Source organism: Cucurbita pepo, chromosome 19 (assembly GCF_057944985.1).
Source record: "Cucurbita pepo subsp. pepo isolate OVF chromosome 19, ASM5794498v1, whole genome shotgun sequence".
NCBI classification, from domain to species: Eukaryota; Viridiplantae; Streptophyta; class Magnoliopsida; order Cucurbitales; family Cucurbitaceae; genus Cucurbita; species Cucurbita pepo.
Genome location: NC_141816.1, coordinates 6,569,627 through 6,641,715, shown reverse-complemented (window position 1 = coordinate 6,641,715; position 72,089 = coordinate 6,569,627).

Genomic DNA, 72,089 nt, shown 5'->3' with positions numbered 1-72,089 from the left:
GAAGTACATGCTAAAAAATCCGAGTCACGGTCAACATTTTTTTAAATTTCCGTGTGTAATGATCAGGCACAATGAATTAGAAGAAAATTAATTTCTAAGAAACGGTGTGCAAGAAACAATATAAGAGTGCTTAAAATGGAACCCTAATTCATAAATTCGAATCTGTAACGTTTGAAGTACATGCTAAAAAATCCGAGTCACGGTCAACATTTTTTGAAATTTCCATGTGTAATGATTAGGCACAATGAATTAGAATATAATTAATTTCTAAGAAACGGTGTGCAGGAACCAATAGAAGAGTGCTGAAAATCGAACCCTAATTCATAAATCCGAATCTGTGACTTTTGAAGTACATGCAAAAAAATCCGAGTCACGGTCCACATTTTTTGAAATTTGCATGTGTAATGATCAGGCACAATGAATTAGAATAAAATAAATTTCTAAGAAACGGTGTTCATGAAACAATAGAAGAGTGCTGAAAATCGAACCCTAATTAATAAATCCCAATCTGTGACGTTTAAGTACATGGTAAAAAATCCGAGTCACGGTCAACATTTTTTTAAATTTCCGTGTGTAATGATCAGGCACAATGAATTAGAAGAAAATTAATTTCTAAGAAACGGTGTGCAAGAAACAATATAAGAGTGCTTAAAATTGAACCCTAATTCATAAATTCGAATCTGTAACGTTTGAAGTACATGCTAAAAAATCCGAGTCACGGTCAACATTTTTTGAAATTTCCGTGTGTAATGATCAGGCACAAAGAATTAGAATAGAATTAATTTCTAAGAAACGGTGTGCAGGAAACAATAGAAGAGTGCTTAAAATCAAACCTTAATTCATAAATCCTAATCTGTGACGTTTGGAGAACGTGCTAAAAAATCCGAGTCACGGTCAACATTTTTTAAATTTCCGTGTGTAATGATCAGGCACAATGAATTAGAATAAAATCAATTTCTAAGAAACGGTGTGCATGAAACAATAGAAGAGTGCTGAAAATCGAACCCTAATTAATAAATCCCAATCTGTGACGTTTGAAGTACAAGTTAAAAAATCCGAGTCACGGTCAACATTTTTTTAAATTTCCGAGTGTAATGATCAGGCACAATGAATTAGAAGAAAATTAATTTCTAAGAAACGGTGTGCAAGAAACAATAGAAGAGTGCTTTAAATGGAACCCTAATTCATAATAACGAATATGTAACGTTTGAAGTACATGCTAAAAAATCCGAGTCACGGTCAAAATTTTTTGAAATTGCCGTGTGTAATGATAAGGCACAAAGAATTAGATGAGAATTAATTTCTAAGAAACTGTGTGCATGAACAAATAGAAGAGTGCTGAAAATCGAACCCTAATTCATAAATCCTAATCTGTGACGTTTGAAGTACATGCTAAAAAATCCGAGTCACGGTCAACATTTTTTTAAATTTCCGTGTGTAATGATTAGGCACAATGAATTAGAAGAAAATTAATTTCTAAGAAACGGTGTGCAAGAAACAATACAAGAGTGCTTAAAATGGAACCCTAATTCATAAATTCGAATCTGTAATGTTTGAAGTACATGCTAAAAAATCCGAGTCACGGTCAACATTTTTTGAAATTTCCGTGTGTAATGATCAGGCAAAATGAATTAGAATAGAATTAATTTCTAAGAAACGGTGTGCATGAAACAATAGAAGAGTGCTGAAAATCGAACCCTAATTCATAAATCCGAATCTGTAACGTTTGAAGTACATGCTAAAAAATCCGAGTCACGGTCAACATTTTTTTAAATTTCCGTGTGTAATGATTAGGCACAATGAATTAGAAGAAAATTAATTTCTAAGAAACGGTGTGCAAGAAACAATACAAGAGTGCTTAAAATGGAACCCTAATTCATAAATTCGAATCTGTAATGTTTGAAGTACATGCTAAAAAATCCGAGTCACGGTCAACATTTTTTGAAATTTCCGTGTGTAATGATCAGGCAAAATGAATTAGAATAGAATTAATTTCTAAGAAACGGTGTGCATGAAACAATAGAAGAGTGCTGAAAATCGAACCCTAATTCATAAATCCGAATCTGTAACGTTTGAAGTACATGCTAAAAAATCCGAGTCACGGTCAACAATTTTTGAAATTTCCGTGTGTAATGATCAGGCACAATAAATTAGAATAAAATCAATTTCTAAGAAACGGTGTGCATGAAACAATAGAAGAGTGCTGAAAATCGAATCCTAATTAATAAATCCCAATCTGTCACGTTTGAAGTACATGCTAAAAAATCCGAGTCACGGTCAACATTTTTTTAAATTTCCGTGTGTAATGATCAGGCACAATGAATTAGAAGAAAATTAATTTCTAAGAAACGGTGTGCAAGAAACAATATAAGAGTGCTTAAAATGGAACCCTAATTCATAAATTCGAATCTGTAACGTTTGAAGTACATGCTAAAAAATCCGAGTCACGGTCAACATTTTTTGAAATTTCCATGTGTAATGATTAGGCACAATGAATTAGAATATAATTAATTTCTAAGAAACGGTGTGCAGGAACCAATAGAAGAGTGCTGAAAATCGAACCCTAATTCATAAATCCGAATCTGTGACTTTTGAAGTACATGCAAAAAAATCCGAGTCACGGTCCACATTTTTTGAAATTTGCATGTGTAATGATCAGGCACAATGAATTAGAATAAAATAAATTTCTAAGAAACGGTGTTCATGAAACAATAGAAGAGTGCTGAAAATCGAACCCTAATTAATAAATCCCAATCTGTGACGTTTAAGTACATGGTAAAAAATCCGAGTCACGGTCAACATTTTTTTAAATTTCCGTGTGTAATGATCAGGCACAATGAATTAGAAGAAAATTAATTTCTAAGAAACGGTGTGCAAGAAACAATATAAGAGTGCTTAAAATGGAACCCTAATTCATAAATTCGAATCTGTAACGTTTGAAGTACATGCTAAAAAATCCGAGTCACGGTCAACATTTTTTGAAATTTCCGTGTGTAATGATCAGGCACAAAGAATTAGAATAGAATTAATTTCTAAGAAACGGTGTGCAGGAAACAATAGAAGAGTGCTTAAAATCAAACCTTAATTCATAAATCCTAATCTGTGACGTTTGGAGAACGTGCTAAAAAATCCGAGTCACGGTCAACATTTTTTAAATTTCCGTGTGTAATGATCAGGCACAATGAATTATAATAAAATCAATTTCTAAGAAACGGTGTGCATGAAACAATAGAAGAGTGCTGAAAATCGAACCCTAATTCATAAATCCCAATCTGTGACGTTTGAAGTACAAGTTAAAAAATCCGAGTCACGGTCAACATTTTTTTATATTTCCGAGTGTAATGATCAGGCACAATGAATTAGAAGAAAATTAATTTCTAAGAAACGGTGTGCAAGAAACAATAGAAGAGTGCTTTAAATGGAACCCTAATTCATAATAACGAATATGTAACGTTTGAAGTACATGCTAAAAAATCCGAGTCACGGTCAAAATTTTTTGAAATTGCCGTGTGTAATGATAAGGCACAAAGAATTAGATGAGAATTAATTTCTAAGAAACTGTGTGCATGAACAAATAGAAGAGTGCTGAAAATCGAACCCTAATTCATAAATCCTAATCTGTGACGTTTGAAGTACATGCTAAAAAATCCGAGTCACGGTCAATATTTTTTTAAATTTTCGTGTGTAATGATCAGGCACAATGAATTAGAAGAAAATTAATTTCTAAGAAACGGTGTGCAAGAAACAATAGAAGAGTGCTTAAAATGGAACCCTAATTCATAATTCCGAATCTATAACGTTTGAAGTACATGCTAATAAATCCGAGTCACGGTCAACATTTTTTGAAATTGCCGTGTGTAATGATCAGGCACAATGAATTAGAATATAATTAATTTCTAAGAAACGGTGTGTATGAAACAATAGAAGAGTGCTGAAAATCGAACCCTAATTCATAATTCCTAATCTGTGACTTTTGAAGTACATGCTAAAAAATCCGAGTCACGGTCCACATTTTTTGAAATTTCCGTGTGTAATGATCAGGCACAATGAATTAGAATAAAATCAATTTCTAAGAAACGGTGTGCATGAAACAATAGAAGAGTGTTGAAAATCGAACCCTAATTCATAAATCCCAATATGTGACGTTTGAAGTACATGCTAAAAAATCCGAGTCACGGTCAACATTTTTTGAAATTTCCGTGTGTAATGATCAGGCACAATGAATTAGAATATAATTAATTTCTAAGAAACTGTGTGCATGAACCAATAGAAGAGTGCTGAAAATCGAACCCTAATTCATAAATCCTAATCTGTCACGTTTGAAGAACGTGCTAAAAAATCCGAGTCACGGTCAACATTTTTTGAAATTTTCGTGCGTAATGATCAGGCACAATGAATTAGAATAGAATTAATTTCTAAGAAACGCTGTGCATGAAACAATTCAAGAATGCTGAAAATCGAACCCCAATTCATAAATCCTAATATGTGACGTTTGAAGTACTTGTTAAAAAATCCGAGTCACGGTCAACATTTTTTGAAATTTTCGTGTGTAATGATCAGGCACAATCAATTAGAATAGAATTAATTTCTAAGAAACTGTGTGCATGAACCAATAGAAGAGTGCTGAAAATCGAACCCTAATTCATAAATCCTAATCTGTGACGTTTGAAGTACATGCAAAAAAATCTGAGTCACGGCCAACATTTTTTTAAATTTCCGTGTGTAATGATCAGGCACAATGAATTAGAAGAAAATTAATTTCTAAGAAACTGTGTGCAAGAAACAATAGAAGAGTGCTTAAAATTGAACCCTAATTCATAATTTCGAATCTGTAACGTTTGAAGTACATGCTAAAAAATCCGAGTCACGGTCAACATTTTTTGAAATTGCCATGTGTAATGATAAGGCACAAAGAATTAGAATAGAATTAATTTCTAAGAAACTGTGTGCATGAACCAATAGAAGAGTGCTGAAAATCGAACCCTAATTCATAAATCCTAATCTGTGACGTTTGAAGTACATGCTAAAAAATCCGAGTCACGGTCCACATTTTTTGAAATTTGCGTGTGTAATGATCAAGCACAATGAATTAAAATAAAATCAATTTCTAAGAAACGGTGTGCATGAAACAATAGAAGAGTGCTGAAAATCGAACCCTGATTTATAAATCCCAATCTGTGATGTTTGAAGTACATGCTAAAAAATCCGAGTCACGGTCAACATTTTTTTAAATTTCCGTGTGTAAGGATCAGGCACAATGAGTTAGAAGAAAATTAATTTCTAAGAAACGGTGTGCAAGAAACTATATAAGAGTGCTTAAAATGGAACCCTAATTCATAAATCCGAATCTGTAATGTTTGAAGTACATGCTAAAAAATCCGAGTCACGGTCAACATTTTTTGAAATTTCCGTGCGTAATGATCAGGCACAATGAATTAGAATAGAATTAATTTCTAAGAAACGGTGTGCATGAACCAATAGAAGAGTGCTGAAAATCGAACCCTTATTCATAAATCCCAATCTGTGACGTTTGAAGTACATGCTAAAAAATCCGAGTCACGGTCCACATTTTTTGAAACTTCCTTGTGTAATGATCAGGCACAATGAATTAGAATAGAATTAATTTCTAAGAAACGATGTGCATGAACCAATAGAAGAGTGCTGAAAATCGAACCCTAATTCATAAATCGTAATCTGTGACTTATGAAGTACATGCTAAAAAATCCGAGTCACGGTCCACATTTTTTGAAATTTCCGTGTGTAAGGATCAGGCACAATGAATTAGAATAAAATCAATTTCTAAGAAACGTTGTGCATGAAACAATAGAAGAGTGCTGAAAATCGAACCCTAATTAATAAATCCCAATCTGTGACGTTTGAAGTACATGCTAAAAAATCCGAGTCACGGTCAACATTTTTTTAAATTTCCGTGTGTAATGATTAGACACAATGAATTAGAAGACAATTAATTTCTAAGAAACGGAGTGCATGAAACAATAGAAGAGTGCTTAAAATGTAACCCTAATTCATAAATCCCAATCTGTGACGTTGGAAGTACTTGCTAAAAAATCCGAGTCACGGTCAACATTTTTTGAAATTTCCGTGTGTAATGATCAGGAACAATGAATTAGAATATAATTAATTTCTAAGAAACGGTGTGCATGAAACAATAGAAGAGTGCTGAAAATCGAACCCTAATTCATAAATCGTAATCTGTGACTTATGAAGTACATGCTAAAAAATCCGAGTCACGGTCCACATTGTTTGAAATTTCCGTGTGTAAGGATCAGGCACAATGAATTAGAATAAAATCAATTTCTAAGAAACGTTGTGCATGAAACAATAGAAGAGTGCTGAAAATCGAACCCTAATTAATAAATCCCAATCTGTGACGTTTGAAGTACATGCTAAAAAATCCGAGTCACGGTCAACATTTTTTTAAATTTCCGTGTGTAATGATTAGACACAATGAATTAGAAGACAATTAATTTCTAAGAAACGGAGTGCATGAAACAATAGAAGAGTGCTGAAAATGGAACCATAATTCATAAATCCCAATCTGTGACGTTTGAAGTACATGCTAAAAAATCCGAGTCACGGTCAACATTTTTTGAAATTTCCGTGTGTAATGATCAGGCACAATGAATTAGAATAGAATTAATTTCTAAGAAACGGTGTGCATGAACCAATAGAAGAGTGCTGAAAATCGAACCCTAATTCATAAATCCGAATCTGTGACTTTTGAAGTACATGCTAAAAAATCCGAGTCACGGTCCACATTTTTTGAAATTTCCATGTGTAATTTTCAAGCACAATGAATTAAAATAAAATCAATTTCTAAGAAACGGTGTGCATGAAACAATAGAAGAGTGCTGAAAATCGAACCCTGATTTATAAATCCCAATCTGTGATGTTTGAAGTACATGCTAAAAAATCCGAGTCACGGTCAACATTTTTTTAAATTTCCGTGTGTAATGATCAGACACAACGAATTTGAAGAAAATTAATTTCTAAGAAACGGTGTGCAAGAAACAATAGAAGAGTGCTTAAAATGGAACCCTAATTCATAAATCCCAATTTGTGACGTTGGAAGTACATGCTAAAAAATCCGAGTCACGGTCAACATTTTTTGAAATTTCCGTGTGTAATGATAAGGCACAATGAATTAGAATATAATTAATTTCTAAGAAACGGTGTGCAAGAAACAATAGAAGAGTGCTTAAAATTGAACCCTAATTCATAATTCCGAATCTATAACGTTTGAAGTACATGCTAAAAAATCCGAGTCACGGTCAACATTTTTTGAAATTGCCGTGTGTAATGATCAGGCACAATGAATTAGAATATAATTAATTGCTAAGAAACGGTGTGCATGAAACAATAGAAGAGTGCTGAAAATCGAACCCTAATTCATAAATCCCAATCTGTGACGTTTGAAGTACATGCTAAAAAATCCGAGTCACGGTCAACATTTTTTTAAATTTCCGTGTGTGATGATCAGACACAATGAATTAGAAGAAAATTAATTTGTAAGAAACGGTGTGCAAGAAACAATAGAAGAGTGCTTAAAATGGAACCCTAATTCATAAATCCGAATCTGTAACGTTTGAAGTACATGCTAAAAAATCCGAGTCGTGGTCAACATTTTTTGAAATTTCCGTGTGTAATGATCAGGCACAATGAATTAGAATATAATTAATTTCTAAGAAACGATGTCTATGAAACAATAGAAGAGTGCTGAAAATCGAACCCTAATTCATAAATCCTAATCTGTGACTTTTGAAGTACATGCTAAAAAATCCGAGTCACGGTCCACATTTTTTGAAATTTCCGTGTGTAAGGATCAGGCACAATGAATTAGAATAAAATCAATTTCTAAGAAACGGTGTGCATGAAACAATAGAAGAGTGCTGAAAATCGAACCTTAATTCATAAATCCTAATCTGTGACGTTTGAAGTACATGCTAAAAAATCCGAGTCACGGTCAACATTTTTCTAATTTTTCGTGTGTAATGATCAGGCACAATGAATTAGAATAGAATTAATTTCTAAGAAACGGTGTGCATGAAACAATTCAATCATGCTGAAAATCGAACACTAATTCATAAATCCTAATATGTGACTTTTGAAGTACATGTTAAAAAATCCGAGTCACGGTCAACATTTTTTGAAATTTTCGTGTGTAATGATCAGGCACAATGAATTAGAATAGAATTAATTTCTAAGAAACGGTGTGCATGAAACAATAGAAGAGTGCTGAAAATCGAACCCTAATTCATAAATCCTAATCTTTGACTTTTGAAGTACATGTTTAAAAATCCGAGTCACGGTCAACATTTTTTGAAATTTCCGTGTGTAATGATCAGGCACAATGAATTAGAATAGAATTAATTTCTAAGAAACGGTGTGCATGAAAAAATAGAAGAGTGCTCAAAATCGAACCATAATTCATAAATCCTAATCTGTGATGTTTGAAATACATGCTAAAAAATCCGAGTCACGGTCAACATTTTTGAAATTTCCGTGTGCAATGATCAGGCCTAATGAGTTAGAATAGAATTAATTTCTAACAAACGGCGTGCATGAAACAATAGAAGAGTGCTGAAAATGGAACCATAATTCATAAATCCTTATCTGTGACGTCTGAAGTACATGCTAAAAGATCAGAGTCACGGTCAACATTTTTTGAATTTTCCGTGTGTATTGATCAGGCACAATGAATTAGAATAGAATTAATTTCTAAGAAACGGCGTGCAGGAAACAATACAAGAGTGCTGAAAATCGAACCCTAATTCATAAATCCAAATCTTTGACGTTTGAAGTACATGCTAAAACATCCGAGACACGGTCAACATTTTTTGAAATTTTCGTGTGTAATGATCAGGCACAATGAATTAGAATTAAATTAATTTCTAAGAAACGGTGTGCACGAAACAATAGAAGAGTGCTGAAAATCGAACCCTAATTCATAAATCCTAATCTGTGACGTTTGAAGTACATGCTAAAAAATCCGAGTGACGGTCAACATTTTTTGAAATTTCCGTGTGTAATGATCAGGCACAATGAATTAGAATAGAATTAATTTCTAAGAAACGGTGTGCATGAAACAATACAAGAGTGCTGAAAATCGAACCCTAATTCATAAATCCTAATCTTTGACGTTTGAAGTACATGCTAAAACATCCTAGTCACGGACAACATTTTTCGAAATTTCCGTGTGTAATGATCAGGCATAATAAATTAGAATAGAATTAATTTCTAAGAAACGGTGTGCTGGAAACAATACAAGAATGCTGAAAATCGAACCCTAATTCATAAATCCTAATCTTTGACGTTTGAAGTACATGCTAAAACATCCTAGTCACGGACAACATTTTTTGAAATTTCCGTGTGTAATGGTCAGGCATAATAAATTAGAATAGAATTAATTTCTAAGAAACGGTGTGCAGGAAACAATACAAGAGTGCTGAAAATCGAACCCTAATTCATAAATCCTAATCTTTGACGTTTGAAGTACATGCTAAAACATCCGAGTCACGGTCAACATTTTTTGAAATTTCCTTGTGTAATGATCAGGAAAAATGAATTAGAATATAATTAATTTCTGAGAAACGGTGTGCATGAAACAATAGAAGAGCGCTGAAAATCGAACCCTAATTCATAAATCCCAATCTGTGACGTTTGAAGTACATGCTAAAAAATCCTAGTCACACTCAACATTTTTTGAATTTCCGTGTGTCATGATCAAGCACAATGAATTAGAATAAAATTAATTTCTAAGAAACTGTGTGCATGAAACAATAGAAGAGTGCTTAATATGGAACCCTAATTCATAAAACCTAATCTGTGTCATTTAAAGTACATGTTAAAAAATCCGAGTCACGGTCAACATTTTTTGAAATTTCCGTGTGTAATGATCACGCACAATGAATTAGAATAGAATTAATTTCTAAGAAACGGTGTGCATGAACCAATAGAAGAGTGCTGAAAATCGAACACTAATTCATAAATCCTAATCTGTGACTTTTGAAGTACATGTTAAAAAATCCGAGTCACGGTCAACATTTTTTGAAATTTTCGTGTGTAATGATAAGGCACAATGAATTAGAATAGAATTAATTTCTAAGAAACGGTGTGCATGAAACAATTCAAGAATGCTGAAAATCGAACCCTAATTCATAAATCCGAATATGTGACGTTTGAAGTACATGTTAAAAAATCCGAGTCACGGTCAACATTTTTTGAAATTTCCGTGTGTAATGATGAGGTAAAATGAATTAGAATAGAATTAATTTCTAAGAAACGGTGTGCATGAAACAATTCACGAATGCTGAAAATCGAACCCTAATTCATAAATCCTAATCTGTAACGTTTGAAGTACATGCTAAAAAATTCGAGTCACGGTCAACATTTTTTGAAATTTCCGTTGTAAAGATCAGGCACAAAGAATTAAAATAGAATTAATTTCTAAAAACCGTGTGCATGAAACAATTCAAGAATGCTGAAAATCGAACCCTAATTCATAAATCCTAATATGTGACGTCTGAAGTACATGTTAAAAAATCCGAGTCACGGTCAACATTTTTTGAAATTTCCGTCTGTAATGATCAGGCACAATGAATTAGAATAGAATTAATTTCTAAGAATCAGTATTTATGGAACAATAGAAGAGGGCTGAAAATCGAACCCTAATTCATAAATCCTAATCTATGACGTTTGAAGTACATGTCAACATTTTTTTAAATTTTCGTGTGTAATGATCAGGCACAATCAATTAGAATAGAATTATTTTCTAAGAAACGGTGTGCATGAAACAATAGCAGAGTGCTGAAAATCGAACCCTAATTCATAAATCCTAATCTGTGACTTTTGAAGTACATGTTAAAAAATCCGAGTCACGGTCAACATTTTTTGAAATTTCCGTGTGTAATGATCAGGCACAATGAATTAGAATAGAATTAATTTCTAAGATACGGTGTGCATGAAACAATAGAAGAGTGCTGAAAATCGAACCCTAATTCATAAATCCCAATATGTGACGTTTGAAGTACATGCTAAAAAATCCTAGTCACAGTCAACATTTTTTGAATTTCCGTGTGTCATGATGAGGCACAATGAATTAGAATAAAATTAATTTCTAAGAAACGGTGTGCATGAAACAATAGAAGAGTGCTTAATATGGAACGCTAATTCATAAAACCTAATCTGTGTCATTTAAAGTACATGTTAAAATATCCGAGTGACGGTCAACATTTTTTGAAATTTCCGTGTGTAATAATCACGCACAATGAATTAGAATAGAATTAATTTCTAAGAAACGGTGTGCATGAACCAATAGAAGAGTGCTGAAAATCGAACCCTAATTCATAAATCCTAATCTGTGACTTTTGAAGTACATGTTTAAAAATCCGAGTCACGGTCAACATTTTTTGAAATTTCCTTGTGTAATGATCAGGCACAATGAATTAGAATAGAATTAATTTCTAAGAAACGGTGTGCATGAAACAATTCAAGCATGCTGAAAATCGAACCCTAATTCATAAATCCTAATATGTGACGTTTGAAGTACATGTTAAAAATCCGAGTCACGGTCAACATTTTTTGAAATTTCCGTGTGTAATGATCAAGCGCAATGAATTAGAATAGAATTAATTTCTAAGAAACGGTGTGCATGAAACAATAGAAGAGTGCTGAAAATCGAACCCTAATTCATAAATCCTAATCTGTCACTTTTGAAGTACATGTTAAAAAATTCGAGTCACGGTCAACATTCTTTGAAATTTATGTGTGTAATGATCAGGCACAATGAATTAGAATAGAATTAATTTCTAAGAAACGGTGTGCATGAACCAATAGAAGAGTGCTGAAAATCGAACCCTAATTCATAAATCTGAATCTGTGACTTTTGAAGTACATGTTAAAAAATCCGAGTCACGGTCAACATTTTTTGAAATTTCCGTGTGTAATGATCAGGCACAATGAATTAGAATAGAATTAATTTCTAAGAAACGGTGTGCATGAAACAATTCAAGCATGCTGAAAATCGAACCCTAATTCATAAATCCTAATATGTGACGTTTGAAGTACATGTTAAAAATTCGAGTCACGGTCAACATTTTCTGAAATTTCCGTGTGTAATGATCAAGCGCAATGAATTAGAATAGAATTAATTTCTAAGAAACGGTGTGCATGAAACAATAGAAGAGTGCTGAAAATCGAACCCTAATTCATAAATCCCAATCTGTGACGTTTGATGTACATGCTAAAAAATCCGAGTCACGGTCAACATTTTTTTAAATTTTCGTGTGTCATGATCATGCACAATGAATTAGAATAAAATTATTTTCTTAGAAACGGTGTGCATGAAACAATAGAAGAGTGCTTAAAATGGAACCCTAATTCATAAAAACTAATCTGTGTCATTTAAAGTACATGTTAAAAAATCCGAATCACGGTCAACATTTTTTGAAATTTTCGTGTGTAATGATCAGGCACAATAAATTAGAATAAAATTAATTTCTAAGAAACGGTGTGCATGAACCAATAGAAGAGTGCTGAAAATCGAACCCTAATTCATAAATCCCAATCTGTGACGTTTGAAGTACATGCTAAAAGATCCGAGTCACGGTCAACATTTTTTGAATTTTCCGTGTGTATTGATCAGGCACAATGAATTAGAATAGAATTAATTTCTAAGAAACGGTGTGCATGAAACAATTCAAGAATGCTGAAAATCGAACCCTAATTCATAAATCCTAATCTTTGACGTTTGATGTACATGCTAAAACATCCGAGACACGGACAACATTTTTTGAAATTTCCGTGTGTAATGATCAGGCATAATGAATTAGAATAGAATTAATTTCTAAGAAACGGTGTGCAGGAAACAATACAAGAGTGCTGAAAATCGAACCCTAATTCATAAATCCTAATCTTTGACGTTTGAAGTACATGCAAAAACATCCGAGTCACGGACAACATTTTTTGAAATTTCCGTGTGTAATGATCAGGAATAATGAATTAGAATAGAATTAATTTCTAAGAAACGGTGTGCAGGAAACAATACAAGAGTGCTGAAAATCGAACCCTAATTCATCAATCCTAATCTTTGACGTTTGAAGTACATGCTAAAAAATCCGAGTCACGGTCCACATTTTTTGAAATTTCCGTGTGTAAGGATCAGGCACAATGAATTAGAATAAAATCAATTTCTAAGAAACAGTGTGCATGAAACAATAGAAGAGTGCTGAAAATCGAACCCTAATTCATAAATCCTAATATGTGACATTTGAAGTACATGTTAAAAAATCCGAGTCACGGTCAACATTTTTTTAAATTTTCGTGTGTAATGATAAGGCACAATGAATTAGAATAGAATTAATTTCTAAGAAACGGTGTGCATGAAACAATTCAAGAATGCTGAAAATCGAACCCTAATTCATAAATCCTAATATGTGACGTTTGAAGTACATGTTAAAAAATCCAAGTCACGGTCAACATTTTTTGAAATTTCCGTGTGTAATGATGAGGCACAATGAATTAGAATAGAATTAATTTCTAAGAAACGGTGTGCATGAAACAATTCAAGAATGCTGAAAATCGAACCCTAATTCATAAATCCTAATATGTGACATTTGAAGTACATGCTAAAAGATCAGAGTCACGGTCAACATTTTTTGAAATTTCCGTGTGTAATGATCAGGCACAATGAATTAGAATAGAATTAATTTCTAAGAAACGGTGTGCATGAAGCAATAGATGAGTGCTGAAAATCGAACCCTAATTCATAAATCCTAATATGTGACATTTGAAGTACATGTTAAAAAATCCGAGTCATGGTTAACATTTTTTGAATTTCCGTGTGTCATGATCAGGCACAATGAATTAGAATAAAATTAATTTCTAAGAAACGGTGTGCATGAAACAATAGAAGAGTGCTGAAAATCGAACCCTAATTCATAAATCCTTATATGTGACATTTGAAGTACATGCAAAAAGATCCGTGTCACGGACAACATTTTTTCAAATTTCCGTGTGTAATGATCAGGCATAATGAATTAGAATAGAATTAATTTCTAAGAAACGGTGTGCAGGAAACAATACAAGAGTGCTGAAAATCGAACCCTAATTCATAAATCCTAATCTTTGACGTTTGAAGTACATGCTAAAACATCCGAGTCACGGACAACATTTTTTGAAATTTCCGTGTGTAATGATCAGGCATAATGAATTAGAATAGAATTAATTTCTAAGAAACGGTGTGCAGGAAACAATTCAAGAATGCTGAAAATCGAACCCTAATTCATAAATCCTAATATGTGACATTTGAAGTACATGTTAAAAAATCCGAGTCACGGTCAACATTTTTTGAATTTCCGTGTGTCATGATCAGGCACAATGAATTAGAATAAAATTAATTTCTAAGAAACGGTGTGCATGAAACAATAGAAGAGTGCTGAAAATCGAACCCTAATTCATGAATCCTAATATGTGACATTTGAAGTACATGCTAAAAGATCCGAGTCACGGACAACATTTTTTCAAATTTCCGTGTGTAATGATCAAGCATAATGAATTAGAATAGAATTGATTTCTAAGAAACGGTGTGCAGGAAACAATACAAGAGTGCTGAAAATCGAACCCTAATTCATAAATCCTAATCTTTGACGTTTGAAGTACATGCTTAATCATCCGAGTCACGGACAACATTTTTTGAAATTTCCGTGTGTAATGATCAGGCATAATGAATTAGAATAGAATTAATTTCTAAGAAACGGTGTGCAGGAAACAATTCAAGAATGCTGAAAATCGAACCCTAATTCATAAATCCTAATATGTGACATTTGAAGTACATGTTAAAAAATCCGAGTCACGGTCAACATTTTTTGAATTTCCGTGTGTCATGATCAGGCACAATGAATTAGAATAAAATTAATTTCTAAGAAACGGTGTGCATGAAACAATAGAAGAGTGCTGAAAATCGAACCCTAATTCATAAATCCCAATTTGTGACGTTTGAAGTACATGCTAAAAAATCCGAGTCACGGTCAACATGTTTTTTAAATTTTCGTGTGTCATGATCATGCACAATGAATTAGAATAAAATTAATTTCTGAGAAACGGTGTGCATGAAACAATAGAAGAGTGCTTAAAATGGAACCCTAATTTATAAAAACTAATCTGTGTCATTTAAAGTACATGTTAAAAAATCCGAATCACGATCAACATTTTTTGAAATTTCCGTGTGTAATGATCAGGCACAATGAATTAGAATAGAATTAATTTCTAAGAAACGGTGTGCATGAACCAATAGTAGAGTGCTGAAAATCGAACCCTAATTCATAAATCCTAATCTTTGACGTTTGAAGTACATGCTAAAACATCCGAGTCACGGACAACATTTTTTGAAATTTCCGTGTGTAATGATCAGGCATAATGAATTAGAATAGAATTAATTTCTAAGAAACGGTGTGCAGGAAACAATTCAAGAATGCTGAAAATCGAACCCTAATTCATAAATCCTAATATGTGACATTTGAAGTACATGTTAAAAAATCCTAGTCACGGTCAACATTTTTTAAATTTCCGTGTGTCATGATCAGGCACAATGAATTAGAATAAAATTAATTTCTAAGAAACGGTGTGCATGAAACAATAGAAGAGTGCTGAAAATCGAACCCTAATTCATAAATCCTAATATGTGAAATTTGAAGTACATGCTAAAAGATCCGAGTCACGGACAACATTTTTTCAAATTTCCGTGTGTAATGATCAGGCATAATGAATTAGAATAGAATTAATTTCTAAGAAACGGTGTTCAGGAAACAATACAAGAGTGCTGAAAATCAAACCCTAATTCATAAATCCTAATCTTTGACGTTTGAAGTACATGCTAAAACATCCGAGTCACGGACAACATTTTTTGAAATTTCCGTGTGTAATGATCAGGCATAATGAATTAGAATAGAATTAATTTCTAAGAAACGGTGTGCAGGAAACAATTCAAGAATGCTGAAAATCGAACCCTAATTCATAAATCCTAATATGTGACATTTGAAGTACATGTTAAAAAATCCGAGTCACGGTCAACATTTTTTGAATTTCAGTGTGTCATGATCAGGCATAATGAATTAGAATAGAATTAATTTCTAAGAAACGGTGTGCAGGAAACAATACAAGAGTGCTGAAAATCGAACCCTAATTCATAAATCCTAATCTTTGACGTTTGAAGTACATGCTAAAAAATCCGAGTCACGGTCCACATTTTTTGAAATTTCCGTGTGTAAGGATCAGGCACAATGAATTAGAATGAATTCAATTTCTAAGAAACGGTGTGCATGAAACAATAGAAGAGTGCTGAAAATCGAACCCTAATTCATAAATCCTAATCTGTGACGTTTGAAGTACATGCTAAAAAATCCGAAGTCACGGTCAAAATTTTTTGAAATTTCCGTGTGTAATGATCAGGCACAAAGAATTAAAATAGAATTAATTTCTAAGAAACGGTGTGCATGAAACAATTCAAGAATGCTGAAAATCGAACCCTAATTCATAAATCCTAATATGTGACGTCTGAAGTACATGTTAAAAAATCCGAGTCACGGTCAACATTTTTTGAAATTTCCGTGTGTAATGATCAGGCACAATGAATTAGAATAGAATTAATTTCTAAGAAACGGTGTGCATGAAGCAATAGATGAGTGCTGAAAATCGAACCCTAATTCATAAATCCTAATATGTGACATTTGAAGTACATGTTAAAAAATCCGAGTTACGGTCAACATTTTTTGAATTTCCGTGTGTCATGATCAGGCACAATGAATTAGAATAAAATTAATTTCTAAGAAACGGTGTGCATGAAACAATAGAAGAGTGCTGAAAATCGAACCCTAATTCATAAATCCTTATATGTGACATTTGAAGTACATGCTAAAAGATCCGTGTCAAGGACAACATTTTTTCAAATTTCCGTGTGTAATGATCAGGCATAATGAATTAGAATAGAATTAATTTCTAAGAAACGGTGTTCAGGAAACAATACAAGAGTGCTGAAAATCAAACCCTAATTCATAAATCCTAATCTTTGACGTTTGAAGTACATGCTAAAACATCCGAGTCACGGAAAACATTTTTTGAAATTTCCGTGTGTAATGATCAGGCATAATGAATTAGAATAGAATTAATTTCTAAGAAACGGTGTGCAGGAAACAATTCAAGAATGCTGAAAATCGAACCCTAATTCATAAATCCTAATATGTGACATTTGAAGTACATGTTAAAAAATCCGAGTCACGGTCAACATTTTTTGAATTTCCGTGTGTCATGATCAGGCATAATAAATTAGAATATAATTAATTTCTAAGAAACGGTGTGCAGGAAACAATACAAGAGTGCTGAAAATCGAACCCTAATTCATAAATCCTAATCTTTGACGTTTGAAGTACATGCTAAAACATCCGAGTCACGGACAACATTTTTTGAAATTTCCGTGTGTAATGATCAGGCATAATGAATTAGAATAGAATTAATTTCTAAGAAACGGTGTGCAGGAAACAATTCAAGAATGCTGAAAATCGAACCCTAATTCATAAATCCTAATATGTGACATTTGAAGTACATGTTAAAAAATCCTAGTCACGGTCAACATTTTTTAAATTTCCGTGTGTCATGATCAGGCACAATGAATTAGAATAAAATTAATTTCTAAGAAACGGTGTGCATGAAACAATTCAAGAATGCTGAAAATCGAACCCTAATTCATAAATCCTAATCTGTGACGTTTGAAGTACATGCTAAAAAATCCGAGTCACGGTCAACATTTTTTGAAATTTCCGTTGTAATGATCAGGCACAATGAATTAGAATATAATTAATTTCTAAGAAACGGTGTGCATGAAACAATAGAAGAGTGCTGAAAATCGAACCCTTATTCATAAATCCTAATCTGTGACGTTTGAAGTACATGCTAAAAAATCCGAGTCACGGTCAACATTTTTTGAAATTTCCGTTGTGATGATCAGGCACAATGAATTAAAATAGAATTAATTTCTAAGAAACGGTGTGCATGAAACAATTCAAGAATGCTGAAAATCGAACCCTAATTCATAAATCCTAATATGTGACGTTTGAAGTACATGTTAAAAAATCCGAGTCACGGTCAACATTTTTTGAAATTTCCGTGTGTAATGATCAGGCACAATGAATTAGAATAGAATTCATTTCTAAGAAACGGTGTGCATGAAACAATAGAAGAGTGCTTAAAATCGAACCCTAATTCATAAATCCTAATATGTGACTTTTGAAGTACATGTTAAAAAATCCGAGTCACGGTCAATATTTTTTGAAATTTCCGTGTGTAATGATCAGGCACAATGAATTAGAATAGAATTAATTTCTAAGAAACGGTGTGCATGAAACAATAGAAGAGTGCTTAAAATGGAACCCTAATTTATAAAAACTAATCTGTGTCATTTAAAGTACATGTTAAAAAATCCGAATCACGGTCAACATTTTTTGAAATTTCCGTGTGCAATGATCAGACACAATGAATTAGAATAGAAGTAATTTCTAAGAAACGGTGTGCATGAAACAATTCAAGAATGCTGAAAATCGAACCCTAATTCATAAATCCTAATCTGTGACGTTTGAAGTACATGCTAAAAAATCCGAGTCACGGTCAACTTTTTTTGAAATTTCCGTGTGTAATGATCAGGCACAATGAATTAGAATTGAATTAATTTCTAAGAAACGGATTGCACGAAACAATAGAAGAGTGCTGAAAATCGAACCCTAATTCATAAATCCTAATCTGTAACGTTTGAAGTACATTCTAAAAAATCCGAGTCACGGTCAACATTTTTCTAATTTTTCGTGTGTAATGATTAGGCACAATGAATTAGAATAGAATTAGTTTCTAAGAAACGGTGTACATGAAACAATTCAAGCATGCTGAAAATCGAACCCTAATTCATAAATCCTAATATGTGACGTTTGAAGTACATGTTAAAAAATCCGAGTAACGGTCAACATTTTTTGAAATTTCCGTGTGTAATGATCAGGCACAATGAATTAGAATAGAATTAATTTCTAAGAAACGGTGTGCATGAAACAATAGAAGAGTGCTGAAAATCGAACCCTAATTCATAAATCCTAATATATGACGTTTGAAGTACATGCTAAAAAATCCGAGTCACGGTCAACATTTTTTTAAATTTTCGTGTGTCATGATCATGCACAATGAATTAGAATAAAATTAATTTCTAAGAAACGGTGTGCATGAAACAATAGAAGAGTGCTTAAAATTGAACCTTAATAAATAAAAACTAATATGTGTCATTTGAAGTACATGTTAAAAAATCCGAATCACGGTCAACATTTTTTTAAATTTCCGTGTGTAATGATCAGGCAAAATGAATTAGAATAGAATTAATTTCTAAGAAACGGTGTGCATGAACAAATATAAGAGTGCTGAAAATCGAACCCTAATTCATAAATCCTAATCTGTGACTTTTGAAGTATATGTTAAAAAATCCGAGTCACGGTCAACATTTTTTGAAATTTCCGTGTGTAATGATCAGGCACAATGAATTAGAATAGAATTAATTTCTAAAAAACGGTGTGCATGAAACAATTCAAGAATGCTGAAAATCGAACCCTAATTCATAAATCCTAATATGTGACGTTAGATGTACATATTAAAAAATCCGAGTCACGGTCAACATTTTTTGAAATTTCCGTGTGTAATTATCAGGCACAATGAATTAGAATAGAATTAATTTCTAAGAAACGGTATGCATGAAACAATAGATGAGTGCTTAAAATGGAACCCTAATTCATAAATCCTAATATGTGACATTTGATGTACATGTTAAAAAATCCGAGTCACGGTCAACATTTTTTGAAATTTCCGTGTGTGATGATCAGGCACAATGAATTAGAATAGAATTAATTTCTAAGAAACGGTGTGCATGAAACAATAGATGAGTGCTTAAAATGGAACCCTAATTCATAAATCCGAATCTGTAACGTTTGAAGTACATACTAAAAAATCAGAGTCACGGTCAACATTTTTTGAAATTTTCGTGTGTAATGATCAGGCACAATCAATTAGAATAGAATTAATTTCTAAGAAACTGTGTGCATGAACCAATAGAAGAGTGCTGAAAATCGAACCCTAATTCATAAATCCTAATCTGTGACTTTTGAAGTACATGTTAAAAAATCCGAGTCACGGTCAACATTTTTTGAAATTTCCGTGTGTAATGATCAGGCACAATGAATTAGAATAGAATTAATTTCTAAGAAACGGTGTGCATGAAACAATAGAAGAGTGCTGAAACTCGAACCCTAATTCATAAATCCCAATCTGTGACGTTTGAAGTACATGCTAAAAAATCCGAGTCACGGTTAACATTTTTTTAAATTTCCGTGTGTAATGATAAGGCACAATGAATTAGAAGAAAATTAAATTCTAAGAAACGGTGTGCAAGTAACAATAGATGAGTGCTTAAAATGGAACCCTAATTCATAAATCCGAATCTGTAACGTTTGAAGTACATGCTAAAAAATCCGAGTCATGGTCAACATTTTTTGAAACTTCCGTGTGGAATGATCAGGCACAATGAATTAGAATAGAATTAATTTCTAAGAAACGGTGTGCATGAAACAATAGAAGAGTGCTGAAAATCGAACCCTAATTCATAAATCCCAATCTGTGACGTTTGAAGTACATGCTAAAAAATCCGAGTCACGGTCAACATTTTTTGAAATTTCCGTGTCTAATGATCAGGCACAATGAATTAGAATAGAATTAATTTCTAAGAAACGGTGTGCATGAAACAATAGAAGAGTGCTGAAAATCGAACCCTAATTCATAAATCCTAATATGTGACTTTTAAAGTACATGCTAAAAAATCCGAGTCACGGTCCACATTTTTTGAAATTTCCATGTGTAATGATGAGGACAATTAGAATAAAATCAATTTCTAAGAAACGGTGTGCATGAAACAATAGAAGAGTACTGAAAATCGAACCCTAATTCATAAATCCCAATATTTGACGTTAGAAGTACATGGTAAAAAATCCGAATCACGGTCAACATTTTTTTAAATTTCCGTGTGTAATGATCAGGCGCAATGAATTAGAAGAAAATTAATTTCTAAGAAACGGTATGCAAGAGACAATAGAAGAGTGCTTAAAATGGAACCCTAATAAATAAATCCTAATATGTGACGTTTGAAGTACATGCTAAAAAATCCGTGTCACGGTCCACATTTTTTGAAATTTTCGTGTGTAATGATCAGGCACAATGAATTATAATAAAATCAATTTCTAAGAAACGGTGTGCATGAAATAATAGAAGAGTGCTGAAAATCGAACCCTAATTAATAAATCCCAATCTGTGACGTTTGAAGTACATGCTAAAAAATCCGAGTCACGGTCAACATTTTTTTAAATTTCCGTGTGTAATGATCAGGCACAATGAATTAGAATAAAATTAATTTCTAAGAAACGGTGAGCAAGAAACAATAGAAGAGTGCTTAAAATTAAATCCTAATTCATAAATCCTAATCTGTAACGTTTGAAGTACATGCTAAAAAATTCGAGTCACGGTCAACATTTTTTGAAATTTCCGTGTGTAATGATCAGGCACAATGAATTAGAATAGAATTAATTTCTAAGAAACGGTGTGCATGAAGCAATAGAAGAGTGCTGAAAATCGAACCCTAATTCTTAAATCCTAATCTGTGACGTTTGGAGAACGTGCTAAAAAATCCGAGTCACGGTCAACATTTTTTAAATTTCCGTGTGTAATGATCAGGCACAATGAATTAGAATAAAATAAATTTCTAAGAAACGGTTTGCATGAAACAATAGAAGAGTGCTGAAAATCGAACCCTAATTCATAAATCCCAATCTGTGACGTTTGAAGTACATGTTAAAAAATCCGAGTCACGGTCAACATTTTTTTAAATTTCCGAGTGTAATGATCAGGCACAATGAATTAGAAGAAAATTAATTTCTAAGAAACGGTGTGCAAGAAACAATAGAAGAGTGCTTTAAATGGAACCCTAATTCATAATTCCGAATCTGTAACGTTTGAAGTACATGCTAAAAAATCCGAGTCACGGTCAACATTTTTTGAAATTGCCGTGTGTAATGATAAGGCACAAAGAATTAGAAGAGAATTAATTTCTAAGAAACTGTGTGCATGAACCAATAGAAGAGTGCTGAAAATCAAACCCTAATTCATAAATCCTAATCTGTGACGTTTGAAGTACATGCTAAAAAATCCGAGTCATGGTCAACATTTTTTAAAATTTCCGTGTGTAATGATCAGGCACAATGAATTAGAATATAATTAATTTCTAAGAAACTGTGTGCATGAACCAATAGAACAGTGCTGAAAATCGAACCCTAATTCATAAATCCTAATCTGTCACGTTTGAAGAACGTGCTAAAAAATCCGAGTCACGGTCAACATTTTTTAAAATTTTTGTGCGTAATGATCAGGCACAATGAATTAGAATAGAATTAATTTCTAAAAAACGGTGTGCATGAAACAATTCAAGAATGCTGAAAATCGAACCACAATTCATAAATCCTAATATGTGACGTTTGAAATACTTGTTAAAAAATCCGAGTCACGGTCAACATTTTTTGAAATTTTCGTGTGTAATGGCCAGGCACAATCAATTAGAATAGAATTAATTTCTAAGAAACTGTGTGCATGAACCAATAGAAGAGTGCTGAAAATCGAACCCTAATTCATAAATCCTAATCTGTGACGTTTGAAGTACATGCAAAAAAATCTGAGTCACGGCCAACATTTTTTTAAATTTCCGTGTGTAATGATCAGGCACAATGAATTAGAAGAAAATTAATTTCTAAGAAACTGTGTGCAAGAAACAATAGAAGAGTGCTTAAAATTGAACCCTAATTCATAATTCCGAATCTGTAACGTTTGAAGTACATGCTAAAAAATCCGAGTCACGGTCAACATTTTTTGAAATTGCCATGTGTAATGATAAGGCACAAAGAATTAGAATAGAATTAATTTCTAAGAAACTGTGTGCATGAACAAATAGAAGAGTGCTGAAAATCGAACCCTAATTCATAAATCCTAATCTGTGACGTTTTAAGTACATGCTAAAAAATCCGAGTCACGGTCAACATTTTTTGAAATTTCCGTGTGTAATGATCAGGCACAATGAATTAGAATAGAATTAATTACCAAGAAACGGTGTGCAGGAAATAATAGAAGAGTGCTGAAAATCGAACCCTAATTCATAAATCCTAATCTGTGACGTTTGAAGTACATGCTAACAAATCCGAGTCATGGTCAACATTTTTTTAAATTTCCGTGTGTAATGATCAGGCACAATGAATTAGAAGAAAATTAATTTCTAAGAAACGGTGTGCAAGAAACAATTCAAGAATGCTGAAAATCGAACCCTAATTCATAAATCCTAATCTGTGACGTTTGAAGTACATGCTAAAAAATCCGAGTCACGGTCAACATTTTTTGAAATTTCCGTTGTAATGATCAGGCACAATGAATTAGAATATAATTAATTTCTAAGAAACGGTGTGCATGAAACAATAGAAGAGTGCTGAAAATCGAACCCTTATTCATAAATCCTAATCTGTGACGTTTGAAGTACATGCTAAAAAATCCGAGTCACGGTCAACATTTTTTGAAATTTCCGTTGTGATGATCAGGCACAATGAATTAAAATAGAATTAATTTCTAAGAAACGGTGTGCATGAAACAATTCAAGAATGCTGAAAATCGAACCCTAATTCATAAATCCTAATATGTGACGTTTGAAGTACATGTTAAAAAATCCGAGTCACGGTCAACATTTTTTGAAATTTCCGTGTGTAATGATCAGGCACAATGAATTAGAATAGAATTCATTTCTAAGAAACGGTGTGCATGAAACAATAGAAGAGTGCTTAAAATCGAACCCTAATTCATAAATCCTAATATGTGACTTTTGAAGTACATGTTAAAAAATCCGAGTCACGGTCAACATTTTTTGAAAATTCCGTGTGTAATGATCTGGCACAAAGAATTAGAATAGAATTAATTTCTAACAAACGGTGTGCATGAAACAATTCAAGAATGCTGAAAATCGAACCCTAATTCATAAATCCTTATATGTGACGTTTGATGTACATGTTAAAAAATCCGAGTCACGGTCAACATTTTTTTAAATTTCCATGTGTAATGATCAGGCACAATGAATTAGAATAGAATTAATTTCTAAGAAACGGTGTGCATGAAACAATAGATGAGTGCTTAAAATGGAACCCGAATTCATAAATCCTAATATGTGACATTTGAAGTACATGTTAAAAAATCCGAGTCACGGTCAATATTTTTTGAAATTGCCGTGTGTAATGATCAGGCACAATGAATTATAATATAATTAATTTCTAAGAAACGGTGTGCATGAAACAATAGAAGAGTGCTGAAAATCGAACCCTAATTCATAAATCCTAATCTGTGACTTTTGAAGTACATGCTAAAAAATCTGAGTCACGGTCCACATTTTTTTAAATTTCCGTGTGTAATGATCAGACACAATGAATTAGAAGAAAATTAATTTGTAAGAAACGGTGTGCAAGAAACAATAGAAGAGTGCTTAAAATGGAACCCTAATTCATAAATCCGAATCTGTAACGTTTGAAGTACATGCTAAAAAATCCGAGTCACGGTCAACATTTTTTGAAATTTCCGTGTGTAATGATCAGGCAAAATGAATTAGAATAGAATTAATTTCTAAGAAACGGTGTGCATGAAACAATAGAATAGTGCTGAAAATCGAACCCTAATTCATAAATCCGAATCTGTGACTTTTGAAGTACATGCTAAAAAATCCAAGTCACGGTCCACATTTTTTGAAATTTGCGTGTGTAATGATCAGGCACAATGAATTAGAATAAAATCAATTTCTAAGAAACGGTGTGCATGAAACAATAGAAGAGTGCTGAAAATCGAACCCTAATTCATAAATCCCAATATGTGACGTTTGAAGTACATGCTAAAAAATCCGAGTCACGGTCAACATTTTTTTAAATTTCCGTGTGTAATGATCAGGCACAATGAATTAGAAGAAAATTAATTTCTAAGAAACGGTGTGCAAGAAACAATACAAGAGTGCTTAAAATGGAACCCTAATTCATAAATTCGAATCTGTAACGTTTGAAGTACATGCTAAAAAATCCGAGTCACGGTCAACATTTTTTGAAATTTCCGTGTGTAATGATCAGGCAAAATGAATTAGAATAGAATTAATTTCTAAGAAACGGTGTGCATGAAACAATAGAAGAGTGCTGAAAATCGAACCCTAATTCATAAATCCGAATCTGTAACGTTTGAAGTACATGCTAAAAAATCCGAGTCACGGTCAACAATTTTTGAAATTTCCGTGTGTAATGATCAGGCACAATAAATTAGAATAAAATCAATTTCTAAGAAACGGTGTGCATGAAACAATAGAAGAGTGCTGAAAATCGAATCCTAATTAATAAATCCCAATCTGTCACGTTTGAAGTACATGCTAAAAAATCCGAGTCACGGTCAACATTTTTTTAAATTTCCGTGTGTAATGATCAGGCACAATGAATTAGAAGAAAATTAATTTCTAAGAAACGGTGTGCAAGAAACAATATAAGAGTGCTTAAAATGGAACCCTAATTCATAAATTCGAATCTGTAACGTTTGAAGTACATGCTAAAAAATCCGAGTCACGGTCAACATTTTTTGAAATTTCCATGTGTAATGATTAGGCACAATGAATTAGAATATAATTAATTTCTAAGAAACGGTGTGCAGGAACCAATAGAAGAGTGCTGAAAATCGAACCCTAATTCATAAATCCGAATCTGTGACTTTTGAAGTACATGCAAAAAAATCCGAGTCACGGTCCACATTTTTTGAAATTTGCATGTGTAATGATCAGGCACAATGAATTAGAATAAAATAAATTTCTAAGAAACGGTGTTCATGAAACAATAGAAGAGTGCTGAAAATCGAACCCTAATTAATAAATCCCAATCTGTGACGTTTAAGTACATGGTAAAAAATCCGAGTCACGGTCAACATTTTTTTAAATTTCCGTGTGTAATGATCAGGCACAATGAATTAGAAGAAAATTAATTTCTAAGAAACGGTGTGCAAGAAACAATATAAGAGTGCTTAAAATGGAACCCTAATTCATAAATTCGAATCTGTAACGTTTGAAGTACATGCTAAAAAATCCGAGTCACGGTCAACATTTTTTGAAATTTCCGTGTGTAATGATCAGGCACAAAGAATTAGAATAGAATTAATTTCTAAGAAACGGTGTGCAAGAAACTATATAAGAGTGCTTTAAATGGAACCCTAATTCATAATTCCGAATCTATAACGTTTGAAGTACATGCTAAAAAATCCGAGTCACGGTCAACATTTTTTAAATTTTCGTGTGTAATGATCAGGCACAATGAATTAGAATAAAATCAATTTCTAAGAAACGGTGTGCATGAAACAATAGAAGAGTGCTGAAAATCGAACCCTAATTCATAAATCCGAATCTGTAACGTTTGAAGTACATGCTAAAAAATCCGAGTCACGGTCAACAATTTTTGAAATTTCCGTGTGTAATGATCAGGCACAATAAATTAGAATAAAATCAATTTCTAAGAAACGGTGTGCATGAAACAATAGAAGAGTGCTGAAAATCGAATCCTAATTAATAAATCCCAATCTGTCACGTTTGAAGTACATGCTAAAAAATCCGAGTCACGGTCAACATTTTTTTAAATTTCCGTGTGTAATGATCAGGCACAATGAATTAGAAGAAAATTAATTTCTAAGAAACGGTGTGCAAGAAACAATATAAGAGTGCTTAAAATGGAACCCTAATTCATAAATTCGAATCTGTAACGTTTGAAGTACATGCTAAAAAATCCGAGTCACGGTCAACATTTTTTGAAATTTCCATGTGTAATGATTAGGCACAATGAATTAGAATATAATTAATTTCTAAGAAACGGTGTGCAGGAACCAATAGAAGAGTGCTGAAAATCGAACCCTAATTCATAAATCCGAATCTGTGACTTTTGAAGTACATGCAAAAAAATCCGAGTCACGGTCCACATTTTTTGAAATTTGCATGTGTAATGATCAGGCACAATGAATTAGAATAAAATAAATTTCTAAGAAACGGTGTTCATGAAACAATAGAAGAGTGCTGAAAATCGAACCCTAATTAATAAATCCCAATCTGTGACGTTTAAGTACATGGTAAAAAATCCGAGTCACGGTCAACATTTTTTTAAATTTCCGTGTGTAATGATCAGGCACAATGAATTAGAAGAAAATTAATTTCTAAGAAACGGTGTGCAAGAAACAATATAAGAGTGCTTAAAATGGAACCCTAATTCATAAATTCGAATCTGTAACGTTTGAAGTACATGCTAAAAAATCCGAGTCACGGTCAACATTTTTTGAAATTTCCGTGTGTAATGATCAGGCACAAAGAATTAGAATAGAATTAATTTCTAAGAAACGGTGTGCAAGAAACTATATAAGAGTGCTTTAAATGGAACCCTAATTCATAATTCCGAATCTATAACGTTTGAAGTACATGCTAAAAAATCCGAGTCACGGTCAACATTTTTTAAATTTTCGTGTGTAATGATCAGGCACAATGAATTAGAATAAAATCAATTTCTAAGAAACGGTGTGCATGAAACAATAGAAGAGTGCTGAAAATCGAACCCTAATTCATAAATCCGAATCTGTAACGTTTGAAGTACATGCTAAAAAATCCGAGTCACGGTCAACAATTTTTGAAATTTCCGTGTGTAATGATCAGGCACAATAAATTAGAATAAAATCAATTTCTAAGAAACGGTGTGCATGAAACAATAGAAGAGTGCTGAAAATCGAATCCTAATTAATAAATCCCAATCTGTCACGTTTGAAGTACATGCTAAAAAATCCGAGTCACGGTCAACATTTTTTTAAATTTCCGTGTGTAATGATCAGGCACAATGAATTAGAAGAAAATTAATTTCTAAGAAACGGTGTGCAAGAAACAATATAAGAGTGCTTAAAATGGAACCCTAATTCATAAATTCGAATCTGTAACGTTTGAAGTACATGCTAAAAAATCCGAGTCACGGTCAACATTTTTTGAAATTTCCATGTGTAATGATTAGGCACAATGAATTAGAATATAATTAATTTCTAAGAAACGGTGTGCAGGAACCAATAGAAGAGTGCTGAAAATCGAACCCTAATTCATAAATCCGAATCTGTGACTTTTGAAGTACATGCAAAAAAATCCGAGTCACGGTCCACATTTTTTGAAATTTGCATGTGTAATGATCAGGCACAATGAATTAGAATAAAATAAATTTCTAAGAAACGGTGTTCATGAAACAATAGAAGAGTGCTGAAAATCGAACCCTAATTAATAAATCCCAATCTGTGACGTTTAAGTACATGGTAAAAAATCCGAGTCACGGTCAACATTTTTTTAAATTTCCGTGTGTAATGATCAGGCACAAAGAATTAGAATAGAATTAATTTCTAAGAAACGGTGTGCAAGAAACTATATAAGAGTGCTTTAAATGGAACCCTAATTCATAAATCCGAATCTGTAACGTTTGAAGTACATGCTAAAAAATCCGAGTCACGGTCAACATTTTTTGAAATTTCCGTGTGTAATGATCAGGCACAAAGAATTAGAATAGAATTAATTTCTAAGAAACGGTGTGCAAGAAACTATATAAGAGTGCTTTAAATGGAACCCTAATTCATAATTCCGAATCTATAACGTTTGAAGTACATGCTAAAAAATCCGAGTCACGGTCAACATTTTTTAAATTTCCGTGTGTAATGATCAGGCACAATGAATTAGAATAAAATCAATTTCTAAGAAACGGTGTGCATGAAACAATAGAAGAGTGCTGAAAATCGAACCCTAATTCATAAATCCCAATCTGTGACGTTTGAAGTACAAGTTAAAAAATCCGAGTCACGGTCAACATTTTTTTAAATTTCCGAGTGTAATGATCAGGCACAATGAATTAGAAGAAAATTAATTTCTAAGAAACGGTGTGCAAGAAACAATAGAAGAGTGCTTTAAATGGAACCCTAATTCATAATTCCGAATCTATAACGTTTGAAGTACAAGCTAAAAAATCCGAGTCACGGTCAACATTTTTTGAAATTGCCGTGTGTAATGATCAGGCACAATGAATTAGAATATAATTAATTTCTAAGAAACGGTGTGTATGAAACAATAGAAGAGTGCTGAAAATCGAACCATAATTCATAAATCCTAATCTGTGACTTTTGAAGTACATGCTAAAAAATCCGAGTCACGGTCCACATTTTTTGAAATTTCCGTGTGTAATGATCAGGCACAATGAATTAGAATAAAATCAATTTCTAAGAAACGGTGTGCATGAAACAATAGAAGAGTGTTGAAAATCGAACCCTAATTCATAAATCCCAATATGTGACGTTTGAAGTACATGCTAAAAAATCCGAGTCACGGTCAACATTTTTTGAAATTTCCGTGTGTAATGATCAGGCACAATGAATTAGAATATAATTAATTTCTAAGAAACTGTGTGCATGAACCAATAGAAGAGTGCTGAAAATCGAACCCTAATTCATAAATCCTAATCTGTCACGTTTGAAGAACGTGCTAAAAAATCCGAGTCACGGTCAACATTTTTTGAAATTTTCGTGCGTAATGATCAGGCACAATGAATTAGAATATAATTAATTTCTAAGAAACGGTGTGTATGAAACAATAGAAGAGTGCTGAAAATCGAACCATAATTCATAAATCCTAATCTGTGACTTTTGAAGTACATGCTAAAAAATCCGAGTCACGGTCCACATTTTTTGAAATTTCCGTGTGTAATGATCAGGCACAATGAATTAGAATAAAATCAATTTCTAAGAAACGGTGTGCATGAAACAATAGAAGAGTGCTGAAAATCGAACCCTAATTCATAAATCCCAATCTGTGACGTTTGAAGTACATGCAAAAAAATCTGAGTCACGGCCAACATTTTTTTAAATTTCCGTGTGTAATGATCAGGCACAATGAATTAGAAGAAAATTAATTTCTAAGAAACGGTGTGCAAGAAACAATAGAAGAGTGCTTAAAATTGAACCCTAATTCATAATTCCGAATCTGTAACGTTTGAAGTACATGCTAAAAAATCCGAGTCACGGTCAACATTTTTTGAAATTGCCATGTGTAATGATAAGGCACAAAGAATTAGAATAGAATTAATTTCTAAGAAACTGTGTGCATGAACCAATAGAAGAGTGCTGAAAATCGAACCCTATTTCATAAATCCTAATCTGTGACGTTTGAAGTACATGCTAAAAAATCCGAGTCACGGTCAACATTTTTTGAAATTTCCGTGTGTAATGATCAGGCACAATGAATTAGAATAGAATTAATTATCAAGATACGGTGTGCAGGAAATAATAGAAGAGTGCTGAAAATCGAACCCTAATTCATAAATCCTAATCTGTGACGTTTGAAGTACATGCTAAAAAATCCGAGTCACGGTCAACATTTTTTTAAATTTTCGTGTGTAATGATCAGGCACAATGAATTAGAAGAAAATTAATTTCTAAGAAACGGTGTGCAAGAAACAATAGAAGAGTTCTTAAAATGGAACCCTAATTCATAATTCCGAATCTATAACGTTTGAAGTACATGCTAAAAAATCCGAGTCACGGTCAACATTTTTTGAAATTGCCGTGTGTAATGATCAGGCACAATGAATTAGAATAGAGTTAATTTCTAAGAAACGGTGTGCATGAACCAATAGAAGAGTGCTGAAAATCGAACACTAATTCATAAATCCGAATCTGTGACTTTTGAAGTACATGCTAAAAAATCCGAGTCACGGTCCACATTTTTTGAAATATGCGTGTGTAATGATCAGGCACAATGAATTAGAATATAATTAATTTTTAAGAAACGGTGTGCATGAAACAATAGAAGAGTGCTGAAAATCGAACCCTAATTCATAAATCGTAATCTGTGACTTTTGAAGTACATGCTAAAAAATCCGAGTCACGGTCCACATTTTTTGAAATTTCCGTGTGTAAGGATCAGGCACAATGAATTAGAATAAAATCAATTTCTAAGAAACGGTGTGCATGAAACAATAGAAGAGTGCTGAAAATCGAACCCTAATTAATAAATCCCAATCTGTGACGTTTGAAGTACATGTAAAAAAATCCGAGTCACGGTCAACATTTTTTTAAATTTCCGTGTGTAATGATCAGGCACAATGACTAGAAGAAAATTAATTTCTGAGAAACGGTGTGCAAGAAACAATATAAGAGTGCTTAAAATGGAACCCTAATTCATAAATTCGAATCTGTAACGTTTGAAGTACATGCTAAAAAATCCGAGTCACGGTCAACATTTTTTGAAATTTCCGTGTGTAATGATCAGGCACAATGAATTAGAATAGAATTAATTTCTAAGAAACGGTGTGCATGAACCAATAGAAGAGTGCTGAAAATCGAACCCTAATTCATTAATCCAAATCTGTGACTTTTGAAGTACATGCTAAAAAATCCGAGTCACGGTCCACATTTTTTGAAATTTGCGTGTGTAATGATCAGGCACAATGAATTAGAATAGAATGAATTTCTAAGAAACGGTGTTCATGAAACAATAGAAGAGTGCAGAAAATCGAACCCTAATTCATAAATCCCAATATGTGACGTTTGAAGTACATGCTAAAAAATCCAAGTCACGGTCAACATTTTTTGAAATTTCCGTGTGTAATGATCAGGCACAATGAATTAGAATATAATTAATTTCTAAGAAGCTGTGTGCATGAACCAATAGAAGAGTGCTGAAAATCGAACCCTAATTCATAAATCCTAATCTGTCACGTTTGAAGAACGTGCTAAAAAATCCGAGTCACGGTCAACATTTTTTGAAATTTTCGTGCGTAATGATCAGGCACAATGAATTAGAATAGAATTAATTTCTAAGAAACGGTGTGCATGAAACAATTCAAGAATGCTGAAAATCGAACCCCAATTCATAAATCCTAATATGTGACGTTTGAAGTACTTGTTAAAAAATCCGAGTCACGGTCAACATTTTTTGAAATTTTCGTGTGTAATGATCAGGCACAATCAATTAGAATAGAATTAATTTCTAAGAAACTGTGTGCATGAACCAATAGAAGAGTGCTGAAAATCGAACCCTAATTCATAAATCCTAATCTGTGACGTTTGAAGTACATGCAAAAAAATCTGAGTCACGGCCAACATTTTTTTAAATTTCCGTGTGTAATGATCAGGCACAATGAATTAGAAGAAAATTAATTTCTAAGAAACGGTGTGCAAGAAACAATAGAAGAGTGCTTAAAATTGAACCCTAATTCATAATTCTGAATCTGTAACGTTTGAAGTACATGCTAAAAAATCCGAGTCACGGTCAACATTTTTTGAAATTGCCATGTGTAATGATAAGGCACAATGACTAGAATAGAATTAATTTCTAAGAAACTGTGTGCATGAACCAATAGAAGAGTGCTGAAAATCGAACCCTAATTCATAAATCCTAATCTGTGACGTTTGAAGTACATGCTAAAAAATCCGAGTCACGGTCAACATTTTTTGAAATTTCCGTGTGTAATGATCAGGCACAATGAATTAGAATAGAATTAATTACCAAGATACGGTGTGCAGGAAATAATAGAAGAGTGCTGAAAATCGAACCCTAATTCATAAATCCTAATCTGTGACGTTTGAAGTACATGCTAAAAAATCCGAGTCACGGTCATCATTTTTTTAAATTTTCGTGTGTAATGATCAGGCACAATGAATTAGAAGAAAATTAATTTCTAAGAAACGGTGTGCAAGAAACAATAGAAGAGTGCTTAAAATGGAACCCTAATTCATAATTCCGAATCTATAACGTTTGAAGTACATGCTAAAAAATCTGAGTCACGGTCAACATTTTTTGAAATTGCCGTGTGTAATGATCAGGCACAATGAATTAGAATAAAATCAATTTCTAAGAAACGGTGTGCATGAAACAATAGAAGAGTGCTGAAAATCGAACCCTAATTCATAAATCCGAATCTGTAACGTTTGAAGTACATGCTAAAAAATCCGAGTCACGGTCAACAATTTTTGAAATTTCCGTGTGTAATGATCAGGCACAATAAATTAGAATAAAATCAATTTCTAAGAAACGGTGTGCATGAAACAATAGAAGAGTGCTGAAAATCGAATCCTAATTAATAAATCCCAATCTGTCACGTTTGAAGTACATGCTAAAAAATCCGAGTCACGGTCAACATTTTTTTAAATTTCCGTGTGTAATGATCAGGCACAATGAATTAGAAGAAAATTAATTTCTAAGAAACGGTGTGCAAGAAACAATATAAGAGTGCTTAAAATGGAACCCTAATTAATAAATTCGAATCTGTTACGTTTGAAGTACATGCTAAAAAATCCGAGTCACGGTCAACATTTTTTGAAATTTCCATGTGTAATGATTAGGCACAATGAATTAGAATATAATTAATTTCTAAGAAACGGTGTGCAGGAACCAATAGAAGAGTGCTGAAAATCGAACCCTAATTCATAAATCCGAATCTGTGACTTTTGAAGTACATGCAAAAAAATCCGAGTCACGGTCCACATTTTTTGAAATTTGCATGTGTAATGATCAGGCACAATGAATTAGAATAAAATAAATTTCTAAGAAACGGTGTTCATGAAACAATAGAAGAGTGCTGAAAATCGAACCCTAATTAATAAATCCCAATCTGTGACGTTTAAGTACATGGTAAAAAATCCGAGTCACGGTCAACATTTTTTTAAATTTCCGTGTGTAATGATCAGGCACAATGAATTAGAATAAAATTAATTTCTAAGAAACGGTGAGCAAGAAACAATAGAAGAGTGCTTAAAATTAAATCCTAATTCATAAATCCTAATCTGTAACGTTTGAAGTACATGCTAAAAAATTCGAGTCACGGTCAACATTTTTTGAAATTTCCGTGTGTAATGATCAGGCACAATGAATTAGAATAGAATTAATTTCTAAGAAACGGTGTGCATGAAGCAATAGAAGAGTGCTGAAAATCGAACCCTAATTCTTAAATCCTAATCTGTGACGTTTGGAGAACGTGCTAAAAAATCCGAGTCACGGTCAACATTTTTTTAATTTCCGTGTGTAATGATCAGGCACAATGAATTAGAATAAAATAAATTTCTAAGAAACGGTTTGCATGAAACAATAGAAGAGTGCTGAAAATCGAACCCTAATTCATTAATCCCAATCTGTGACGTTTGAAGTACATGTTAAAAAATCCGAGTCACGGTCAACATTTTTTTAAATTTCCGAGTGTAATGATCAGGCACAATGAATTAGAAGAAAATTAATTTCTAAGAAACGGTGTGCAAGAAACAATAGAAGAGTGCTTTAAATGGAACCCTAATTCATAATTCCGAATCTGTAACGTTTGAAGTACATGCTAAAAAATCCGAGTCACGGTCAACATTTTTTGAAATTGCCGTGTGTAATGATAAGGCACAAAGAATTAGAAGAGAATTAATTTCTAAGAAACTGTGTGCATGAACCAATAGAAGAGTGCTGAAAATCAAACCCTAATTCATAAATCCTAATCTGTGACGTTTGAAGTACATGCTAAAAAATCCGAGTCATGGTCAACATTTTTTAAAATTTCCGTGTGTAATGATCAGGCACAATGAATTAGAATATAATTAATTTCTAAGAAACTGTGTGCATGAACCAATAGAAGAGTGCTGAAAATCGAACCCTAATTCATAAATCCTAATCTGTCACGTTTGAAGAACGTGCTAAAAAATCCGAGTCACGGTCAACATTTTTTAAAATTTTTGTGCGTAATGATCAGGCACAATGAATTAGAATAGAATTAATTTCTAAAAAACGGTGTGCATGAAACAATTCAAGAATGCTGAAAATCGAACCACAATTCATAAATCCTAATATGTGACGTTTGAAATACTTGTTAAAAAATCCGAGTCACGGTCAACATTTTTTGAAATTTTCGTGTGTAATGGCCAGGCACAATCAATTAGAATAGAATTAATTTCTAAGAAACTGTGTGCATGAACCAATAGAAGAGTGCTGAAAATCGAACCCTAATTCATAAATCCTAATCTGTGACGTTTGAAGTACATGCAAAAAAATCTGAGTCACGGCCAACATTTTTTTAAATTTCCGTGTGTAATGATCAGGCACAATGAATTAGAAGAAAATTAATTTCTAAGAAACTGTGTGCAAGAAACAATAGAAGAGTGCTTAAAATTGAACCCTAATTCATAATTCCGAATCTGTAACGTTTGAAGTACATGCTAAAAAATCCGAGTCACGGTCAACATTTTTTGAAATTGCCATGTGTAATGATAAGGCACAAAGAATTAGAATAGAATTAATTTCTAAGAAACTGTGTGCATGAACAAATAGAAGAGTGCTGAAAATCGAACCCTAATTCATAAATCCTAATCTGTGACGTTTTAAGTACATGCTAAAAAATCCGAGTCACGGTCAACATTTTTTGAAATTTCCGTGTGTAATGATCAGGCACAATGAATTAGAATAGAATTAATTACCAAGAAACGGTGTGCAGGAAATAATAGAAGAGTGCTGAAAATCGAACCCTAATTCATAAATCCTAATCTGTGACGTTTGAAGTACATGCTAACAAATCCGAGTCATGGTCAACATTTTTTTAAATTTCCGTGTGTAATGATCAGGCACAATGAATTAGAAGAAAATTAATTTCTAAGAAACGGTGTGCAAGAAACAATTCAAGAATGCTGAAAATCGAACCCTAATTCATAAATCCTAATCTGTGACGTTTGAAGTACATGCTAAAAAATCCGAGTCACGGTCAACATTTTTTGAAATTTCCGTTGTAATGATCAGGCACAATGAATTAGAATATAATTAATTTCTAAGAAACGGTGTGCATGAAACAATAGAAGAGTGCTGAAAATCGAACCCTTATTCATAAATCCTAATCTGTGACGTTTGAAGTACATGCTAAAAAATCCGAGTCACGGTCAACATTTTTTGAAATTTCCGTTGTGATGATCAGGCACAATGAATTAAAATAGAATTAATTTCTAAGAAACGGTGTGCATGAAACAATTCAAGAATGCTGAAAATCGAACCCTAATTCATAAATCCTAATATGTGACGTTTGAAGTACATGTTAAAAAATCCGAGTCACGGTCAACATTTTTTGAAATTTCCGTGTGTAATGATCAGGCACAATGAATTAGAATAGAATTCATTTCTAAGAAACGGTGTGCATGAAACAATAGAAGAGTGCTTAAAATCGAACCCTAATTCATAAATCCTAATATGTGACTTTTGAAGTACATGTTAAAAAATCCGAGTCACGGTCAACATTTTTTGAAAATTCCGTGTGTAATGATCTGGCACAAAGAATTAGAATAGAATTAATTTCTAAGAAACGGTGTGCATGAAACAATTCAAGAATGCTGAAAATCGAACCCTAATTCATAAATCCTTATATGTGACGTTTGATGTACATGTTAAAAAATCCGAGTCACGGTCAACATTTTTTGAAATTTCCGTGTGTAATGATCAGGCACAATGAATTAGAATAGAATTCATTTCTAAGAAACGGTGTGCATGAAACAATAGAAGAGTGCTTAAAATCGAACCCTAATTCATAAATCCTAATATGTGACTTTTGAAGTACATGTTAAAAAATCCGAGTCACGGTCAACATTTTTTGAAAATTCCGTGTGTAATGATCTGGCACAAAGAATTAGAATAGAATTAATTTCTAAGAAACGGTGTGCATGAAACAATTCAAGAATGCTGAAAATCGAACCCTAATTCATAAATCCTAATCTGTGACGTTTGAAGTACATGCTAAAAAATCCGAGTCACGGTCAACATTTTTTGAAATTTCCGTTGTAATGATCAGGCACAATGAATTAGAATATAATTAATTTCTAAGAAACGGTGTGCATGAAACAATAGAAGAGTGCTGAAAATCGAACCCTTATTCATAAATCCTAATCTGTGACGTTTGAAGTACATGCTAAAAAATCCGAGTCACGGTCAACATTTTTTGAAATTTCCGTTGTGATGATCAGGCACAATGAATTAAAATAGAATTAATTTCTAAGAAACGGTGTGCATGAAACAATTCAAGAATGCTGAAAATCGAACCCTAATTCATAAATCCTAATATGTGACGTTTGAAGTACATGTTAAAAAATCCGAGTCACGGTCAACATTTTTTGAAATTTCCGTGTGTAATGATCAGGCACAATGAATTAGAATAGAATTCATTTCTAAGAAACGGTGTGCATGAAACAATAGAAGAGTGCTTAAAATCGAACCCTAATTCATAAATCCTAATATGTGACTTTTGAAGTACATGTTAAAAAATCCGAGTCACGGTCAACATTTTTTGAAAATTCCGTGTGTAATGATCTGGCACAAAGAATTAGAATAGAATTAATTTCTAAGAAACGGTGTGCATGAAACAATTCAAGAATGCTGAAAATCGAACCCTAATTCATAAATCCTAATCTGTGACGTTTGAAGTACATGCTAAAAAATCCGAGTCACGGTCAACATTTTTTGAAATTTCCGTTGTAATGATCAGGCACAATGAATTAGAATATAATTAATTTCTAAGAAACGGTGTGCATGAAACAATAGAAGAGTGCTGAAAATCGAACCCTTATTCATAAATCCTAATCTGTGACGTTTGAAGTACATGCTAAAAAATCCGAGTCACGGTCAACATTTTTTGAAATTTCCGTTGTGATGATCAGGCACAATGAATTAAAATAGAATTAATTTCTAAGAAACGGTGTGCATGAAACAATTCAAGAATGCTGAAAATCGAACCCTAATTCATAAATCCTAATATGTGACGTTTGAAGTACATGTTAAAAAATCCGAGTCACGGTCAACATTTTTTGAAATTTCCGTGTGTAATGATCAGGCACAATGAATTATTATAGAATTCATTTCTAAGAAACGGTGTGCATGAAACAATAGAAGAGTGCTTAAAATCGAACCCTAATTCATAAATCCTAATATGTGACTTTTGAAGTACATGTTAAAAAATCCGAGTCACGGTCAACATTTTTTGAAAATTCCGTGTGTAATGATCTGGCACAAAGAATTAGAATAGAATTAATTTCTAAGAAACGGTGTGCATGAAACAATTCAAGAATGCTGAAAATCGAACCCTAATTCATAAATCCTTATATGTGACGTTTGATGTACATGTTAAAAAATCCGAGTCACGGTCAACATTTTTTTAAATTTCCATGTGTAATGATCAGGCACAATGAATTAGAATAGAATTCATTTCTAAGAAACGGTGTGCATGAAACAATAGATGAGTGCTTAAAATGGAACCCGAATTCATAAATCCTAATATGTGACATTTGAAGTACATGTTAAAAAATCCGAGTCACGGTCAATATTTTTTGAAATTGCCGTGTGTAATGATCAGGCACAATGAATTATAATATAATTAATTTCTAAGAAACGGTGTGCATGAAACAATAGAAGAGTGCTGAAAATCGAACCCTAATTCATAAATCCTAATCTGTGACTTTTGAAGTACATGCTAAAAAATCTGAGTCACGGTCCACATTTTTTTAAATTTCCGTGTGTAATGATCAGACACAATGAATTAGAAGAAAATTAATTTGTAAGAAACGGTGTGCAAGAAACAATAGAAGAGTGCTTAAAATGGAACCCTAATTCATAAATCCGAATCTGTAACGTTTGAAGTACATGCTAAAAAATCCGAGTCACGGTCAACATTTTTTGAAATTTCCGTGTGTAATGATCAGGCAAAATGAATTAGAATAGAATTAATTTCTAAGAAACGGTGTGCATGAAACAATAGAATAGTGCTGAAAATCGAACCCTAATTCATAAATCCGAATCTGTGACTTTTGAAGTACATGCTAAAAAATCCAAGTCACGGTCCACATTTTTTGAAATTTGCGTGTGTAATGATCAGGCACAATGAATTAGAATAAAATCAATTTCTAAGAAACGGTGTGCATGAAACAATAGAAGAGTGCTGAAAATCGAACCCTAATTCATAAATCCCAATATGTGACGTTTGAAGTACATGCTAAAAAATCCGAGTCACGGTCAACATTTTTTTAAATTTCCGAGTGTAATGATCAGGCACAATGAATTAGAAGAAAATTAATTTCTAAGAAACGGTGTGCAAGAAACAATACAAGAGTGCTTAAAATGGAACCCTAATTCATAAATTCGAATCTGTAACGTTTGAAGTACATGCTAAAAAATCCGAGTCACGGTCAACATTTTTTGAAATTTCCGTGTGTAATGATCAGGCAAAATGAATTAGAATAGAATTAATTTCTAAGAAACGGTGTGCATGAAACAATAGAAGAGTGCTGAAAATCGAACCCTAATTCATAAATCCGAATCTGTAACGTTTGAAGTACATGCTAAAAAATCCGAGTCACGGTCAACAATTTTTGAAATTTCCGTGTGTAATGATCAGGCACAATAAATTAGAATAAAATCAATTTCTAAGAAACGGTGTGCATGAAACAATAGAAGAGTGCTGAAAATCGAATCCTAATTAATAAATCCCAATCTGTCACGTTTGAAGTACATGCTAAAAAATCCGAGTCACGGTCAACATTTTTTTAAATTTCCGTGTGTAATGATCAGGCACAATGAATTAGAAGAAAATTAATTTCTAAGAAACGGTGTGCAAGAAACAATATAAGAGTGCTTAAAATGGAACCCTAATTCATAAATTCGAATCTGTAACGTTTGAAGTACATGCTAAAAAATCCGAGTCACGGTCAACATTTTTTGAAATTTCCATGTGTAATGATTAGGCACAATGAATTAGAATATAATTAATTTCTAAGAAACGGTGTGCAGGAACCAATAGAAGAGTGCTGAAAATCGAACCCTAATTCATAAATCCGAATCTGTGACTTTTGAAGTACATGCAAAAAAATCCGAGTCACGGTCCACATTTTTTGAAATTTGCATGTGTAATGATCAGGCAAAATGAATTAGAATAAAATAAATTTCTAAGAAACGGTGTTCATGAAACAATAGAAGAGTGCTGAAAATCGAACCCTAATTAATAAATCCCAATCTGTGACGTTTAAGTACATGGTAAAAAATCCGAGTCACGGTCAACATTTTTTTAAATTTCCGTGTGTAATGATCAGGCACAATGAATTAGAAGAAAATTAATTTCTAAGAAACGGTGTGCAAGAAACAATATAAGAGTGCTTAAAATGGAACCCTAATTCATAAATTCGAATCTGTAACGTTTGAAGTACATGCTAAAAAATCCGAGTCACGGTCAACATTTTTTGAAATTTCCGTGTGTAATGATCAGGCACAAAGAATTAGAATAGAATTAATTTCTAAGAAACGGTGTGCAAGAAACTATATAAGAGTGCTTTAAATGGAACCCTAATTCATAATTCCGAATCTATAACGTTTGAAGTACATGCTAAAAAATCCGAGTCACGGTCAACATTTTTTAAATTTTCGTGTGTAATGATCAGGCACAATGAATTAGAATAAAATCAATTTCTAAGAAACGGTGTGCATGAAACAATAGAAGAGTGCTGAAAATCGAACCCTAATTCATAAATCCGAATCTGTAACGTTTGAAGTACATGCTAAAAAATCCGAGTCACGGTCAACAATTTTTGAAATTTCCGTGTGTAATGATCAGGCACAATAAATTAGAATAAAATCAATTTCTAAGAAACGGTGTGCATGAAACAATAGAAGAGTGCTGAAAATCGAATCCTAATTAATAAATCCCAATCTGTCACGTTTGAAGTACATGCTAAAAAATCCGAGTCACGGTCAACATTTTTTGAAATTTCCGTGTGTAATGATCAGGCAAAATGAATTAGAATAGAATTAATTTCTAAGAAACGGTGTGCATGAAACAATAGAAGAGTGCTGAAAATCGAACCATAATTCATAAATCCTAATCTGTGACTTTTGAAGTACATGCTAAAAAATCCGAGTCACGGTCCACATTTTTTGAAATTTCCGTGTGTAATGATCAGGCACAATGAATTAGAATAAAATCAATTTCTAAGAAACGGTGTGCATGAAACAATAGAAGAGTGCTGAAAATCGAACCCTAATTCATAAATCCCAATCTGTGACGTTTGAAGTACATGCAAAAAAATCTGAGTCACGGCCAACATTTTTTTAAATTTCCGTGTGTAATGATCAGGCACAATGAATTAGAAGAAAATTAATTTCTAAGAAACTGTGTGCAAGAAACAATAGAAGAGTGCTTAAAATTGAACCCTAATTCATAATTCCGAATCTGTAACGTTTGAAGTACATGCTAAAAAATCCGAGTCACGGTCAACATTTTTTGAAATTGCCATGTGTAATGATAAGGCACAAAGAATTAGAATAGAATTAATTTCTAAGAAACTGTGTGCATGAACCAATAGAAGAGTTCTGAAAATCGAACCCTATTTCATAAATCCTAATCTGTGACGTTTGAAGTACATGCTAAAAAATCCGAGTCACGGTCAACATTTTTTGAAATTTCCGTGTGTAATGATCAGGCACAATGAATTAGAATAGAATTAATTATCAAGATACGGTGTGCAGGAAATAATAGAAGAGTGCTGAAAATCGAACCCTAATTCATAAATCCTAATCTGTGACGTTTGAAGTACATGCTAAAAAATCCGAGTCACGGTCAACATTTTTTTAAATTTTCGTGTGTAATGATCAGGCACAATGAATTAGAAGAAAATTAATTTCTAAGAAACGGTGTGCAAGAAACAATAGAAGAGTTCTTAAAATGGAACCCTAATTCATAATTCCGAATCTATAACGTTTGAAGTACATGCTAAAAAATCCGAGTCACGGTCAACATTTTTTGAAATTGCCGTGTGTAATGATCAGGCACAATGAATTAGAATAGAGTTAATTTCTAAGAAACGGTGTGCATGAACCAATAGAAGAGTGCTGAAAATCGAACACTAATTCATAAATCCGAATCTGTGACTTTTGAAGTACATGCTAAAAAATCCGAGTCACGGTCCACATTTTTTGAAATTTGCGTGTGTAATGATCAGGCACAATGAATTAGAATATAATTAATTTTTAAGAAACGGTGTGCATGAAACAATAGAAGAGTGCTGAAAATCGAACCCTAATTCATAAATCGTAATCTGTGACTTTTGAAGTACATGCTAAAAAATCCGAGTCACGGTCCACATTTTTTGAAATTTCCGTGTGTAAGGATCAGGCACAATGAATTAGAATAAAATCAATTTCTAAGAAACGGTGTGCATGAAACAATAGAAGAGTGCTGAAAATCGAACCCTAATTAATAAATCCCAATTTGTGACGTTCGAAGTACATGTAAAAAAATCCGAGTCACGGTCAACATTTTTTTAAATTTCCGTGTGTAATGATCAGGCACAATGACTAGAAGAAAATTAATTTCTGAGAAACGGTGTGCAAGAAACAATATAAGAGTGCTTAAAATGGAACCCTAATTCATAAATTCGAATCTGTAACGTTTGAAGTACATGCTAAAAAATCCGAGTCACGGTCAACATTTTTTGAAATTTCCGTGTGTAATGATCAGGCACAATGAATTAGAATAGAATTAATTTCTAAGAAACGGTGTGCATGAACCAATAGAAGAGTGCTGAAAATCGAACCCTAATTCATTAATCCAAATCTGTGACTTTTGAAGTACATGCTAAAAAATCCGAGTCACGGTCCACATTTTTTGAAATTTGCGTGTGTAATGATCAGGCACAATGAATTAGAATAGAATGAATTTCTAAGAAACGGTGTTCATGAAACAATAGAAGAGTGCAGAAAATCGAACCCTAATTCATAAATCCCAATATGTGACGTTTGAAGTACATGCTAAAAAATCCAAGTCACGGTCAACATTTTTTGAAATTTCCGTGTGTAATGATCAGGCACAATGAATTAGAATATAATTAATTTCTAAGAAGCTGTGTGCATGAACCAATAGAAGAGTGCTGAAAATCGAACCCTAATTCATAAATCCTAATCTGTCACGTTTGAAGAACGTGCTAAAAAATCCGAGTCACGGTCAACATTTTTTGAAATTTTCGTGCGTAATGATCAGGCACAATGAATTAGAATAGAATTAATTTCTAAGAAACGGTGTGCATGAAACAATTCAAGAATGCTGAAAATCGAACCCCAATTCATAAATCCTAATATGTGACGTTTGAAGTACTTGTTAAAAAATCCGAGTCACGGTCAACATTTTTTGAAATTTTCGTGTGTAATGATCAGGCACAATCAATTAGAATAGAATTAATTTCTAAGAAACTGTGTGCATGAACCAATAGAAGAGTGCTGAAAATCGAACCCTAATTCATAAATCCTAATCTGTGACGTTTGAAGTACATGCAAAAAAATCTGAGTCACGGCCAACATTTTTTTAAATTTCCGTGTGTAATGATCAGGCACAATGAATTAGAAGAAAATTAATTTCTAAGAAACGGTGTGCAAGAAACAATAGAAGAGTGCTTAAAATTGAACCCTAATTCATAATTCTGAATCTGTAACGTTTGAAGTACATGCTAAAAAATCCGAGTCACGGTCAACATTTTTTGAAATTGCCATGTGTAATGATAAGGCACAATGACTAGAATAGAATTAATTTCTAAGAAACTGTGTGCATGAACCAATAGAAGAGTGCTGAAAATCGAACCCTAATTCATAAATCCTAATCTGTGACGTTTGAAGTACATGCTAAAAAATCCGAGTCACGGTCAACATTTTTTGAAATTTCCGTGTGTAATGATCAGGCACAATGAATTAGAATAGAATTAATTACCAAGATACGGTGTGCAGGAAATAATAGAAGAGTGCTGAAAATCGAACCCTAATTCATAAATCCTAATCTGTGACGTTTGAAGTACATGCTAAAAAATCCGAGTCACGGTCATCATTTTTTTAAATTTTCGTGTGTAATGATCAGGCACAATGAATTAGAAGAAAATTAATTTCTAAGAAACGGTGTGCAAGAAACAATAGAAGAGTGCTTAAAATGGAACCCTAATTCATAATTCCGAATCTATAACGTTTGAAGTACATGCTAAAAAATCTGAGTCACGGTCAACATTTTTTGAAATTGCCGTGTGTAATGATCAGGCACAATGAATTAGAATAAAATCAATTTCTAAGAAACGGTGTGCATGAAACAATAGAAGAGTGCTGAAAATCGAACCCTAATTCATAAATCCGAATCTGTAACGTTTGAAGTACATGCTAAAAAATCCGAGTCACGGTCAACAATTTTTGAAATTTCCGTGTGTAATGATCAGGCACAATAAATTAGAATAAAATCAATTTCTAAGAAACGGTGTGCATGAAACAATAGAAGAGTGCTGAAAATCGAATCCTAATTAATAAATCCCAATCTGTCACGTTTGAAGTACATGCTAAAAAATCCGAGTCACGGTCAACATTTTTTTAAATTTCCGTGTGTAATGATCAGGCACAATGAATTAGAAGAAAATTAATTTCTAAGAAACGGTGTGCAAGAAACAATATAAGAGTGCTTAAAATGGAACCCTAATTAATAAATTCGAATCTGTTACGTTTGAAGTACATGCTAAAAAATCCGAGTCACGGTCAACATTTTTTGAAATTTCCATGTGTAATGATTAGGCACAATGAATTAGAATATAATTAATTTCTAAGAAACGGTGTGCAGGAACCAATAGAAGAGTGCTGAAAATCGAACCCTAATTCATAAATCCGAATCTGTGACTTTTGAAGTACATGCAAAAAAATCCGAGTCACGGTCCACATTTTTTGAAATTTGCATGTGTAATGATCAGGCACAATGAATTAGAATAAAATAAATTTCTAAGAAACGGTGTTCATGAAACAATAGAAGAGTGCTGAAAATCGAACCCTAATTAATAAATCCCAATCTGTGACGTTTAAGTACATGGTAAAAAATCCGAGTCACGGTCAACATTTTTTTAAATTTCCGTGTGTAATGATCAGGCACAATGAATTAGAAGAAAATTAATTTCTAAGAAACGGTGTGCAAGAAACAATATAAGAGTGCTTAAAATGGAACCCTAATTCATAAATTCGAATCTGTAACGTTTGAAGTACATGCTAAAAAATCCGAGTCACGGTCAACATTTTTTGAAATTTCCGTGTGTAATGATCAGGCACAAAGAATTAGAATAGAATTATTTTCTAAGAAACGGTGTGCAAGAAACTATATAAGAGTGCTTTAAATGGAACCCTAATTCATAATTCCGAATCTATAACGTTTGAAGTACATGCTAAAAAATCCGAGTCACGGTCAATATTTTTTAAATTTCCGTGTGTAATGATCAGGCACAATGAATTAGAATAAAATCAATTTCTAAGAAACGGTGTGCATGAAACAATAGAAGAGTGCTGAAAATCGAACCCTAATTCATAAATCCCAATCTGTGACGTTTGAAGTACAAGTTATAAAATCCGAGTCACGGTCAACATTTTTTTAAATTTCCGAGTGTAATGATCAGGCACAATGAATTAGAAGAAAATTAATTTCTAAGAAACGGTGTGCAAGAAACAATAGAAGAGTGCTTTAAATGGAACCCTAATTCATAATTCCGAATCTATAACGTTTGAAGTACATGCTAAAAAATCCGAGTCACGGTCAACATTTTTTGAAATTGCCGTGTGTAATGATCAGGCACAATGAATTAGAATATAATTAATTTCTAAGAAACGGTGTGTATGAAACAATAGAAGAGTGCTGAAAATCGAACCCTAATTCATAAATCCTAATCTGTGACTTTTGAAGTACATGCTAAAAAATCCGAGTCACGGTCCACATTTTTTGAAATTTCCGTGTGTAATGATCAGGCACAATGAATTAGAATAAAATCAATTTCTAAGAAACGGTGTGCATGAAACAATAGAAGAGTGTTGAAAATCGAACCCTAATTCATAAATCCCAATATGTGACGTTTGAAGTACATGCTAAAAAATCCGAGTCACGGTCAACATTTTTTGAAATTTCCGTGTGTAATGATCTGGCACAATGAATTAGAATATAATTAATTTCTAAGAAACTGTGTGCATGAACCAATAGAAGAGTGCTGAAAATCGAACCCTAATTCATAAATCCTAATCTGTCACGTTTGAAGAACGTGCTAAAAAATCCGAGTCACGGTCAACATTTTTTGAAATTTTCGTGCGTAATGATCAGGCACAATGAATTAGAATAGAATTAATTTCTAAGAAACGGTGTGCATGAAATAATTCAAGAATGCTGAAAATCGAACCCCAATTCATAAATCCTAATATGTGACGTTTGAAGTACTTGTTAAAAAATCCGAGTCACGGTCAACATTTTTTGAAATTTTCGTGTGTAATGATCAGGCACAATCAATTAGAATAGAATTAATTTCTAAGAAACTGTGTGCATGAACCAATAGAAGAGTGCTGAAAATCGAACCCTAATTCATAAATCCTAATCTGTGACGTTTGAAGTACATGCAAAAAAATCTGAGTCACGGCCAACATTTTTTTAAATTTCCGTGTGTAATGATCAGGCACAATGAATTAGAAGAAAATTAATTTCTAAGAAACTGTTTGCAAGAAACAATAGAAGAGTGCTTAAAATTGAACCCTAATTCATAATTCCGAATCTGTAACGTTTGAAGTACATGCTAAAAAATCCGAGTCACGGTCAACATTTTTTGAAATTGCCATGTGTAATGATAAGGCACAAAGAATTAGAATAGAATTAATTTCTAAGAAACTGTGTGCATGAACCAATAGAAGAGTGCTGAAAATCGAACCCTATTTCATAAATCCTAATCTGTGACGTTTGAAGTACATGCTAAAAAATCCGAGTCACGGTCAACATTTTTTGAAATTTCCGTGTGTAATGATCAGGCACAATGAATTAGAATAGAATTAATTATCAAGATACGGTGTGCAGGAAATAATAGAAGAGTGCTGAAAATCGAACCCTAATTCATAAATCCTAATCTGTGACGTTTGAAGTACATGCTAAAAAATCCGAGTCACGGTCAACATTTTTTTAAATTTTCGTGTGTAATGATCAGGCACAATGAATTAGAAGAAAATTAATTTCTAAGAAACGGTGTGCAAGAAACAATAGAAGAGTTCTTAAAATGGAACCCTAATTCATAATTCCGAATCTATAACGTTTGAAGTACATGCTAAAAAATCCGAGTCACGGTCAACATTTTTTGAAATTGCCGTGTGTAATGATCAGGCACAATGAATTAGAATAGAGTTAATTTCTAAGAAACGGTGTGCATGAACCAATAGAAGAGTGCTGAAAATCGAACACTAATTCATAAATCCGAATCTGTGACTTTTGAAGTACATGCTAAAAAATCCGAGTCACGGTCCACATTTTTTGAAATTTGCGTGTGTAATGATCAGGCACAATGAATTAGAATATAATTAATTTTTAAGAAACGGTGTGCATGAAACAATAGAAGAGTGCTGAAAATCGAACCCTAATTCATAAATCGTAATCTGTGACTTTTGAAGTACATGCTAAAAAATCCGAGTCACGGTCCACATTTTTTGAAATTTCCGTGTGTAAGGATCAGGCACAATGAATTAGAATAAAATCAATTTCTAAGAAACGGTGTGCATGAAACAATAGAAGAGTGCTGAAAATCGAACCCTAATTAATAAATCCCAATCTGTGACGTTTGAAGTACATGTAAAAAAATCCGAGTCACGGTCAACATTTTTTTAAATTTCCGTGTGTAATGATCAGGCACAATGACTAGAAGAAAATTAATTTCTGAGAAACGGTGTGCAAGAAACAATATAAGAGTGCTTAAAATGGAACCCTAATTCATAAATTCGAATCTGTAACGTTTGAAGTACATGCTAAAAAATCCGAGTCACGGTCAACATTTTTTGAAATTTCCGTGTGTAATGATCAGGCACAATGAATTAGAATAGAATTAATTTCTAAGAAACGGTGTGCATGAACCAATTGAAGAGTGCTGAAAATCGAACCCTAATTCATTAATCCAAATCTGTGACTTTTGAAGTACATGCTAAAAAATCCGAGTCACGGTCCACATTTTTTGAAATTTGCGTGTGTAATGATCAGGCACAATGAATTAGAATAGAATTAATTATCAAGATACGGTGTGCAGGAAATAATAGAAGAGTGCTGAAAATCGAACCCTAATTCATAAATCCTAATCTCTGACGTTTGAAGTACATGCTAAAAAATCCGAGTCACGGTCAACATTTTTTTAAATTTTCGTGTGTAATGATCAGGCACAATGAATTAGAAGAAAATTAATTTCTAAGAAACGGTGTGCAAGAAACAATAGAAGAGTTCTTAAAATGGAACCCTAATTCATAATTCCGAATCTATAACGTTTGAAGTACATGCTAAAAAATCCGAGTCACGGTCAACATTTTTTGAAATTGCCGTGTGTAATGATCAGGCACAATGAATTAGAATAGAGTTAATTTCTAAGAAACGGTGTGCATGAACCAATAGAAGAGTGCATAAAATCGAACACTAATTCATAAATCCGAATCTGTGACTTTTGAAGTACATGCTAAAAAATCCGAGTCACGGTCCACATTTTTTGAAATTTGCGTGTGTAATGATCAGGCACAATGAATTAGAATATAATTAATTTTTAAGAAACGGTGTGCATGAAACAATAGAAGAGTGCTGAAAATCGAACCCTAATTCATAAATCGTAATCTGTGACTTTTGAAGTACATGCTAAAAAATCCGAGTCACAGTCCACATTTTTTGAAATTTCCGTGTGTAAGGATCAGGCACAATGAATTAGAATAAAATCAATTTCTAAGAAACGGTGTGCATGAAACAATAGAAGAGTGCTGAAAATCGAACCCTAATTAATAAATCCCAATCTGTGACGTTTGAAGTACATGTAAAAAAATCCGAGTCACGGTCAACATTTTTTTAAATTTCCGTGTGTAATGATCAGGCACAATGACTAGAAGAAAATTAATTTCTGAGAAACGGTGTGCAAGAAACAATATAAGAGTGCTTAAAATGGAACCCTAATTCATAAATTCGAATCTGTAACGTTTGAAGTACATGCTAAAAAATCCGAGTCACGGTCAACATTTTTTGAAATTTCCGTGTGTAATGATCAGGCACAAAGAATTAGAATAGAATTAATTTCTAAGAATCGGTGTGCAAGAAACTATATAAGAGTGCTTTAAATGGAACCCTAATTCATAATTCCGAATCTATAACGTTTGAAGTACATGCTAAAAAATCCGAGTCACGGTCAACATTTTTTAAATTTCCGTGTGTAATGATCAGGCACAATGAATTAGAATAAAATCAATTTCTAAGAAACGGTGTGCATGAAACAATAGAAGAGTGCTGAAAATCGAACCCTAATTCATAAATCCCAATCTGTGACGTTTGAAGTACAAGTTAAAAAATCCGAGTCACGGTCAACATTTTTTTAAATTTCCGAGTGTAATGATCAGGCACAATGAATTAGAAGAAAATTAATTTCTAAGAAACGGTGTGCAAGAAACAATAGAAGAGTGCTTTAAATGGAACCCTAATTCATAATTCCGAATCTATAACGTTTGAAGTACAAGCTAAAAAATCCGAGTCACGGTCAACATTTTTTGAAATTGCCGTGTGTAATGATCAGGCACAATGAATTAGAATATAATTAATTTCTAAGAAACGGTGTGTATGAAACAATAGAAGAGTGCTGAAAATCGAACCATAATTCATAAATCCTAATCTGTGACTTTTGAAGTACATGCTAAAAAATCCGAGTCACGGTCCACATTTTTTGAAATTTCCGTGTGTAATGATCAGGCACAATGAATTAGAATAAAATCAATTTCTAAGAAACGGTGTGCATGAAACAATAGAAGAGTGTTGAAAATCGAACCCTAATTCATAAATCCCAATATGTGACGTTTGAAGTACATGCTAAAAAATCCGAGTCACGGTCAACATTTTTTGAAATTTCCGTGTGTAATGATCAGGCACAATGAATTAGAATATAATTAATTTCTAAGAAACTGTGTGCATGAACCAATAGAAGAGTGCTGAAAATCGAACCCTAATTCATAAATCCTAATCTGTCACGTTTGAAGAACGTGCTAAAAAATCCGAGTCACGGTCAACATTTTTTGAAATTTTCGTGCGTAATGATCAGGCACAATGAATTAGAATAGAATTAATTTCTAAGAAACGGTGTGCATGAAATAATTCAAGAATGCTGAAAATCGAACCCCAATTCATAAATCCTAATATGTGACGTTTGAAGTACTTGTTAAAAAATCCGAGTCACGGTCAACATTTTTTGAAATTTTCGTGTGTAATGATCAGGCACAATCAATTAGAATAGAATTAATTTCTAAGAAACTGTGTGCATGAACCAATAGAAGAGTGCTGAAAATCGAACCCTAATTCATAAATCCTAATCTGTGACGTTTGAAGTACATGCAAAAAAATCTGAGTCACGGCCAACATTTTTTTAAATTTCCGTGTGTAATGATCAGGCACAATGAATTAGAAGAAAATTAATTTCTAAGAAACTGTTTGCAAGAAACAATAGAAGAGTGCTTAAAATTGAACCCTAATTCATAATTCCGAATCTGTAACGTTTGAAGTACATGCTAAAAAATCCGAGTCACGGTCAACATTTTTTGAAATTGCCATGTGTAATGATAAGGCACAAAGAATTAGAATAGAATTAATTTCTAAGAAACTGTGTGCATGAACCAATAGAAGAGTGCTGAAAATCGAACCCTCTTTCATAAATCCTAATCTGTGACGTTTGAAGTACATGCTAAAAAATCCGAGTCACGGTCAACATTTTTTGAAATTTCCGTGTGTAATGATCAGGCACAATGAATTAGAATAGAATTAATTATCAAGATACGGTGTGCAGGAAATAATAGAAGAGTGCTGAAAATCGAACCCTAATTCATAAATCCTAATCTGTGACGTTTGAAGTACATGCTAAAAAATCCGAGTCACGGTCAACATTTTTTTAAATTTTCGTGTGTAATGATCAGGCACAATGAATTAGAAGAAAATTAATTTCTAAGAAACGGTGTGCAAGAAACAATAGAAGAGTTCTTAAAATGGAACCCTAATTCATAATTCCGAATCTATAACGTTTGAAGTACATGCTAAAAAATCCGAGTCACGGTCAACATTTTTTGAAATTGCCGTGTGTAATGATCAGGCACAATGAATTAGAATAGAGTTAATTTCTAAGAAACGGTGTGCATGAACCAATAGAAGAGTGCTGAAAATCGAACACTAATTCATAAATCCGAATCTGTGACTTTTGAAGTACATGCTAAAAAATCCGAGTCACGGTCCACATTTTTTGAAATTTGCGTGTGTAATGATCAGGCACAATGAATTAGAATATAATTAATTTTTAAGAAACGGTGTGCATGAAACAATAGAAGAGTGCTGAAAATCGAACCCTAATTCATAAATCGTAATCTGTGACTTTTGAAGTACATGCTAAAAAATCCGAGTCACGGTCCACATTTTTTGAAATTTCCGTGTGTAAGGATCAGGCACAATGAATTAGAATAAAATCAATTTCTAAGAAACGGTGTGCATGAAACAATAGAAGAGTGCTGAAAATCGAACCCTAATTAATAAATCCCAATCTGTGACGTTTGAAGTACATGTAAAAAAATCCGAGTCACGGTCAACATTTTTTAAAATTTCCGTGTGTAATGATCAGGCACAATGACTAGAAGAAAATTAATTTCTGAGAAACGGTGTGCAAGAAACAATATAAGAGTGCTTAAAATGGAACCCTAATTCATAAATTCGAATCTGTAACGTTTGAAGTACATGCTAAAAAATCCGAGTCACGGTCAACATTTTTTGAAATTTCCGTGTGTAATGATCAGGCACAATGAATTAGAATAGAATTAATTTCTAAGAAACGGTGTGCATGAACCAATAGAAGAGTGCTGAAAATCGAACCCTAATTCATTAATCCAAATCTGTGACTTTTGAAGTACATGCTAAAAAATCCGAGTCACGGTCCACATTTTTTGAAATTTGCGTGTGTAATGATCAGGCACAATGAATTAGAATAGAATGAATTTCTAAGAAACGGTGTTCATGAAACAATAGAAGAGTGCAGAAAATCGAACCCTAATTCATAAATCCCAATATGTGACGTTTGAAGTACATGCTAAAAAATCCAAGTCACGGTCAACATTTTTTGAAATTTCCGTGTGTAATGATCAGGCACAATGAATTAGAATATAATTCATTTCTAAGAAGCTGTGTGCATGAACCAATAGAAGAGTGCTGAAAATCGAACCCTAATTCATAAATCCTAATCTGTCACGTTTGAAGAACGTGCTAAAAAATCCGAGTCACGGTCAACATTTTTTGAAATTTTCGTGCGTAATGATCAGGCACAATGAATTAGAATAGAATTAATTTCTAAGAAACGGTGTGCATGAAACAATTCAAGAATGCTGAAAATCGAACCCCAATTCATAAATCCTAATATGTGACGTTTGAAGTACTTGTTAAAAAATCCGAGTCACGGTCAACATTTTTTGAAATTTTCGTGTGTAATGATCAGGCACAATCAATTAGAATAGAATTAATTTCTAAGAAACTGTGTGCATGAACCAATAGAAGAGTGCTGAAAATCGAACCCTAATTCATAAATCCTAATCTGTGACGTTTGAAGTACATGCAAAAAAATCTGAGTCACGGCCAACATTTTTTTAAATTTCCGTGTGTAATGATCAGGCACAATGAATTAGAAGAAAATTAATTTCTAAGAAACGGTGTGCAAGAAACAATAGAAGAGTGCTTAAAATTGAACCCTAATTCATAATTCTGAATCTGTAACGTTTGAAGTACATGCTAAAAAATCCGAGTCACGGTCAACATTTTTTGAAATTGCCATGTGTAATGATAAGGCACAATGACTAGAATAGAATTAATTTCTAAGAAACTGTGTGCATGAACCAATAGAAGAGTGCTGAAAATCGAACCCTAATTCATAAATCCTAATCTGTGACGTTTGAAGTACATGCTAAAAAATCCGAGTCACGGTCAACATTTTTTGAAATTTCCGTGTGTAATGATCAGGCACAATGAATTAGAATAGAATTAATTACCAAGATACGGTGTGCAGGAAATAATAGAAGAGTGCTGAAAATCGAACCCTAATTCATAAATCCTAATCTGTGACGTTTGAAGTACATGCTAAAAAATCCGAGTCACGGTCATCATTTTTTTAAATTTTCGTGTGTAATGATCAGGCACAATGAATTAGAAGAAAATTAATTTCTAAGAAACGGTGTGCAAGAAACAATAGAAGAGTGCTTAAAATGGAACCCTAATTCATAATTCCGAATCTATAACGTTTGAAGTACATGCTAAAAAATCTGAGTCACGGTCAACATTTTTTGAAATTGCCGTGTGTAATGATCAGGCACAATGAATTAGAATAAAATCAATTTCTAAGAAACGGTGTGCAATAAACAATAGAAGAGTGCTGAAAATCGAACCCTAATTCATAAATCCGAATCTGTAACGTTTGAAGTACATGCTAAAAAATCCGAGTCACGGTCAACAATTTTTGAAATTTCCGTGTGTAATGATCAGGCACAATAAATTAGAATAAAATCAATTTCTAAGAAACGGTGTGCATGAAACAATAGAAGAGTGCTGAAAATCGAATCCTAATTAATAAATCCCAATCTGTCACGTTTGAAGTACATGCTAAAAAATCCGAGTCACGGTCAACATTTTTTTAAATTTCCGTGTGTAATGATCAGGCACAATGAATTAGAAGAAAATTAATTTCTAAGAAACGGTGTGCAAGAAACAATATAAGAGTGCTTAAAATGGAACCCTAATTAATAAATTCGAATCTGTTACGTTTGAAGTACATGCTAAAAAATCCGAGTCACGGTCAACATTTTTTGAAATTTCCATGTGTAATGATTAGGCACAATGAATTAGAATATAATTAATTTCTAAGAAACGGTGTGCAGGAACCAATAGAAGAGTGCTGAAAATCGAACCCTAATTCATAAATCCGAATCTGTGACTTTTGAAGTACATGCAAAAAAATCCGAGTCACGGTCCACATTTTTTGAAATTTGCATGTGTAATGATCAGGCACAATGAATTAGAATAAAATAAATTTCTAAGAAACGGTGTTCATGAAACAATAGAAGAGTGCTGAAAATCGAACCCTAATTAATAAATCCCAATCTGTGACGTTTAAGTACATGGTAAAAAATCCGAGTCACGGTCAACATTTTTTTAAATTTCCGTGTGTAATGATCAGGCACAATGAATTAGAAGAAAATTAATTTCTAAGAAACGGTGTGCAAGAAACAATATAAGAGTGCTTAAAATGGAACCCTAATTCATAAATTCGAATCTGTAACGTTTGAAGTACATGCTAAAAAATCCGAGTCACGGTCAACATTTTTTGAAATTTCCGTGTGTAATGATCAGGCACAAAGAATTAGAATAGAATTAATTTCTAAGAAACGGTGTGCAAGAAACTATATAAGAGTGCTTTAAATGGAACCCTAATTCATAATTCCGAATCTATAACGTTTGAAGTACATGCTAAAAAATCCGAGTCACGGTCAATATTTTTTAAATTTCCGTGTGTAATGATCAGGCACAATGAATTAGAATAAAATCAATTTCTAAGAAACGGTGTGCATGAAACAATAGAAGAGTGCTGAAAATCGAACCCTAATTCATAAATCCCAATCTGTGACGTTTGAAGTACAAGTTATAAAATCCGAGTCACGGTCAACATTTTTTTAAATTTCCGAGTGTAATGATCAGGCACAATGAATTAGAAGAAAATTAATTTCTAAGAAACGGTGTGCAAGAAACAATAGAAGAGTGCTTTAAATGGAACCCTAATTCATAATTCCGAATCTATAACGTTTGAAGTACATGCTAAAAAATCCGAGTCACGGTCAACATTTTTTGAAATTGCCGTGTGTAATGATCAGGCACAATGAATTAGAATATAATTAATTTCTAAGAAACGGTGTGTATGAAACAATAGAAGAGTGCTGAAAATCGAACCCTAATTCATAAATCCTAATCTGTGACTTTTGAAGTACATGCTAAAAAATCCGAGTCACGGTCCACATTTTTTGAAATTTCCGTGTGTAATGATCAGGCACAATGAATTAGAATAAAATCAATTTCTAAGAAACGGTGTGCATGAAACAATAGAAGAGTGTTGAAAATCGAACCCTAATTCATAAATCCCAATATGTGACGTTTGAAGTACATGCTAAAAAATCCGAGTCACGGTCAACATTTTTTGAAATTTCCGTGTGTAATGATCAGGCACAATGAATTAGAATATAATTAATTTCTAAGAAACTGTGTGCATGAACCAATAGAAGAGTGCTGAAAATCGAACCCTAATTCATAAATCCTAATCTGTCACGTTTGAAGAACGTGCTAAAAAATCCGAGTCACGGTCAACATTTTTTGAAATTTTCGTGCGTAATGATCAGGCACAATGAATTAGAATAGAATTAATTTCTAAGAAACGGTGTGCATGAAATAATTCAAGAATGCTGAAAATCGAACCCCAATTCATAAATCCTAATATGTGACGTTTGAAGTACTTGTTAAAAAATCCGAGTCACGGTCAACATTTTTTGAAATTTTCGTGTGTAATGATCAGGCACAATCAATTAGAATAGAATTAATTTCTAAGAAACTGTGTGCATGAACCAATAGAAGAGTGCTGAAAATCGAACCCTAATTCATAAATCCTAATCTGTGACGTTTGAAGTACATGCAAAAAAATCTGAGTCACGGCCAACATTTTTTTAAATTTCCGTGTGTAATGATCAGGCACAATGAATTAGAAGAAAATTAATTTCTAAGAAACTGTTTGCAAGAAACAATAGAAGAGTGCTTAAAATTGAACCTTAATTCATAATTCCGAATCTGTAACGTTTGAAGTACATGCTAAAAAATCCGAGTCACGGTCAACATTTTTTGAAATTGCCATGTGTAATGATAAGGCACAAAGAATTAGAATAGAATTAATTTCTAAGAAACTGTGTGCATGAACCAATAGAAGAGTGCTGAAAATCGAACCCTATTTCATAAATCCTAATCTGTGACGTTTGAAGTACATGCAAAAAAATCTGAGTCACGGCCAACATTTTTTTAAATTTCCGTGTGTAATGATCAGGCACAATGAATTAGAAGAAAATTAATTTCTAAGAAACGGTGTGCAAGAAACAATAGAAGAGTGCTTAAAATTGAACCCTAATTCATAATTCTGAATCTGTAACGTTTGAAGTACATGCTAAAAAATCCGAGTCACGGTCAACATTTTTTGAAATTGCCATGTGTAATGATAAGGCACAATGACTAGAATAGAATTAATTTCTAAGAAACTGTGTGCATGAACCAATAGAAGAGTGCTGAAAATCGAACCCTATTTCATAAATCCTAATCTGTGACGTTTGAAGTACATGCTAAAAAATCCGAGTCACGGTCAACATTTTTTGAAATTTCCGTGTGTAATGATCAGGCACAATGAATTAGAATAGAATTAATTATCAAGATACGGTGTGCAGGAAATAATAGAAGAGTGCTGAAAATCGAACCCTAATTCATAAATCCTAATCTGTGACGTTTGAAGTACATGCTAAAAAATCCGAGTCACGGTCAACATTTTTTTAAATTTTCGTGTGTAATGATCAGGCACAATGAATTAGAAGAAAATTAATTTCTAAGAAACGGTGTGCAAGAAACAATAGAAGAGTTCTTAAAATGGAACCCTAATTCATAATTCCGAATCTATAACGTTTGAAGTACATGCTAAAAAATCCGAGTCACGGTCAACATTTTTTGAAATTGCCGTGTGTCAATCAGGCACAATGAATTAGAATAGAGTTAATTTCTAAGAAACGGTGTGCATGAACCAATAGAAGAGTGCTGAAAATCGAACACTAATTCATAAATCCGAATCTGTGACTTTTGAAGTACATGCTAAAAAATCCGAGTCACGGTCCACATTTTTTGAAATTTGCGTGTGTAATGATCAGGCACAATGAATTAGAATATAATTAATTTTTAAGAAACGGTGTGCATGAAACAATAGAAGAGTGCTGAAAATCGAACCCTAATTCATAAATCGTAATCTGTGACTTTTGAAGTACATGCTAAAAAATCCGAGTCACGGTCCACATTTTTTGAAATTTCCGTGTGTAAGGATCAGGCACAATGAATTAGAATAAAATCAATTTCTAAGAAACGGTGTGCATGAAACAATAGAAGAGTGCTGAAAATCGAACCCTAATTAATAAATCCCAATCTGTGACGTTTGAAGTACATGTAAAAAAATCCGAGTCACGGTCAACATTTTTTTAAATTTCCGTGTGTAATGATCAGGCACAATGAATTAGAAGAAAATTAATTTCTAAGAAACGGTGTGCAAGAAACAATATAAGAGTGCTTAAAATGGAACCCTCATTCATAAATTCGAATCTGTAACGTTTGAAATACATGCTAAAAAATCCGAGTCACGGTCAACATTTTTTGAAAGTTCTGTGTGTAATGATCAGGCACAATGAATTAGAATAGAATTAATTTCTAAGAAACGATGTGCATGAACCAATAGAAGAGTGCTGAAAATCGAACCGTAATTAATAAATCCCAATCTGTGACGTTTGAAGTACATGCTAAAAAATTCGAGTCACGGTCCACATTTTTTGAAATTTCCGTGTGTAAGGATCAGGCACAATGAATAAGAAGAAAATTAATTTCTAAGAAACGGTGTGCAAGAAACTATATAAGAGTGCTTAAAATGGAACCCTAATTCATAAATCCGAATCTGTAACGTTTGAAGTACATGCTAAAAAATCCGAGTCACGGTCAACATTTTTTGAAATTTCTGTGTGTAATGATCAGGCACAATGAATTAGAATAGAATTAATTTCTAAGAAACGGTGTGCATGAACCAATAGAAGAGTGCTGAAAATCGTACCCTAATTCATAAATCCGAATCTGTGACTTTTGAAGTACATGCTAAAAAATCCGAGTCACGGTCCACATTTTTTGAAATTTCCGTGTGTAAGGATCAGGCACAATGAATTAGAATAAAATCAATTTCTAAGAAACGGTGTGCATGAAACAATAGAAGAGTGCTGAAAATCGAACCCTAATTAATAAATCCCAATCTGTGACGTTTGAAGTACATGTAAAAAAATCCGAGTCACGGTCAACATTTTTTTAAATTTCCGTGTGTAATGATCAGGCACAATGACTAGAAGAAAATTAATTTCTGAGAAACGGTGTGCAAGAAACAATATAAGAGTGCTTAAAATGGAACCCTAATTCATAAATTCGAATCTGTAACGTTTGAAGTACATGCTAAAAAATCCGAGTCACGGTCAACATTTTTTGAAATTTCCGTGTGTAATGATCAGGCACAATGAATTAGAATAGAATTAATTTCTAAGAAACGGTGTGCATGAACCAATAGAAGAGTGCTGAAAATCGAACCCTAATTCATTAATCCAAATCTGTGACTTTTGAAGTACATGCTAAAAAATCCGAGTCACGGTCCACATTTTTTGAAATTTGCGTGTGTAATGATCAGGCACAATGAATTAGAATAGAATGAATTTCTAAGAAACGGTGTTCATGAAACAATAGAAGAGTGCAGAAAATCGAACCCTAATTCATAAATCCCAATATGTGACGTTTGAAGTACATGCTAAAAAATCCAAGTCACGGTCAACATTTTTTGAAATTTCCGTGTGTAATGATCAGGCACAATGAATTAGAATATAATTAATTTCTAAGAAACTGTGTGCATGAACCAATAGAAGAGTGCTGAAATCGAACCCTAATTCATAAATCCTAATCTGTCACGTTTGAAGAACGTGCTAAAAAATCCGAGTCACGGTCATCATTTTTTTAAATTTTCGTGTGTAATGATCAGGCACAATGAATTAGAAGAAAATTAATTTCTAAGAAACGGTGTGCAAGAAACAATAGAAGAGTGCTTAAAATGGAACCCTAATTCATAAATCCGAATCTGTAACGTTTGAAGTACATGCTAAAAAATCCGAGTCACGGTCAACATTTTTTGAAATTTCTGTGTGTAATGATCAGGCACAATGAATTAGAATAGAATTAATTTCTAAGAAACGGTGTGCATGAACCAATAGAAGAGTGCTGAAAATCGTACCCTAATTCATAAATCCGAATCTGTGACTTTTGAAGTACATGCTAAAAAATCCGAGTCACGGTCCACATTTTTTGAAATTTCCGTGTGTAAGGATCAGGCACAATGAATTAGAATAAAATCAATTTCTAAGAAACGGTGTGCATGAAACAATAGAAGAGTGCTGAAAATCGAACCCTAATTAATAAATCCCAATCTGTGACGTTTGAAGTACATGTAAAAAAATCCGAGTCACGGTCAACATTTTTTTAAATTTCCGTGTGTAATGATCAGGCACAATGACTAGAAGAAAATTAATTTCTGAGAAACGGTGTGCAAGAAACAATATAAGAGTGCTTAAAATGGAACCCTAATTCATAAATTCGAATCTGTAACGTTTGAAGTACATGCTAAAAAATCCGAGTCACGGTCAACATTTTTTGAAATTTCCGTGTGTAATGATCAGGCACAATGAATTAGAATAGAATTAATTTCTAAGAAACGGTGTGCATGAACCAATAGAAGAGTGCTGAAAATCGAACCCTAATTCATTAATCCAAATCTGTGACTTTTGAAGTACATGCTAAAAAATCCGAGTCACGGTCCACATTTTTTGAAATTTGCGTGTGTAATGATCAGGCACAATGAATTAGAATAGAATGAATTTCTAAGAAACGGTGTTCATGAAACAATAGAAGAGTGCAGAAAATCGAACCCTAATTCATAAATCCCAATATGTGACGTTTGAAGTACATGCTAAAAAATCCAAGTCACGGTCAACATTTTTTGAAATTTCCGTGTGTAATGATCAGGCACAATGAATTAGAATATAATTAATTTCTAAGAAACTGTGTGCATGAACCAATAGAAGAGTGCTGAAATCGAACCCTAATTCATAAATCCTAATCTGTCACGTTTGAAGAACGTGCTAAAAAATCCGAGTCACGGTCATCATTTTTTTAAATTTTCGTGTGTAATGATCAGGCACAATGAATTAGAAGAAAATTAATTTCTAAGAAACGGTGTGCAAGAAACAATAGAAGAGTGCTTAAAATGGAACCCTAATTCATAAATCCGAATCTGTAACGTTTGAAGTACATGCTAAAAAATCCGAGTCACGGTCAACATTTTTTGAAATTTCTGTGTGTAATGATCAGGCACAATGAATTAGAATAGAATTAATTTCTAAGAAACGGTGTGCATGAACCAATAGAAGAGTGCTGAAAATCGTACCCTAATTCATAAATCCGAATCTGTGACTTTTGAAGTACATGCTAAAAAATCCGAGTCACGGTCCACATTTTTTGAAATTTCCGTGTGTAAGGATCAGGCACAATGAATTAGAATAAAATCAATTTCTAAGAAACGGTGTGCATGAAACAATAGAAGAGTGCTGAAAATCGAACCCTAATTAATAAATCCCAATCTGTGACGTTTGAAGTACATGTAAAAAAATCCGAGTCACGGTCAACATTTTTTTAAATTTCCGTGTGTAATGATCAGGCACAATGACTAGAAGAAAATTAATTTCTGAGAAACGGTGTGCAAGAAACAATATAAGAGTGCTTAAAATGGAACCCTAATTCATAAATTCGAATCTGTAACGTTTGAAGTACATGCTAAAAAATCCGAGTCACGGTCAACATTTTTTGAAATTTCCGTGTGTAATGATCAGGCACAATGAATTAGAATAGAATTAATTTCTAAGAAACGGTGTGCATGAACCAATAGAAGAGTGCTGAAAATCGAACCCTAATTCATTAATCCAAATCTGTGACTTTTGAAGTACATGCTAAAAAATCCGAGTCACGGTCCACATTTTTTGAAATTTGCGTGTGTAATGATCAGGCACAATGAATTAGAATAGAATGAATTTCTAAGAAACGGTGTTCATGAAACAATAGAAGAGTGCAGAAAATCGAACCCTAATTCATAAATCCCAATATGTGACGTTTGAAGTACATGCTAAAAAATCCAAGTCACGGTCAACATTTTTTGAAATTTCCGTGTGTAATGATCAGGCACAATGAATTAGAATATAATTAATTTCTAAGAAACTGTGTGCATGAACCAATAGAAGAGTGCTGAAATCGAACCCTAATTCATAAATCCTAATCTGTCACGTTTGAAGAACGTGCTAAAAAATCCGAGTCACGGTCATCATTTTTTTAAATTTTCGTGTGTAATGATCAGGCACAATGAATTAGAAGAAAATTAATTTCTAAGAAACGGTGTGCAAGAAACAATAGAAGAGTGCTTAAAATGGAACCCTAATTCATAATTCCGAGTCTATAACGTTTGAAGTACATGCTAAAAAATCTGAGTCACGGTCAACATTTTTTGAAATTGCCGTGTGTAATGATCAGGCACAATGAATTAGAATAAAATCAATTTCTAAGAAACGGTGTGCATGAAACAACAGAAGAGTGCTGAAAATCGAAGCCTAATTCATAAATCCGAATCTGTAACGTTTGAAGTACATGCTAAAAAATCCGAGTCACGGTCCACATTTTTTGAAATTTCCGTGTGTAATGATCAGGCACAATGAATTAGAATAAAATCAATTTCTAAGAAACGGTGTGCATGAAACAATAGAAGAGTGCTGAAACTCGAACCCTAATTAATAAATCCCAATCTGTGACGTTTGAAGTACATGCTAAAAAATCCGAGTCACGGTCAACATTTTTTTAAATTTCCGTGTGTAATGATTAGACACAATGAATTAGAAGACAATTAATTTCTAAGAAACGGAGTGCATGAAACAATAGAAGAGTGCTGAAAATGGAACCCTAATTCATAAATCCCAATCTGTGACGTTTGAAGTACATGCTAAAAAATCCGAGTCACGGTCAACATTTTTTTAAATTTCCGTGTTTAATGATCAGACACAATGAATTAGAAGAAAATTAATTTGTAAGAAATGGTGTGCAAGAAACAGTAGAAGAGTGCTTAAAATGGAACCCTAATTCATAAATCCGAATCTGTAACGTTTGAAGTACATGCTAAAAAATCCGAGTCACGGTCAACATTTTTTGAAATTTCCGTGTGTAATGATCAGGCACAATGAATTAGAATAGAATTAATTTCTAAGAAACGGTGTGCATGAAACAATAGAAGAGTGCTGAAAATCGAACCCTAATTCATAAATCCGAATCTGTAACGTTTGAAGTACATGCTAAAAAATCCGAGTCACGGTCCACATTTTTTGAAATTTCCGTGTGTAATGATCAGGCACAATAAATTAGAATAAAATCAATTTCTAAGAAACGGTGTGCATGAAACAATAGAAGAGTGCTAAAATCGAACCCTAATTAATACCCAATCTGTGACGTTTGAAGTACATGCTAAAAAATCCGAGTCACGGTCAACATTTTTTTAAATTTCCGTGTGTAATGATCAGGCCCAATGACTAGAAGAAAATTAATTTCTAAGAAACGGTGTGCAAGAAACAATATAAGAGTGCTTAAAATGTAACCCTAATTCATAAATCCCAATCTGTAACGTTTGAAGTACATGCTAAAAAATCCGAGTCACGGTCAACATTTTTTGAAATTTCCGTGTGTAATGATCAGGCACAATGAATTAGAATAGAGTTAATTTCTAAGAAACGGTGTGCAGGAACCAATAGAAGAGTGCTGAAAATCGAACACTAATTCATAAATCCGAATCTGTGACTTTTGAAGTACATGCTAAAAAATCCGAGTCACGGTCCACATTTTTTGAAATTTGCGTGTGTAATGATCAGACACAATGAATTAGAATAAAATCAATTTCTAAGAAACGGTGTTCATGAAACAATAGAAGAGTGCTGAAAATCGAACCCTAATTAATAAATCCCAATCTGTGACGTTCGAAGTACATGGAAAAAAATCCGAGTCACGGTCATAATTTTTTTAAACTTCCGTGTGTAATGATCAGGCACAATGAATTAGAAGAAAATTAATTTCTAAGAAACGGTGTGCAAGAAACAATATAAGAGTGCTAAAATCGAACACTAATTAATAAATCCCAATATGTGACGTTTGAAGTACATGCTAAAAAATACGAGTCACGGTCAACATTTTTTGAAATTTCCGTGTGTAATGATCAGGCACAATAAATTAGAATAGAATTAATTTCTAAGAAACGGTGTGCATGAAACAATTGAAGAGTGCTGAAAATCGAACCCTAATTCATAAATCCTAATCTGTGACTTTTGAAGACATGCTAAAAAATCCGAGTCACGGTCCACATTTTTTGAAATTTCCGTGTGTAATGAAAAAAGCACAATGAATTAGAATAGAGTTAATTTCTAAGAAACGGTGTGCATGAACCAATAGAAGAGTGCTGAAAATCGAACCCTAATTCATAAATCTGAATCTGTGACTTTTGAAGTACATGCTAAAAAACTCCGAGTCACGGTCCACATTTTTTGAAATTTCCGTGTGTAATGATCACGCACAATGAATTAAAATAAAATCAATTTCGAAGAAACGGTGTGCATGAAACAATAGAAGAGTGCTGAAAATAGAACCCTAATTAATAAATCCCAATATGTGACGTTTGAAGTACATGCTAAAAAATCCGAGTCACGGTCAACATTTTTTAAAATTTCCGTGTGTAATGATCAGGCACAATGACTAGAAGAAAATTAATTTCTAAGAAACGGTGTGCAAGAAACAATATAAGAGTGCTTAAAATGGAACCCTAATTCATAAATTCGAATCTGTAACGTTTGAAGTACATGCTAAAAAATCCGAGTCACGGTCAACATTTTTTGAAATTTCCGTGTGTAATGATCAGGCACAATGAATTAGAATAGAATTAATTTCTAAGAAACGGTGTGCATGAACCAATAGAAGAGTGCTGAAAATCGAACCCTAATTCATAAATCCGAATCTGTGACTTTTGAAGTACATGCTAAAAAATCCGAGTCACGGTCCACATTTTTGAAATTTGCGTGTGTAATGATCAGGCACAATGAATTAGAATAAAATTAATTTCTAAGAAACGGTGTTCATGAAACAATAGAAGAGTGCTGAAAATCGAACCCTAATTCATAAATCTCAATCTGTGACGTTTGAAGTACATGCTAAAAAATCCGAGTCACGGTCAACATTTTTTGAAAGTTCCGTGTGTAATGATCAGGCACAATGAATTAGAATAGAATTAATTTCTAAGAAACGATGTGCATGAACCAATAGAAGAGTGCAGAAAATCGAACCCTAATTCATAAATCCTAATCTGTGACTTTTGAAGTACATGCTAAAAAATCCGAGTCACGGTCCACATTTTTTGAAATTTCTGTGTGTAATGATCAGGCACAATGAATTAGAATAAAATCAATTTCTAAGAAACGGTGTTCATGAAACAATAGAAGAGTGCTGAAAATCGAACCCTAATTAATAAATCCCAATCTGTGACGTTTGAAGGACATGCTAAAAAATCTGAGTCACGGTCAACATTTTTTTAAATTTCCGTGTGTAATGATCAGGCACAATGAATTAGAAGAAAATTAATTTCTAAGAAACGGTGTGCAAGAATTAATATAAGAGTGCTGAAAATCGAACCCTAATTAATAAATCCCAATATGTGACGTTTGAAGTACATGCTAAAAAATCCGAGTCACGATCAACATTTTTAAAATTTTCGTGTGTAATGATCAGGCACAATGAATTAGAATAGAATTAATTTCTAAGAAACGGTGTGCATGAAACAATAGAAGAGTGCTGAAAATCGAACCCTAATTCATAAATCCTAATCTGTGACTTTTGAAGTACATGCTAAAAAATCCGAGTCACGGTCCACATTTTTTGAAATTTCCGTGTGTAATGATCAGGCACAATGAATTAGAATAAAATTAATTTCTAAGAAACGGTGTGCATGAAACAATAGAAGAGTGCTGAAAATCGAATCCTAATTAATAATTCCCAATATGTGACGTTTGAAGTACATGCTCAAAAATCCGAGTCACGGTCAACATTTTTTAAAATTTCCGTGTGTAATGATCAGGCACAATGAATTAGAAGAAAATTAATTTCTAAGAAACGGTGTGCAAGAAACAATATAAGAGTGCTTAAAATGGAACCCTCATTCATAAATTCGAATCTGTAACGTTTGAAATACATGCTAAAAAATCCGAGTCACGGTCAACATTTTTTGAAAGTTCTGTGTGTAATGATCAGGCACAATGAATTAGAATAGAATTAATTTCTAAGAAACGATGTGCATGAACCAATAGAAGAGTGCTGAAAATCGAACCGTAATTAATAAATCCCAATCTGTGACGTTTGAAGTACATGCTAAAAAATTCGAGTCACGGTAAACATTTTTTTAAATTTCCGTGTGTAAGGATCAGGCACAATGAATAAGAAGAAAATTAATTTCTAAGAAACGGTGTGCAAGAAACTATATAAGAGTGCTTAAAATGGAACCCTAATTCATAAATCCGAATCTGTAACGTTTGAAGTACATGCTAAAAAATCCGAGTCACGGTCAACATTTTTTGAAATTTCTGTGTGTAATGATCAGGCACAATGAATTAGAATAGAATTAATTTCTAAGAAACGGTGTGCATGAACCAATAGAAGAGTGCTGAAAATCGTACCCTAATTCATAAATCCGAATCTGTGACTTTTGAAGTACATGCTAAAAAACTCCGAGTCACGGTCCACATTTTTTGAAATTCCCATGTGTAATGATCACGCACAATGAATTAAAATAAAATCAATTTCTAAGAAACGGTGTGCAGGAAACAATAGAAGAGTGCTGAAAATCGAACCCTAATTAATAAATCCCAATATGTGACGTTTGAAGTACATGCTAAAAAATCCGAGTCACGGTCAACATTTTTTAAAATTTCCGTGTGTAATGATCAGGCACAATGACTAGAAGAAAATTAATTTCTAAGAAACGGTGTGCAAGAAACAATATAAGAGTGCTTAAAATGGAACCCTAATTCATAAATTCGAATCTGTAACGTTTGAAGTACATGCTAAAAAATCCGAGTCACGGTCAACATTTTTTGAAATTTCCGTGTGTAATGATCAGGCACAATGAATTAGAATAGAATTAATTTCTAAGAAACGGTGTGCATGAACCAATAGAAGAGTGCTGAAAATCGAACCCTAATTCATAAATCCGAATCTGTGACTTTTGAAGTACATGCTAAAAAATCCGAGTCACGGTCCACATTTTTTGAAATTTGCGTGTGTAATGATCAGGCACAATGAATTAGAATAAAATTAATTTCTAAGAAACGGTGTTCATGAAACAATAGAAGAGTGCTGAAAATCGAACCCTAATTCATAAATCCCAATCTGTGACGTTTGAAGTACATGCTAAAAAATCCGAGTCACGGTCAACATTTTTTGAAAGTTCCGTGTGTAATGATCAGGCACAATGAATTAGAATAGAATTAATTTCTAAGAAACGATGTGCATGAACCAATAGAAGAGTGCAGAAAATCGAACCCTAATTCATAAATCCTAATCTGTGACTTTTGAAGTACATGCTAAAAAATCCGAGTCACGGTCCAAATTTTTTGAAATTTCTGTGTGTAGTGATCAGGCACAATGAATTAGAATAAAATCAATTTCTAAGAAACGGTGTTCATGAAACAATAGAAGAGTGCTGAAAATCGAACCCTAATTAATAAATCCCAATCTGTGACGTTTGAAGGACATGCTAAAAAATCTGAGTCACGGTCAACATTTTTTTAAATTTCCGTGTGTAATGATCAAGCACAATGAAGTAGAAGAAAATTAATTTCTAAGAAACGGTGTGCAAGAATTAATATAAGAGTGCTAAAAATCGAACCCTAATTAATAAATCCCAATATGTGACGTTTGAAGTACATGCTAAAAAATCCGAGTCACGGTCAACATTTTTAAAATTTTCGTGTGTAATGATCAGGCACAATGAATTAGAATAGAATTAATTTCTAAGAAACGGTGTGCATGAAACAATAGAAGAGTGCTGAAAATCGAACCCTAATTCATAAATCCTAATCTGTGACTTTTGAAGTACATGCTAAAAAATCCGAGTCACGGTCCACATTTTTTGAAATTTCCGTGTGTAATGATCAGGCACAATGAATTAGAATAAAATTAATTTCTAAGAAACGGTGTGCATGAAACAATAGAAGAGTGCTGAAAATCGAATCCTAATTAATAAATCCCAATATGTGACGTTTGAAGTACATGCTAAAAAATCCGAGTCACGGTCAACATTTTTTAAAATTTCCGTGTGTAATGATCAGGCACAATGAATTAGAAGAAAATTAATTTCTAAGAAACGGTGTGCAAGAAACAATATAAGAGTGCTTAAAATGGAACCCTAATTCATAAATTCGAATCTGTAACGTTTGAAATACAAGCTAAAAAATCCGAGTCACGGTCAACATTTTTTGAAAGTTCCGTGTGTAATGATCAGGCACAATGAATTAGAATAGAATTAATTTCTAAGAAACGATGTGCATGAACCAATAGAAGAGTGCAGAAAATCGAACCCTAATTCATAAATCCTAATCTGTGACTTTTGAAGTACATGCTAAAAAATCCGAGTCACGGTCCAAATTTTTTGAAATTTCTGTGTGTAGTGATCAGGCACAATGAATTAGAATAAAATCAATTTCTAAGAAACGGTGTTCATGAAACAATAGAAGAGTGCTGAAAATCGAACCCTAATTAATAAATCCCAATCTGTGACGTTTGAAGGACATGCTAAAAAATCTGAGTCACGGTCAACATTTTTTTAAATTTCCGTGTGTAATGATCAGGCACAATGAAGTAGAAGAAAATTAATTTCTAAGAAACGGTGTGCAAGAATTAATATAAGAGTGCTGAAAATCGAACCCTAATTAATAAATCCCAATATGTGACGTTTGAAGTACATGCTAAAAAATCCGAGTCACGGTCAACATTTTTAAAATTTTCGTGTGTAATGATCAGGCACAATGAATTAGAATAGAATTAATTTCTAAGAAACGGTGTGCATGAAACAATAGAAGAGTGCTGAAAATCGAACCCTAATTCATAAATCCTAATCTGTGACTTTTGAAGTACATGCTAAAAAATCCGAGTCACGGTCCACATTTTTTGAAATTTCCGTGTGTAATGATCAGGCACAATGAATTAGAATAAAATTAATTTCTAAGAAACGGTGTGCATGAAACAATAGAAGAGTGCTGAAAATCGAATCCTAATTAATAAATCCCAATATGTGACGTTTGTAGTACATGCTAAAAAATCCGAGTCACGGTCAACATTTTTTAAAATTTCCGTGTGTAATGATCAGGCACAATGAATTAGAAGAAAATTAATTTCTAAGAAACGGTGTGCAAGAAACAATATAAGAGTGCTTAAAATGGAACCCTAATTCATAAATTCGAATCTGTAACGTTTGAAATACATGCTAAAAAATCCGAGTCACGGTCAACATTTTTTGAAAGTTCTGTGTGTAATGATCAGGCACAATGAATTAGAATAGAATTAATTTCTAAGAAACGATGTGCATGAACCAATAGAAGAGTGCTGAAAATCGAACCCTAATTAATAAATCCCAATCTGTGACGTTTGAAGTACATGCTAAAAAATCCGAGTCATGGTCAACATTTTTTTAAATTTCCGTGTGTAAGGATCAGGCACAATGAATTAGAAGAAAATTAATTTCTAAGAAACGGTGTGCAAGAAACTATATAAGAGTGCTTAAAATGGAACCCTAATTCATAAATCCGAATCTGTAACGTTTGAAGTACATGCTAAAAAATCCGAGTCACGGTCAACATTTTTTGAAATTTCCGTGTGTAATGATCAGGCACAATGAATTAGAATAAAATTAATTTCTAAGAAACGGTGTGCATGAACCAATAGAAGAGTGCTGAAAATCGAACCCTAATTCATAAATCCGAATCTGTGACTTTTGAAGTACATGGAAAAAAATACGAGTCACGGTCCACATTTTTTGAAATTTGCGTGTGTAATGATCAGGCACAATGAATTAGAATAAAATCAATTTCTAAGAAACGGTGTGCATGAAACAATAGAAGAGTGCTGAAAATCGAACCCTTATTCATAAATCCCAATATGTGACGTTTGAAGTACATGCTAAAAAATCCGAGTCACGGTCCACATTTTTTGAAACTTCCGTGTGTAATGATCAGGCACAATGAATTAGAATAGAATTAATTTCTAAGAAACGATGTGCATGAACCAATAGAAGAGTGCTGAAAATCGAACCCTAATTCATATATCCTAATCTGTGACTTTTGAAGTACATGCTAAAAAATCCGAGTCACGGTCCACATTTTTTGAAATTTCCGTGTGTAATGATCAGGAACAATGAATTAGAATAAAATCAATTTCTATGAAACGGTGTTCATGAAACAATAGAAGAGTGCTGAAAATCGAACCCTAATTAATAAATCCCAATCATTGACGTTTGAAGTACATGCTAAAAAATCCGAGTCACGGTCAACATTTTTTTAAATTTCCGTGTGTAATGATCAGACACAATGAATTAGAAGAAAATTAATTTCTAAGAAACGGTGTGCAAGAAACAATAGAAGAGTGCTGAAAATCGAACCCTAATTCATAAATCCCAATCTGTGACGTTGGAAGTACTTGCTAAAAAATCCGAGTCACGGTCAACATTTTTTGAAATTTCCGTGTGTAATGATCAGGCATAATGAATTAGAATATAATTAATTTCTAAGAAACGGTGTGCATGAAACAATAGAAGAGTGCTGAAAATCGAACCCTAATTCATAAATCGTAATCTGTGACTTTTGAAGTACATGCTAAAAAATCCGAGTCACGGTCCACATTTTTTGAAATTTCCGTGTGTAAGGATCAGGCACAATGAATTAGAATAAAATCAATTTCTAAGAAACGGTGTGCATGAAACAATAGAAGAGTGCTGAAAATCGAACCCTAATTAATAAATCCCAATCTGTGACGTTTGAAGTACATGCTAAAAAATCCGAGTCACGGTCAACATTTTTTAAAATTTCCGTGTGTAATGATCAGGCACAATGAATTAGAAGAAAATTAATTTCTAAGAAACGGTGTGCAAGAAACAATATAAGAGTGCTTAAAATGGAACCCTAATTCATAAATTCGAATCTGTAACGTTTGAAGTACATGCTAAAAAATCCGAGTCACGGTCAACATTTTTTGAAATTTCCGTGTGTAATGATCAGGCACAATGAATTAGAATAGAATTAATTTCTAAGAAACGGTGTGCATGAACCAATAGAAGAGTGCTGAAAATCGAACCCTAATTCATAAATCCATATCTGTGACTTTTGAAGTACATGCTAAAAAATCCGAGTCACGGTCCACATTTTTTGAAATTTCCGTGTGTAATGATTAGACACAATGAATTAGAAGACAATTAATTTCTAAGAAACGGAGTGCATGAAACAATAGAAGAGTGCTGAAAATGGAACCCTAATTCATAAATCCCAATCTGTGACGTTTGAAGTACATGCTAAAAAATCCGAGTCACGGTCAACATTTTTTTAAATTTCCGTGTGTATTGATCAGACACAATGAATTAGAAGAAAATTAATTTCTAAGAAACGGTGTGCAAGAAACAATAGAAGAGTGCTTAAAATGGAACCCTAATTCATAAATCCCAATCTGTGACGTTGGAAGTACATGCTAAAAAATCCGAGTCACGGTCAACATTTTTTGAAATTTCCGTGTGTAATGATCAGGCATAATGAATTAGAATATAATTAATTTCTAAGAAACGGTATGCATGAAACAATAGAAGAGTGCTGAAAATCGAACCCTAATTCATAAATCCTAATCTGTGACGTTTGAAGTACATGCTAAAAAATCCGAGTCACGGTCAACATTTTTTTAAATTTCCGTGTGTAATGATCAGGCACAATGAATTAGAATAGAATTAATTATCAAGATACGGTGTGCAGGAAATAATAGAAGAGTGCTGAAAATCGAACCCTAATTCATAAATCCTAATCTGTGACGTTTGAAGTACATGCTAAAAAATCCGAGTCACGGTCAACATTTTTTTTAATTTCCTTGTGTAATGATCAGGCACAATGAATTCGAAGAAAATTAATTTCTAAGAAACGGTGTGCAAGAAACAATAGAAGAGTGCTGAAAATCGAACCCTAATTCATAAATCCCAATCTGTGACGTTTGAAGTACATGCTAAAAAATCCGAGTCACGGTCAACATTTTTTTTAATTTCCTTGTGTAATGATCAGGCACAATGAATTCGAAGAAAATTAATTTCTAAGAAACGGTGTGCAGGAACCAATAGAAGAGTGCTGAAAATCGAACACTAATTCATAAATCCGAATCTGTGACTTTTGAAGTACATGCTAAAAAATACGAGTCACGGTCCACATTTTTTGAAATTTCCGTGTGTAAGGATCAGGCACAATGAATTAGAATAAAATCAATTTCTAAGAAACGGTGTGCATGAAACAATAGAAGAGTGCTGAAAATCGAACCCTAATTAATAAATGCCAATCTGTGACGTTGGAAGTACATGCTAAAAAATCCGAGTCACGGTCAACATTTTTTGAAATTTCCGTGTGTAATGATCAGGCACAATAAATTAGAATATAATTAATTTCTAAGAAACGGTGTGCATGAAACAATAGAAGAGTGCTGAAAATCGAACCCTAATTCATAAATCATAATCTGTGACTTTTGAAGTACATGCTAAAAAATCCGAGTCACGGTCCACATTTTTTG